This window comes from Cetorhinus maximus, chromosome 11, assembly GCF_964194155.1.
Source record: "Cetorhinus maximus chromosome 11, sCetMax3.hap1.1, whole genome shotgun sequence".
NCBI classification, from domain to species: domain Eukaryota; kingdom Metazoa; phylum Chordata; class Chondrichthyes; order Lamniformes; family Cetorhinidae; genus Cetorhinus; species Cetorhinus maximus.
In genome coordinates, this window is record NC_135889.1 from 27,725,667 (window position 1) to 27,797,755 (window position 72,089).

A 72,089-nucleotide genomic window follows, 5' to 3' on the forward strand; every position below is an offset into this window, starting at 1 on the left:
CAGGAACAGCTACAAGAATACAGCAGCAGCAGGAACAGCCACAGGTATATTGCAGCAGCAGGATCAGCGACAGGAATACAGCAGCAGCAAGAACAGCCACAGGAATACAGCAGCAGCAGGAACAGCTGCAAGAATACAGCAGCAGCAGGAACAGCCACCGGTATATTGCAGCAGCAGGATCAGCGACAGGAATACAGCAGCAGCAAGAACAGCCACAGGAATACAGCAGCAGCAGGAACAATGACAGGAAAACAGCAGCAGCAGAAGGAACAGCCACAGGAATACAGCAGCAGCAGGAACAGCTACAGGAATACAGCAGCAGCAGGAACAGCCACAGCTTTATTGCAGCAGCAGGATCAGCAACAGGAATACAGCAGCAGCAAGAACAGCCACAGGAAAACAGCAGCAGCAGGATCAGCCACAGGAATATAGCAGCAGCAGGAACAGCCACAGATAGGCAGCACTAGCAGCAGGAACAGCCACATGAATACAGCAGCCGCAGGAACAGCCGCAGGAATCCAGCAGCAGCAGGAACAGCCACAGGAATACAACAGCAGCAGGAACAGACACAGGAGTACAGCAGCAGCTGCAGGAACAGCCAGAGGAATACAGCAGCAGCAGGAACAGCCACAGGAATACAGCAGCAGCAGGAACAGCAACGGGAATACAGCAGCAGCAGGTACATCCACAGGAATACAGCAGCAGCAGGAACAGTGACAGGAATACAGCAACAGTAGGAACAGCCACAGGAATACAGCAGCAGCAGGTACAGTAACAGGAATACAGCAGCAGCAGGTACAGCCACAAGAATACAGCAGCAGCAGGAACAGTGACAGGAATACAGCAGCAGTAGGAACAGCCACAGGAATACATCAGCAGCAGTAAAAGACACCGGAATACAGCAGCAGCAGGAACAGCCACGAGATTACACCAGCATCAGGAACAGCCACAGATCTGCAGCACTAGCAGCAGGAACAGCCACATGAATACGCCAGCAGCATGAACAGCCACAAGAATACAGCAGCAGCAGGAACAGCCACAGGAATCCAGCAGCAGCAGGAACAGCCACAGGAATACAACAGCAGCAGGAACAGCGACAGGAGTACAGCATCAGCTGCAGGAACGGCCAGAGGAATACAGCAGCAGCAGGAACAGCCACTGGAATACAGCAGCAGCAGGAACGGCCACAGGAATACAGCAGCAGCAGGAACAGCAACGGGAATACAGCAGCAGCAGGTACAGCCACAGGAATACAGCAGCAGCAGGAACAGCCACAGGATTACAGCAGCAGAAGGTATAGTAACAGGAATACAGCAGCAGCAAGAACAGCCAGAGCAATACAGCAGCAGCAGGAACAGCCACAGGAATAGAGCAGCAGCAGCAGGAAAAGCCACAGGAATACAGCAGCAGCAGGAACAGCAACAGGAGTACAGCAGCAGCAGGAACAGCCACAGGAATACAGCAGCAGCAGGAACAGCAACGGGAATACAGCAGCAGCAGGTACAGCCACAGGAATACAGCAGCAGCAGCAACAGTGACAGGAAAACAGCAGCAGCAGTAACAGACACCGGAATACAGCAGCAGCAGGAACAGCCACGGGATTACAGCAGCATCAGGAATAGCCACAGATATGCAGCACTAGCAGCAGGAACAGCCACATGAATACACCAGGAGCAGGAACAGCTACAAGAATACAGCAGCAGTTGGAACAGCCACAGGAATCCAGCAGCAGCAGGAACAGCCACAGGAATACAACAGCAGCAGGAACAGCCACTGGAATACAGCAGCAGCAGGAACAGCCACAGGAATAGAGCAGCATTAGGAACAGCAACGGGAATACTGCAGCAGCAGGTACATCCACAGGAATACAGCAGCAGTAGAAACAGCCACAGGAATAGAGCAGCAGCAGCAGCAGGAACAGCCACAGGAATACAGCAGCAGCAGGATCAGCCACAGGAATACAGCAGCAGCAGTAACAGACACCGGAATACAGCAGCAGCAGGAAAGCCACGGGATTACAGCAGCATCAGGAATAGCCACAGATATGCAGCACTAGCAGCAGGAACAGCAACATGAATACACCAGCAGCAGGAACAGCCACAAGAATACAGCAGCAGTTGGAACAGCCACAGGAATCCAGCAGCAGCAGGAACAGCCACAGGAGTACTGCAGCAGCTGCAGGAACAGCCAGAGGAATACAGCAGAAGCAGGAACAGCCACTGGAATAGAGCAGCAGCAGGAACGGCCACAGGAATGGAGCAGCAGCAGGAACAGCAACGGGAATAGAGCAGCAGCAGGTACAGCCACAGAAATACAGCAGCAGCAGGAACAGCGACAGGAATACAGCAGCAGCAGGAACAGCCACAGGTATATTTCAGCAGCATGTTCAGCAACAGGAATACAGCAGGAGCAAGAACAGCCACAGGAATACAGCAGCAGCAGGAACAGCCACAGAAATACAGCAGCAGCAGCAGGAACAGCCACAGATATGCAGCTGTAGAAGGAACAACCACAGGAATACAGCAGCAACAGGAACAACCACAGGAATACAGCAACAGCAGGAACAGCCACAGGAATACAGCAGCAGCAGCAGGAACAGCCTCAGGAATACAACAGCAGCAGAAGTAACAGCCACAGGAATACAACAGCAGCAGTAGGAACAGTCGCAGATATGCACCACCTGCAGGAGGAACAGACACAGGAATACAGCAGCAGCAGCAGGAATAGCCACAGCAATACAGCAGCAGCAGGAACAGCCAAAGGACTACAGCAGCATCGGGAAAAACCACAGGAATACAGCAGCAGAAGGAACAGCCACAGGAATACAGCTGCAGCAGGAATAGCCACAGGAATACAGCAGCAACGGGAAAAGCCAAAGGAATACAGCAGCAGCAGGAACAGCCACAGGAATACAGCAGCAGCAGGAACAGCCACAGCAATACAGCAACAGCAGGAACAGAGACAGGAATACAGCAGCAGCAGGCACAGCTACAGGAATACAGCAGCAGCAGGAACAGCCACAGGTATATTTCAGCAGCGCGTTCAGCAACAGGAATACAGCAGCAGGAAGAACAGCCACAGGAATACAGCAGCAGCAGGAACAGCCACAGGAATACAGCAGCAGCAGGAACAGCGACAGGAATACAGCAGCAGCAGCAAGAACAGCCACAGGTACGCAGCAGCAGGAAAAAGCCACAGGAATTCAGCAGCAGCAGGAACAGTGACAGGAATACAGCAGCAGTAGGAACAGCCCCAGGAATACAGCAGCAGCAGGTATAGTAACAGGAATACAGCAGCAGCAAGAACAGCCACAGCAATACAGCAGCAGCAGGACCAGCCACAGGAATAGAGCAGCAGCAGCAGGAAAAGCCACAGGAATACAGCAGCAGCAGGAACAGCAACAGGAGTACAGCAGCAGCAGGAACAGCAACGGGAATACAGCAGCAGCAAGTACAGCCACAGGAATACAGCAGCAACAGGAACACTGACAGGAATACAGCAGCAGTAGGAACAGCCACAGTAATACAGCTGCAGCAGGTACAGTGACAGGAATACAGCAGCAGTAGGAACAGCCACAGGAATACAGCTGCAGCAGGTACAGTGACAGGAATACAGCAGCAGCAAGAACAGCCACAGCAATACAGCAGCAGCAAGAACAGCCAGAGGAATACAGCAGCAGCAGCAGGAAGAACCACAGGAATGCAGCAGCAGCAGGAACAGCAACAGGAGTACAGCAGCAGAAGGAACAGCCACAGGAATACAGCAGCAGCATGAAGAGCCACAATAATACAGCAGCAGCAGGAACAGCCACAGGAATCCAGCATCAGCAGGAACAGCCACAGGAATACAACAGCAGCAGGAACAGCCACAGGAGTACAGCAGCAGCTGCAGGAACAGCCAGAGGAATACAGCAGCAGCAGGAACAGCCACTGGAATACAGCAGCCGCAGGAACAGCGACAGGAATACAGCAGCAGCCGGAACAGCTACAAGAATACAGCAGCAGCAGGAACAGCCACAGGTATATTGCAGCAGCAGGATCAGCGACAGGAATACAGAAGCAGCAAGAACAGCCACAGGAATACAGAAGCAGCAGGAACAGCTGCAAGAATACAGCAGCAGCAGGAACAGACAGCGGTATATTGCAGCAGCAGGATCAGCAACAGGAATACAGCAGCAGCAAGAACAGCCACAGGAAAACAGCAGCAGCAGGATCAGCCACAGGAATATAGCAGAAGCGGGAACAGCCACAGATAGGCAGCACTAGCAGCAGGAACAGCCACATGAATACAGCAGCCGCAGGAACAGCCACAGGAATCCAGCAACAGCAGGAACAGCCACAGGAATACAACAACAGCAGGAACAGCCACAGGAATACAGCAGCAGCAGGATCAGCCACAGGAATACAGCAGCAGCAGGAACAGCCACAGGAATACAGCAGCAGCGGGAAAAGCCACAAGAACACAGCAGCAGCAGGAACAGCCACAGGAATACTACAGCAGCAGGAACAGCCACAGGAATACAGCAGCAGCCGGAAAAGCCACAAGAATACAGCAGCAGCAGGAACAGCCACAGGAATAGAGCAGCAGCAGGAACAGCCACAGGAATACAGCAGCAGCAGGACCAGCCATAGGAATACAGCAGCAGCGGGAAAAGCCAAAGGAATACAGCAGCAAGAGGAACAGCCACAGGAATACAGCAGCAGGTACTGCCACAGGCATACAGCAACAGCAGGAACAGCCACAGGAAAACAGCAGCAGCAGGATCAGCCACAGGAATATAGCAGAAGCGGGAACAGCCACAGATAGGCAGCACTAGCAGCAGGAACAGCCACATGAATACAGCAGCCGCAGGAACAGCCACAGGAATCCAGCAGCAGCAGGAACAGCCACAGGAATACAACAACAGCAGGAACAGCCACAGGAATACAGCAGCAGCAGGATCAGCCACAGGAATACAGCAGCAGCAGGAACAGCCACAGGAATACAGCAGCAGCGGGAAAAGCCACAAGAATACAGCAGCAGCAGGAACAGCCACAGGAATACTACAGCAGCAGGAACAGCCACAGGAATACAGCAGCTGCCGGAAAAGCCACAAGAATACAGCAGCAGCAGGAACAGCCACAGGAATAGAGCAGCAGCAGGAACAGCCACAGGAATACAGCAGCAGCAGGACCAGCCATAGGAATACAGCAGCAGCGGGAAAAGCCAAAGGAATACAGCAGCAAGAGGAACAGCCACAGGAATACAGCAGCAGGTACTGCCACAGGCATACAGCAACAGCAGGAACAGCTACAGGAATACAGCAGCAGCAGGAACAGTTACAAGAATACAGCAGCAGCAGGAACAGCCACAGGAATACAGCAGCAGCAGGAAAAGTGACAGGAAAGCAGCGTCAGCAGAAGGAACTGCCACAGGAAAACAGCAGCAGCAGGAACAGCCACAGATAGGCAGCACTAGCAGCAGGAACAGCCACATGAATACAGCAGCCGCAGGAACATCCACAGGAATCCAGCAGCAGCAGGAACAGCCACAGGAATACAACAGCAGCAGAAACAGCAACAGGAGTACAGCAGCAGCTGCAGGAACAGCCAGAGGAATACAGCAGCAGCAGGAACAGCCACAGGAATACAGCAGCAGCAGCAGGAACAGCAACGGGAATACAGCAGCAGCAGGTACATCCACAGGAATACAGCAGCAGCAGGAATAGTGACAGGAATACAGCAACAGTAGGAACAGCCACAGGAATACAGCAGCAGCAGGTACAGTAACAGGAATACAGCAGCAGCAGGTACAGCCACAGGAATACAGCAGCAGCAGGAACAGTGACAGGAATACAGCAGCAGTAGGAACAGCCACAGGAATACAGCAGCAGCAGTGAAAGACACCGGAATACAGCAGCAGCAGGAACAGCCACGAGATTACACCAGCATCAGGAACAGCCACAGATATGCAGCACTAGCAGCAGGAACAGCCACATGAATACACCAGCAGCATGAACAGCCACAAGAATACAGCAGCAGCAGGAACAGCCACAGGAATCCAGCAGCAGCAGGAACAGCCACAGGAATACAGCAGCAGCAGGAACAGCCACTGGAATACAGCAGCAGCAGGAACGGCCACAGGAATACAGCAGCAGCAGGAACAGCAACGGGAATACAGCAGCAGCAGGTACAGCCACAGGAATACAGCAGCAGCAGGAACAGTGACAGGAATACAGCAGCAGTAGGTACAGCCACAGGAATACAGCAGCAGCAGGTACAGTAACAGGAATACAGCAGCAGCAGGTACAGCCACAGGAATACAGCAGCAGCAGGAACAGTGTCAGGAATACAGCAGCAGTAGGAACAGCCACAGGAATACAGCAGCAGCAAGTATAGTAACAGGAATACAGCAGCAGCAAGACCAGCCACAGCAATAAAGCAGCAGCAGGAACAGCCACAGGAATACAGCAGCAGCAGGAACAGTGACAGGGAAACAGCAGCAGCAGAAGGAACAGCCACAGGAATACAGCTGCAGCAGGTACAGTGACAGGAATACAGCAGCAGCAAGAACAGCCACAGCAATACAGCAGCAGCAGGAACAGCCACAGGAATACAGCAGCAGCAGCAGGAAGAGCCACAGGAATGCAGCAGCAGCAGGAACAGCAACAGGAGTACAGCAGCAGAAGGAACAGCCACATAATACAGCAGCAGCATGAAGAGCCACAAGAATACAGCAGAAGCAGGAACAGCCACAGGAATCCAGCAGCAGCAGGAACAGCCACAGGAATACAACAGCAGCAGGAACAGCCACAGGAGTACAGCAGCAGCTGCAGGAACAGCCAGAGGAATACAGCAGCAGCAGGAACAGCCACTGGAATACAGCAGCAGCAGGAACAGCGATAAGGAATACAGCAGCAGCAGGAACAGCTACAAGAATACAGCAGCAGCAGCAACAGCCACAGGTATATTGCAGCAGCAGGATCAGCGACAGGAATACAGCAGCAGCAAGAACAGCCACAGGAATACAGCAGCAGCAGGAACAGCAACGGGAATACAGCAGCAGCAGGTACAGCCACAGGAATACAGCAGCTGCAGGAACAGTGACAGGAATACAGCAGCAGTAGGAACAGCCACAGGAATACAGCTGCAGCAGGTACAGTGACAGGAATACAGCAGCAGCAAGAACAGCCACAGCAATACAGCAGCAGCAGGAACAGCCAGAGGAATACAGCAGCAGCAGCAGGAAGAACCACAGGAATGCAGCAGCAGCAGGAACAGCAACAGGAGTACAGCAGCAGAAGGAACAGCCACAGGAATACAGCAGCAGCATGAAGTGCCACAAGAATACAGCAGCAGCAGGAACAGCCACAGGAATCCAGCATCAGCAGGAACAGCCACAGGAATACAACAGCAGCAGGAACAGCCACAGGAGTACAGCAGCAGCTGCAGGAACAGCCAGAGGAATACAGCAGCAGCAGGAACAGCCACTGGAATACAGCAGCAGCAGGAACAGCGACAGGAATACAGCAGCAGCCGGAACAGCTACAAGAATACAGCAGCAGCAGCAACAGCCACAGGTATATTGCAGCAGCAGGATCAGCGACAGGAATACAGAAGCAGCAAGAACAGCCACAGGAATACAGCAGCAGCAGGAAAAGTGACAGGAAAACAGCGGCAGCAGAAGGAACAGCCACAGGAAAACAGCAGCAGCAGGAACAGCCACAGATAGGCAGCACTAGCAGCAGGAACAGCCACATGAATACAGCAGCCGCAGGAACATCCACAGGAATCCAGCAGCAGCAGGAACAGCCACAGGAATACAACAGCAGCAGAAAGAGCAACAGGAGTACAGCAGCAGCTGCAGTAACAGCCAGAGGAATACAGCAGCAGCAGGAACAGCCACAGGAATACAGCAGCAGCAGCAGGAACAGCAACGGGAATACAGCAGCAGCAGGTACATCCACAGGAATACAGCAGCAGCAGGAACAGTGACAGGAATACAGCAACAGTAGGAACAGCCACAGGAATACAGCAGCAGCAGGTACAGTAACAGGAATACAGCAGCAGCAGGTACAGCCACAGGAATACAGCAGCAGCAGGAACAGTGACAGGAATACAGCAGCAGTAGGAACAGCCACAGGAATACAGCAGCAGCAGTGAAAGACACCGGAATACAGCAGCAGCAGGAACAGCCACGAGATTACACCAGCATCAGGAACAGCCACAGATATGCAGCACTAGCAGCAGGAACAGCCACATGAATACACCAGCAGCATGAACAGCCACAAGAATACAGCAGCAGCAGGAACAGCCACAGGAATCCAGCAGCAGCAGGAACAGCCACAGGAATACAACAGCAGCAGGAACAGCGACAGGAGTACAGCAGCAGCTGCAGGAACGGCCAGAGGAATACAGCAGCAGCAGGAACAGCCACTGGAATACAGCAGCAGCAGGAACGGCCACAGGAATACAGCAGCAGCAGGAACAGCAACGGGAATACAGCAGCAGCAGGTACAGCCACAGGAATACAGCAGCAGCAGGAACAGTGACAGGAATACAGCAGCAGTAGGTACAGCCACAGGAATACAGCAGCAGCAGGTACAGTAACAGGAATACAGCAGCAGCAGGTACAGCCACAGGAATACATCAGCAGCAGGAACAGTGTCAGGAATACAGCAGCAGTAGGAACAGCCACAGGAATACAGCAGCAGCAAGTATAGTAACAGGAATACAGCAGCAGCACGACCAGCCACAGCAATAAAGCAGCAGCAGGAACAGCCACAGGAATACAGCAGCAGCAGGAACAGTGACAGGAAAACAGCAGCAGCAGAAGGAACAGCCACAGGAATACAGCTGCAGCAGGTACAGTGACAGGAATACAGCAGCAGCAAGAACAGCCACAGCAATACAGCAGCAGCAGGAACAGCCACAGGAATACAGCAGCAGCAGCAGGAAGAGCCACAGGAATGCAGCAGCAGCAGGAACAGCAACAGGAGTACAGCAGCAGAAGGAACAGCCACAGAATACAGCAGCAGCATGAAGAGCCACAAGAATACAGCAGCAGCAGGAACAGCCACAGGAATCCAGCAGCAGCAGGAACAGCCACAGGAGTACAGCAGCAGCTGCAGGAACAGCCAGAGGAATACAGCAGCAGCAGGAACAGCCACTGGAATACAGCAGCAGCAGGAACAGCGACAGGAATACAGCAGCAGCAGGAACAGCTACATGAATACAGCAGCAGCAGCAACAGCCACAGGTATATTGCAGCAGCAGGATCAGCGACAGGAATACAGCAGCAGCAGGAACAGCCACTGGAATACAGCAGCAGCAGGAACAGCGACAGGAATACAGCAGCAGCAGGAACAGCTACAAGAATACAGCAGCAGCAGCAACAGCCACAGGTATATTGCAGCAGCAGGATCAGCGACAGGAATACAGCAGCAGCAAGAACAGCCACAGGAATACAGCAGCAGCAGGAACAGCAACGGGAAAACAGCAGCAGCAGGTACAGCCACAGGAATACAGCAGCTGCAGGAACAGTGACAGGAATACAGCAGCAGTAGGAACAGCCACAGGAATACAGCTGCAGCAGGTACAGTGACAGGAATACAGCAGCAGCAAGAACAGCCACAGCAATACAGCAGCAGCAGGAACAGCCAGAGGAATACAGCAGCAGCAGCAGGAAGAACCACAGGAATGCAGCAGCAGCAGGATCAGCAACAGGAGTACAGCAGCAGAAGGAACAGCCACAGGAATACAGCAGCAGCATGAAGAGCCACAAGAATACAGCAGCAGCAGGAACAGCCACAGGAATCCAGCATCAGCAGGAACAGCCACAGGAATACAACAGCAGCAGGAACAGCCACAGGAGTACAGCAGCAGCTGCAGGAACAGCCAGAGGAATACAGCAGCAGCAGGAACAGCCACTGGAATACAGCAGCAGCAGGAACAGCGACAGGAATACAGCAGCAGCCGGAACAGCTACAAGAATACAGCAGCAGCAAGAACAGCCACAGGTATATTGCAGCAGCAGGATCAGCGGCAGGAATACAGAAGCAGCAAGAACAGCCACAGGAATACAGCAGCAGCAGGAACAGCTGCAAGAATACAGCAGCAGCAGGAACAGACAGCGGTATATTGCAGCAGCAGGATCAGCGACAGGAATACAGCAGCGGCAAGAAAAGCCACAGGAATACAGCAGCAGCAGGAACAATGACAGGAAAACAGCAGCAGCAGAAGGAACAGCCACAGGAATACAGCAGCAGCAGGAACAGCTACAAGAATACAGCAGCAGCAGGAACAGCCACAGGTATATTGCAGCAGCAGGATCAGCAACAGGAATACAGCAGCAGCAAGAACAGCCACAGGAAAACAGCAGCAGCAGGATCAGCCACAGGAATATAGCAGAAGCGGGAACAGCCACAGATAGGCAGCACTAGCAGCAGGAACAGCCACATGAATACAGCAGCCGCAGGAACAGCCACAGGAATCCAGCAGCAGCAGGAACAGCCACAGGAATACAACAACAGCAGGAACAGCCACAGGAATACAGCAGCAGCAGGATCAGCCACAGGAATACAGCAGCAGCAGGAACAGCCACAGGAATACAGCAGCAGCGGGATAAGCCACAAGAATACAGCAGCAGCAGGAACAGCCACAGGAATACAACAGCAGCAGGAACAGCCACAGGAATACAGCAGCAGCCGGAAAAGCCACAAGAATACAGCAGCAGCAGGAACAGCCACAGGAATAGAGCAGCAGCAGGAACAGCCACAGGAATACAGCAGCAGCAGGACCAGCCATAGGAATACAGCAGCAGCGGGAAAAGCCAAAGGAATACAGCAGCAAGAGGAACAGCCACAGGAATACAGCAGCAGGTACTGCCACAGGCATACAGCAACAGCAGGAACAGCTACAGGAATACAGCAGCAGCAGGAACAGTTACAAGAATACAGCAGCAGCAGGAACAGCCACAGGTGTATTGCAGCAGCAGGATCAGCAACAGGAATACAGCAGCAGCAAGAACAGCCACAGGAATACAGCAGCAGCAGGAAAAGTGACAGGAAAACAGCGTCAGCAGAAGGAACAGCCACAGGAAAACAGCAGCAGCAGGAACAGCCACAGATAGGCAGCACTAGCAGCAGGAACAGCCACATGAATACAGCAGCCGCAGGAACATCCACAGGAATCCAGCAGCAGCAGGAACAGCCACAGGAATACAACAGCAGCAGGAACAGCCACAGGAGTACAGCAGCAGCTGCAGGAACAGCCAGAGGAATACAGCAGCAGCAGGAACAGCCACAGGAATACAGCAGCAGCAGCAGGAACAGCAACGGGAATACAGCAGCAGCAGGTACATCCACAGGAATACAGCAGCAGCAGGAACAGTGACAGGAATACAGCAACAGTAGGAACAGCCACAGGAATACAGCAGCAGCAGGTACAGTAACAGGAATACAGCAGCAGCAGGTACAGCCACAGGAATACAGCAGCAGCAGGAACAGTGACAGGAATACAGCAGCAGTAGGAACAGCCACAGGAATACAGCAGCAGCAGTGAAAGACACCGGAATACAGCAGCAGCAGGAACAGCCACGAGATTACACCAGCATCAGGAACAGCCACAGATATGCAGCACTAGCAGCAGGAACAGCCACATGAATACACCAGCAGCATGAACAGCCACAAGAATACAGCAGCAGCAGGAACAGCCACAGGAATCCAGCAGCAGCAGGAACAGCCACAGGAATACAACAGCAGCAGGAACAGCGACAGGAGTACAGCAGCAGCTGCAGGAACGGCCAGAGGAATACAGCAGCAGCAGGAACAGCCACTGGAATACAGCAGCAGCAGGAACGGCCACAGGAATACAGCAGCAGCAGGAACAGCAACGGGAATACAGCAGCAGCAGGTACAGCCACAGGAATACAGCAGCAGCAGGAACAGTGACAGGAATACAGCAGCAGTAGGTACAGCCACAGGACTACAGCAGCAGCAGGTACAGTAACAGGAATACAGCAGGAGCAGGTACAGCCACAGGAATACAGCAGCAGCAGGAACAGTGTCAGGAATACAGCAGCAGTAGGAACAGCCACAGGAATACAGCAGCAGCAAGTATAGTAACAGGAATACAGCAGCAGCAAGACCAGCCACAGCAATAAAGCAGCAGCAGGAACAGCCACAGGAATACAGCAGCAGCAGGAACAGTGACAGGAAAACAGCAGCAGCAGAAGGAAAAGCCACAGGAATACAGCAGCAGCAGGAACAGCCACAGGAATACAGCAGCAGCAGGAACAGTGACAGGAAAACAGCAGCAACAGAAGGAACAGCCACAGGAATACAGCTGCAGCAGGTACAGTGACAGGAATACAGCAGCAGCAAGAACAGCCACAGCAATACAGCAGCAGCAGGAACAGCCACAGGAATACAGCAGCAGCAGCAGGAAGAGCCACAGGAATGCAGCAGCAGCAGGAACAGCAACAGGAGTACAGCAGCAGAAGGAACAGCCACAGAATACAGCAGCAGCATGAAGAGCCACAAGAATACAGCAGCAGCAGGAACAGCCACAGGAATCCAGCATCAGCAGGAACAGCCACAGGAATACAACAGCAGCAGGAACAGCCACAGGAGTACAGCAGCAGCTGCAGGAACAGCCAGAGGAATACAGCAGCAGCAGGAACAGCCACTGGAATACAGCAGCAGCAGGAACAGCGACAGGAATACAGCAGCAGCAGGAACAGCTACATGAATACAGCAGCAGCAGCAACAGCCACAGGTATATTGCAGCAGCAGGATCAGCGACAGGAATACAGCAGCAGCAGGAACAGCCACTGGAATACAGCAGCAGCAGGAACAGCGACAGGAATACAGCAGCAGCAGGAACAGCTACAAGAATACAGCAGCAGCAGCAACAGCCACAGGTATATTGCAGCAGCAGGATCAGCGACAGGAATACAGCAGCAGCAAGAACAGCCACAGGAATACAGCAGCAGCAGGAACAGCAACGGTAAAACAGCAGCAGCAGGTACAGCCACAGGAATACAGCAGCTGCAGGAACAGTGACAGGAATACAGCAGCAGTAGGAACAGCCACAGGAATACAGCTGCAGCAGGTACAGTGACAGGAATACAGCAGCAGCAAGAACAGCCACAGCAATACAGCAGCAGCAGGAACAGCCAGAGGAATACAGCAGCAGCAGCAGGAAGAACCACAGGAATGCAGCAGCAGCAGGAACAGCAACAGGAGTACAGCAGCAGAAGGACCAGCCACAGGAATACAGCAGCAGCATGAAGAGCCACAAGAATACAGCAGCAGCAGGAACAGCCACAGGAATCCAGCATCAGCAGGAACAGCGACAGGAATACAGCAGCAGCCGGAACAGCTACAAGAATACAGCAGCAGCAAGAACAGCCACAGGTATATTGCAGCAGCAGGATCAGCGACAGGAATACAGAAGCAGCAAGAACAGCCACAGGAATACAGCAGCAGCAGGAACAGCTGCAAGAATACAGCAGCAGCAGGAACAGACAGCGGTATATTGCAGCAGCAGGATCAGCGACAGGAATACAGCAGCGGCAAGAAAAGCCACAGGAATACAGCAGCAGCAGGAACAATGACAGGAAAACAGCAGCAGCAGAAGGAACAGCCACAGGAATACAGCAGCAGCAGGAACAGCTACAAGAATACAGCAGCAGCAGGAACAGCCACAGGTATATTGCAGCAGCAGGATCAGCAACAGGAATACAGCAGCAGCAAGAACAGCCACAGGAAAACAGCAGCAGCAGGATCAGCCACAGGAATATAGCAGAAGCGGGAACAGCCACAGATAGGCAGCACTAGCAGCAGGAACAGCCACATGAATACAGCAGCCGCAGGAACAGCCACAGGAATCCAGCAGCAGCAGGAACAGCCACAGGAATACAACAACAGCAGGAACAGCCACAGGAATACAGCAGCAGCAGGATCAGCCACAGGAATACAGCAGCAGCAGGAACAGCCACAGGAATACAGCAGCAGCGGGATAAGCCACAAGAATACAGCAGCAGCAGGAACAGCCACAGGAATACAACAGCAGCAGGAACAGCCACAGGAATACAGCAGCAGCCGGAAAAGCCACAAGAATACAGCAGCAGCAGGAACAGCCACAGGAATAGAGCAGCAGCAGGAACAGCCACAGGAATACAGCAGCAGCAGGACCAGCCATAGGAATACAGCAGCAGCGGGAAAAGCCAAAGGAATACAGCAGCAAGAGGAACAGCCACAGGAATACAGCAGCAGGTACTGCCACAGGCATACAGCAACAGCAGGAACAGCTACAGGAATACAGCAGCAGCAGGAACAGTTACAAGAATACAGCAGCAGCAGGAACAGCCACAGGTGTATTGCAGCAGCAGGATCAGCAACAGGAATACAGCAGCAGCAAGAACAGCCACAGGAATACAGCAGCAGCAGGAAAAGTGACAGGAAAACAGCGTCAGCAGAAGGAACAGCCACAGGAAAACAGCAGCAGCAGGAACAGCCACAGATAGGCAGCACTAGCAGCAGGAACAGCCACATGAATACAGCAGCCGCAGGAACATCCACAGGAATCCAGCAGCAGCAGGAACAGCCACAGGAATACAACAGCAGCAGGAACAGCCACAGGAGTACAGCAGCAGCTGCAGGAACAGCCAGAGGAATACAGCAGCAGCAGGAACAGCCACAGGAATACAGCAGCAGCAGCAGGAACAGCAACGGGAATACAGCAGCAGCAGGTACATCCACAGGAATACAGCAGCAGCAGGAACAGTGACAGGAATACAGCAACAGTAGGAACAGCCACAGGAATACAGCAGCAGCAGGTACAGTAACAGGAATACAGCAGCAGCAGGTACAGCCACAGGAATACAGCAGCAGCAGGAACAGTGACAGGAATACAGCAGCAGTAGGAACAGCCACAGGAATACAGCAGCAGCAGTGAAAGACACCGGAATACAGCAGCAGCAGGAACAGCCACGAGATTACACCAGCATCAGGAACAGCCACAGATATGCAGCACTAGCAGCAGGAACAGCCACATGAATACACCAGCAGCATGAACAGCCACAAGAATACAGCAGCAGCAGGAACAGCCACAGGAATCCAGCAGCAGCAGGAACAGCCACAGGAATACAACAGCAGCAGGAACAGCGACAGGAGTACAGCAGCAGCTGCAGGAACGGCCAGAGGAATACAGCAGCAGCAGGAACAGCCACTGGAATACAGCAGCAGCAGGAACGGCCACAGGAATACAGCAGCAGCAGGAACAGCAACGGGAATACAGCAGCAGCAGGTACAGCCACAGGAATACAGCAGCAGCAGGAACAGTGACAGGAATACAGCAGCAGTAGGTACAGCCACAGGAATACAGCAGCAGCAGGTACAGTAACAGGAATACAGCAGCAGCAGGTACAGCCACAGGAATACAGCAGCAGCAGGAACAGTGTCAGGAATACAGCAGCAGTAGGAACAGCCACAGGAATACAGCAGCAGCAAGTATAGTAACAGGAATACAGCAGCAGCAAGACCAGCCACAGCAATAAAGCAGCAGCAGGAACAGCCACAGGAATACAGCAGCAGCAGGAACAGTGACAGGAAAACAGCAGCAGCAGAAGGAAAAGCCACAGGAATACAGCAGCAGCAGGAACAGCCACAGGAATACAGCAGCAGCAGGAACAGTGACAGGAAAACAGCAGCAGCAGAAGGAACAGCCACAGGAATACAGCTGCAGCAGGTACAGTGACAGGAATACAGCAGCAGCAAGAACAGCCACAGCAATACAGCAGCAGCAGGAACAACCACAGGAATACAGCAGCAGCAGCAGGAAGAGCCACAGGAATGCAGCAGCAGCAGGAACAGCAACAGGAGTACAGCAGCAGAAGGAACAGCCACAGAATACAGCAGCAGCATGAAGAGCCACAAGAATACAGCAGCAGCAGGAACAGCCACAGGAATCCAGCATCAGCAGGAACAGCCACAGGAATACAACAGCAGCAGGAACAGCCACAGGAGTACAGCAGCAGCTGCAGGAACAGCCAGAGGAATACAGCAGCAGCAGGAACAGCCACTGGAATACAGCAGCAGCAGGAACAGCGACAGGAATACAGCAGCAGCAGGAACAGCTACATGAATACAGCAGCAGCAGCAACAGCCACAGGTATATTGCAGCAGCAGGATCAGCGACAGGAATACAGCAGCAGCAGGAACAGCCACTGGAATACAGCAGCAGCAGGAACAGCGACAGGAATACAGCAGCAGCAGGAACAGCTACAAGAATACAGCAGCAGCAGCAACAGCCACAGGTATATTGCAGCAGCAGGATCAGCGACAGGAATACAGCAGCAGCAAGAACAGCCACAGGAATAAAGCAGCAGCAGGAACAGCAACGGTAAAACAGCAGCAGCAGGTACAGCCACAGGAATACAGCAGCTGCAGGAACAGTGACAGGAATACAGCAGCAGTAGGAACAGCCACAGGAATACAGCTGCAGCAGGTACAGTGACAGGAATACAGCAGCAGCAAGAACAGCCACAGCAATACAGCAGCAGCAGGAACAGCCAGAGGAATACAGCAGCAGCAGCAGGAAGAACCACAGGAATGCAGCAGCAGCAGGAACAGCAACAGGAGTACAGCAGCAGAAGGACCAGCCACAGGAATACAGCAGCAGCATGAAGAGCCACAAGAATACAGCAGCAGCAGGAACAGCCACAGGAATCCACCATCAGCAGGAACAGCGACAGGAATACAGCAGCAGCCGGAACAGCTACAAGAATACAGCAGCAGCAAGAACAGCCACAGGTATATTGCAGCAGCAGGATCAGCGACAGGAATACAGAAGCAGCAAGAACAGCCACAGGAATACAGCAGCAGCAGGAACAGCTGCAAGAATACAGCAGCAGCAGGAACAGACAGCGGTATATTGCAGCAGCAGGATCAGCGACAGGAATACAGCAGCGGCAAGAAAAGCCACAGGAATACAGCAGCAGCAGGAACAATGACAGGAAAACAGCAGCAGCAGAAGGAACAGCCACAGGAATACAGCAGCAGCAGGAACAGCTACAAGAATACAGCAGCAGCAGGAACAGCCACAGGTATATTGCAGCAGCAGGATCAGCAACAGGAATACAGCAGCAGCAAGAACAGCCACAGGAAAACAGCAGCAGCAGGATCAGCCACAGGAATATAGCAGAAGCGGGAACAGCCACAGATAGGCAGCACTAGCAGCAGGAACAGCCACATGAATACAGCAGCCGCAGGAACAGCCACAGGAATCCAGCAGCAGCAGGAACAGCCACAGGAATACAACAACAGCAGGAACAGCCACAGGAATACAGCAGCAGCAGGATCAGCCACAGGAATACAGCAGCAGCAGGAACAGCCACAGGAATACAGCAGCAGCGGGATAAGCCACAAGAATACAGCAGCAGCAGGAACAGCCACAGGAATACAACAGCAGCAGGAACAGCCACAGGAATACAGCAGCAGCCGGAAAAGCCACAAGAATACAGCAGCAGCAGGAACAGCCACAGGAATAGAGCAGCAGCAGGAACAGCCACAGGAATACAGCAGCAGCAGGACCAGCCATAGGAATACAGCAGCAGCGGGAAAAGCCAAAGGAATACAGCAGCAAGAGGAACAGCCACAGGAATACAGCAGCAGGTACTGCCACAGGCATACAGCAACAGCAGGAACAGCTACAGGAATACAGCAGCAGCAGGAACAGTTACAAGAATACAGCAGCAGCAGGAACAGCCACAGGTGTATTGCAAAAGCAGGATCAGCAACAGGATTACAGCAGCAGCAAGAACAGCCACAGGAATACAGCAGCAGCAGGAAAAGTGACAGGAAAACAGCGTCAGCAGAAGGAACAGCCACAGGAAAACAGCAGCAGCAGGAACAGCCACAGATAGGCAGCACTAGCAGCAGGAACAGCCACATGAATACAGCAGCCGCAGGAACATCCACAGGAATCCAGCAGCAGCAGGAACAGCCACAGGAATACAACAGCAGCAGGAACAGCCACAGGAGTACAGCAGCAGCTGCAGGAACAGCCAGAGGAATACCGCAGCAGCAGGAACAGCCACAGGAATGCAGCAGCAGCAGCAGGAACAGCAACGGGAATACAGCAGCAGCAGGTACATCCACAGGAATACAGCAGCAGCAGGAACAGTGACAGGAATACAGCAACAGTAGGAACAGCCACAGGAATACAGCAGCAGCAGGTACAGTAACAGGAATACAGCAGCAGCAGGTACAGCCACAGGAATACAGCAGCAGCAGGAACAGTGACAGGAATACAGCAGCAGTAGGAACAGCCACAGGAATACAGCAGCAGCAGTGAAAGACACCGGAATACAGCAGCAGCAGGAACAGCCACGAGATTACACCAGCATCAGGAACAGCCACAGATATGCAGCACTAGCAGCAGGAACAGCCACATGAATACACCAGCAGCATGAACAGCCACAAGAATACAGCAGCAGCAGGAACAGCCACAGGAATCCAGCAGCAGCAGGAACAGCCAAAGGAATACAACAGCAGCAGGAACAGCGACAGGAGTACAGCAGCAGCTGCAGGAACGGCCAGAGGAATACAGCAGCAGCAGGAACAGCCACTGGAATACAGCAGCAGCAGGAACGGCCACAGGAATACAGCAGCAGCAGGACCAGCAACGGGAATACAGCAGCAGCAGGTACAGCCACAGGAATACAGCAGCAGCAGGAACAGTGACAGGAATACAGCAGCAGTAGGTACAGCCACAGGAATACAGCAGCAGCAGGTACAGTAACAGGAATACAGCAGCAGCAGGTACAGCCACAGCAATACAGCAGCAGCAGGAACAGTGTCAGGAATACAGCAGCAGTAGGAACAGCCACAGGAATACAGCAGCAGCAAGTTTAGTAACAGGAATACAGCAGCAGCAAGACCAGCCACAGCAATAAAGCAGCAGCAGGAACAGCCACAGGAATACAGCAGCAGCAGGAACAGTGACAGAAAAACAGCAGCAGCAGAAGGAACAGCCACAGGAATACAGCAGCAGCAGGAACAGCCACAGGAATATAGCAGCAGCAGGAAAAGCAACAAGAATACAGCAGCAGCAGGAACAGCCACAGGAATACAACAGCAGCAGGAACAGCCACAGGAATACAGCAGCAGCGGGAAAAGCCACAGGAATACAGCAGCAGGAGGAACAGCCACGGGATTACAGCAGCATCAGTAACAGCCAGAGGAATACAGCAGCAGCAGGAACAGCCACAGGAATACAGCAGCAGCAGGAACAGCAACGGGAATACAGCAGCAGCAGGTACAGCCACAGGAATACAGCAGCAGCAGGAACAGTGACAGGAATACAGCAGCAGTAGGAACAGCCACAGGAATATAGCAGCAGCAGGTACAGTAACAGGATTACAGCAGCAGCAGGTACAGCCACAGGAATACAGCAGCAGCAGGAACAGTGACAGGAATACAGCAGCAGTAGGAACAGCCACAGGAATACAGCAGCAGCAGGTATAATAACAGGAATACACCAGCAGCAAGAACAGCCACAGCAATACAGCAGCAGCAGGAACAGCCACAGGAATAGAGCAGCAGCAGCAGGGAAAGCCACTGGAATACCGCAGCAGCAGGAACAGCAACAGGAGTACAGCAGCAGCAGGACCAGCCACAGGAATACATTAGCAGCAGGAACAGCAACAGGAATACAGCAGCAGCAGGTACAGCCACAGGAATACAGCAGCTGCAGGAACAGTGACAGGAATACAGCAGCAGTAGGAACAGCCACAGGAATACAGCTGCAGCAGGTACAGTGACAGGAATACAGCAGCAGCAAGAACAGCCACAGGAATACAGCAGCAGCAGGAACAGCCACAGGAATACAGCAGCAGCAGCAGGAAGAGCCACAGGAATGCAGCAGCAGCAGGAACAGCAACAGGAGTACAGCAGCAGAAGGAACAGCCACAAGAATACAGCAGCAGCAGGAACAGCCACAGGAATCCAGCAGCAGCAGGAACAGCCACAGGAATACAACAGCAGCAGGAACAGCGACAGGAGTACAGCAGCAGCTGCAGGAACGGCCAGAGGAATACAGCAGCAGCAGGAACAGCCACTGGAATACAGCAGCAGCAGGAACGGCCACAGGAATACAGCAGCAGCAGGAACAGCAACGGGAATACAGCAGCAGCAGGTACAGCCACAGGAATACAGCAGCAGCAGGAACAGTGACAGGAATACAGCAGCAGTAGGTACAGCCACAGGAATACAGCAGCAGCAGGTACAGTAACAGGAATACAGCAGCAGCAGGTACAGCCACAGGAATACAGCAGCAGCAGGAACAGTGTCAGGAATACAGCAGCAGTAGGAACAGCCACAGGAATACAGCAGCAGCAAGTATAGTAACAGGAATACAGCAGCAGCAAGACCAGCCACAGCAATAAAGCAGCAGCAGGAACAGCCACAGGAATACAGCAGCAGCAGGAACAGTGACAGGAAAACAGCAGCAGCAGAAGGAACAGCCACAGGAATACAGCTGCAGCAGGAACAGCCACAGGAATATAGCAGCAGCAGGAAAAGCAACAAGAATACAGCAGCAGCAGGAACAGCCACAGGAATACAACAGCAGCAGGAACAGCCACAGGAATACAGCAGCAGCGGGAAAAGCCACAGGAATACAGCAGCAGGAGGAACAGCCACGGGATTACAGCAGGATCAGTAACAGCCAGAGGAATACAGCAGCAGCAGGAACAGCCACAGGAATACAGCAGCAGCAGGAACAGCAACGGGAATACAGCAGCAGCAGGTACAGCCACAGGAATACAGCAGCAGCAGGAACAGTGACAGGAATACAGCAGCAGTAGGAACAGCCACAGGAATATAGCAGCAGCAGATACAGTAACAGGATTACAGCAGCAGCAGGTACAGCCACAGGAATACAGCAGCAGCAGGAACAGTGACAGGAATACAGCAGCAGTAGGAACAGCCACAGGAATACAGCAGCAGCAGGTATAATAACAGGAATACACCAGCAGCAAGTACAGCCACAGCAATACAGCAGCAGCAGGAACAGCCACAGGAATAGAGCAGCAGCAGCAGGGAAAGCACCTGGAATACCGCAGCAGCAGGAACAGCAACAGGAGTACAGCAGCAGCAGGACCAGCCACAGGAATACATTAGCAGCAGGAACAGCAACAGGAATACAGCAGCAGCAGGTACAGCCACAGGAATACAGCAGCTGCAGGAACAGTGACAGGAATACAGCAGCAGTAGGAACAGCCACAGGAATACAGCTGCAGCAGGTACAGTGACAGGAATACAGCAGCAGCAAGAACAGCCACAGCAATACAGCAGCAGCAGGAACAGCCACAGGAATACAGCAGCAGCAGCAAGAAGAGCCACAGGAATGCAGCAGCAGCAGGAACAGCAACAGGAGTACAGCAGCAGAAGGAACAGCCACAGAATACAGCAGCAGCATGAACAGCCACAAGAATACAGCAGCAGCAGGAACAGCCACAGGAATCCAGCAGCAGCAGGAACAGCCACAGGAATACAACAGCAGCAGGAACAGCCACAGGAGTACAGCAGCAGCTGCAGGAACAGCCAGAGGAATACAGCAGCAGCAGGAACAGCCACTGGAATACAGCAGCAGCAGGAACAGCGACAGGAATACAGCAGCAGCAGGAACAGCCACAGCTTTATTGCAGCAGCAGGATCAGCAACAGGAATACAGCAGCAGCAAGAACAGCCACAGGAAAACAGCAGCAGCAGGATCAGCCACAGGAATATAGCAGCAGCAGGAACAGCCACAGATAGGCAGCACTAGCAGCAGGAACAGCCACATGAATACAGCAGCCGCAGGAACAGCCGCAGGAATCCAGCAGCAGCAGGAACAGCCACAGGAATACAACAGCAGCAGGAACAGACACAGGAGTACAGCAGCAGCTGCAGGAACAGCCAGAGGAATACAGCAGCAGCAGGAACAGCCACAGGAATACAGCAGCAGCAGGAACAGCAACGGGAATACAGCAGCAGCAGGTACAGTAACAGGAATACAGCAGCAGCAGGTACAGCCACAAGAATACAGCAGCAGCAGGAACAGTGACAGGAATACAGCAGCAGTAGGAACAGCCACAGGAATACAGCAGCAGCAGTAAAAGACACCGGAATACAGCAGCAGCAGGAACAGCCACGAGATTACTCCAGCATCAGGAACAGCCACAGATATGCAGCACTAGCAGCAGGAACAGCCACATGAATACGCCAGCAGCATGAACAGCCACAAGAATACAGCAGCAGCAGGAACAGCAACAGGAATCCAGCAGCAGCAGGAACAGCCACAGGAATACAACAGCAGCAGGAACAGCGACAGGAGTACAGCATCAGCTGCAGGAACGGCCAGAGGAATACAGCAGCAGCAGGAACAGCCACTGGAATACAGCAGCAGCAGGAACGGCCACAGGAATACAGCAGCAGCAGGAACAGCAACGGGAATACAGCAGCAGCAGGTACAGCCACAGGAATACAGCAGCAGCAGGAACTTCCACAGGATTACAGCAGCAGAAGGTATAGTAACAGGAATACAGCAGCAGCAAGAACAGCCAGAGCAATACAGCAGCAGCAGGAACAGCCACAGGAATAGAGCAGCAGCAGCAGGAAAAGCCACAGGAATACAGCAGCAGCAGGAACAGCAACAGGAGTACAGCAGCAGCAGGAACAGCCACAGGAATACAGCAGCAGCAGGAACAGCAACGGGAATACAGCAGCAGCAGGTACAGCCACAGGAATACAGCAGCAGCAGCAACAGTGACAGGAAAACAGCAGCAGCAGTAACAGACACCGGAATACAGCAGCAGCAGGAACAGCCACGGGATTACAGCAGCATCAGGAATAGCCACAGATATGCAGCACTAGCAGCAGGAACAGCCACATGAATACACCAGGAGCAGGAACAGCTACAAGAATACAGCAGCAGTTGGAACAGCCACAGGAATCCAGCAGCAGCAGGAACAGCCACAGGAATACAACAGCAGCAGGAACAGCCACTGGAATACAGCAGCAGCAGGAACAGCCACAGGAATACAGCAGCATTAGGAACAGCAACGGGAATACTGCAGCAGCAGGTACATCCACAGGAATACAGCAGCAGTAGAAACAGCCACAGGAATAGAGCAGCAGCAGCAGCAGGAACAGCCACAGGAATACAGCAGCAGCAGGATCAGCCACAGGAATACAGCAGCAGCAGTAACAGACACCGGAATACAGCAGCAGCAGGAAAGCCACGGGATTACAGCAGCATCAGGAATAGCCACAGATATGCAGCACTAGCAGCAGGAACAGCAACATGAATACACCAGCAGCAGGAACAGCCACAAGAATACAGCAGCAGTTGGAACAGCCACAGGAATCCAGCAGCAGCAGGAACAGCCACAGGAGTACTGCAGCAGCTGCAGGAACAGCCAGAGGAATACAGCAGAAGCAGGAACAGCCACTGGAATAGAGCAGCAGCAGGAACGGCCACAGGAATAGAGCAGCAGCAGGAACAGCAACGGGAATAGAGCAGCAGCAGGTACAGCCACAGAAATACAGCAGCAGCAGGAACAGCGACAGGAATACAGCAGCAGCAGGAACAGCCACAGGTATATTTCAGCAGCATGTTCAGCAACAGGAATACAGCAGGAGCAAGAACAGCCACAGGAATACAGCAGCAGCAGGAACAGCCACAGAAATACAGCAGCAGCAGCAGGAACAGCCAAAGATATGCAGCTGTAGAAGGAACAACCACAGGAATACAGCAGCAACAGGAACAACCACAGGAATACAGCAACAGCAGGAACAGCCACAGGAATACAGCAGCAGCAGCAGGAACAGCCTCAGGAATACAACAGCAGCAGAAGTAACAGCCACAGGAATACAGCAGCAGCAGCAAGAAGAGCCACAGGAATGCAGCAGCAGCAGGAACAGCAACAGGAGTACAGCAGCAGAAGGAACAGCCACAGAATACAGCAGCAGCATGAACAGCCACAAGAATACAGCAGCAGCAGGAACAGCCACAGGAATCCAGCAGCAGCAGGAACAGCCACAGGAATACAACAGCAGCAGGAACAGCCACAGGAGTACAGCAGCAGCTGCAGGAACAGCCAGAGGAATACAGCAGCAGCAGGAACAGCCACTGGAATACAGCAGCAGCAGGAACAGCGACAGGAATACAGCAGCAGCAGGAACAGCCACAGCTTTATTGCAGCAGCAGGATCAGCAACAGGAATACAGCAGCAGCAAGAACAGCCACAGGAAAACAGCAGCAGCAGGATCAGCCACAGGAATATAGCAGCAGCAGGAACAGCCACAGATAGGCAGCACTAGCAGCAGGAACAGCCACATGAATACAGCAGCCGCAGGAACAGCCGCAGGAATCCAGCAGCAGCAGGAACAGCCACAGGAATACAACAGCAGCAGGAACAGACACAGGAGTACAGCAGCAGCTGCAGGAACAGCCAGAGGAATACAGCAGCAGCAGGAACAGCCACAGGAATACAGCAGCAGCAGGAACAGCAACGGGAATACAGCAGCAGCAGGTACAGTAACAGGAATACAGCAGCAGCAGGTACAGCCACAAGAATACAGCAGCAGCAGGAACAGTGACAGGAATACAGCAGCAGTAGGAACAGCCACAGGAATACAGCAGCAGCAGTAAAAGACACCGGAATACAGCAGCAGCAGGAACAGCCACGAGATTACTCCAGCATCAGGAACAGCCACAGATATGCAGCACTAGCAGCAGGAACAGCCACATGAATACGCCAGCAGCATGAACAGCCACAAGAATACAGCAGCAGCAGGAACAGCAACAGGAATCCAGCAGCAGCAGGAACAGCCACAGGAATACAACAGCAGCAGGAACAGCGACAGGAGTACAGCATCAGCTGCAGGAACGGCCAGAGGAATACAGCAGCAGCAGGAACAGCCACTGGAATACAGCAGCAGCAGGAACGGCCACAGGAATACAGCAGCAGCAGGAACAGCAACGGGAATACAGCAGCAGCAGGTACAGCCACAGGAATACAGCAGCAGCAGGAACTTCCACAGGATTACAGCAGCAGAAGGTATAGTAACAGGAATACAGCAGCAGCAAGAACAGCCAGAGCAATACAGCAGCAGCAGGAACAGCCACAGGAATAGAGCAGCAGCAGCAGGAAAAGCCACAGGAATACAGCAGCAGCAGGAACAGCAACAGGAGTACAGCAGCAGCAGGAACAGCCACAGGAATACAGCAGCAGCAGGAACAGCAACGGGAATACAGCAGCAGCAGGTACAGCCACAGGAATACAGCAGCAGCAGCAACAGTGACAGGAAAACAGCAGCAGCAGTAACAGACACCGGAATACAGCAGCAGCAGGAACAGCCACGGGATTACAGCAGCATCAGGAATAGCCACAGATATGCAGCACTAGCAGCAGGAACAGCCACATGAATACACCAGGAGCAGGAACAGCTACAAGAATACAGCAGCAGTTGGAACAGCCACAGGAATCCAGCAGCAGCAGGAACAGCCACAGGAATACAACAGCAGCAGGAACAGCCACTGGAATACAGCAGCAGCAGGAACAGCCACAGGAATACAGCAGCATTAGGAACAGCAACGGGAATACTGCAGCAGCAGGTACATCCACAGGAATACAGCAGCAGTAGAAACAGCCACAGGAATAGAGCAGCAGCAGCAGCAGGAACAGCCACAGGAATACAGCAGCAGCAGGATCAGCCACAGGAATACAGCAGCAGCAGTAACAGACACCGGAATACAGCAGCAGCAGGAAAGCCACGGGATTACAGCAGCATCAGGAATAGCCACAGATATGCAGCACTAGCAGCAGGAACAGCAACATGAATACACCAGCAGCAGGAACAGCCACAAGAATACAGCAGCAGTTGGAACAGCCACAGGAATCCAGCAGCAGCAGGAACAGCCACAGGAGTACTGCAGCAGCTGCAGGAACAGCCAGAGGAATACAGCAGAAGCAGGAACAGCCACTGGAATAGAGCAGCAGCAGGAACGGCCACAGGAATAGAGCAGCAGCAGGAACAGCAACGGGAATAGAGCAGCAGCAGGTACAGCCACAGAAATACAGCAGCAGCAGGAACAGCGACAGGAATACAGCAGCAGCAGGAACAGCCACAGGTATATTTCAGCAGCATGTTCAGCAACAGGAATACAGCAGGAGCAAGAACAGCCACAGGAATACAGCAGCAGCAGGAACAGCCACAGAAATACAGCAGCAGCAGCAGGAACAGCCAAAGATATGCAGCTGTAGAAGGAACAACCACAGGAATACAGCAGCAACAGGAACAACCACAGGAATACAGCAACAGCAGGAACAGCCACAGGAATACAGCAGCAGCAGCAGGAACAGCCTCAGGAATACAACAGCAGCAGAAGTAACAGCCACAGGAATACAACAGCAGCAGTAGGAACAGCCGCAGATATGCACCACCTGCAGGAGGGACAGACACAGGAATACAGCAGCAGCAGCAGGAATAGCCACAGCAATACAGCAGCGGCAGGAACAGCCAAAGGACTACAGCAGCATCGGGAAAAACCACAGGAATACAGCAGCAGAAGGAACAGCCACAGGAATACAGCTGCAGCAGGAATAGCCACAGGAATACAGCAGCAACGGGAAAAGCCAAAGGAATACAGCAGCAGCAGGAACAGCCACAGGAATACAGCAGCAGCAGGAACAGCCACAGCAATACAGCAACAGCAGGAACAGAGACAGGAATACAGCAGCAGCAGGCACAGCTACAGGAATACAACAGCAGCAGGAACAGCCAGAGGTATATTTCAGCAGCGCGTTCAGCAACAGGAATACAGCAGCAGGAAGAACAGCCACAGGAATACAGCAGCAGCAGGAACAGCCACAGGAATACAGCAGCAGCAGGAACAGCGACAGGGATACAGCAGCAGCAGCAAGAACAGCCACAGGTACGCAGCAGCAGGAACAGCCACAGGAATTCAGCAGCAGCAGGAACAGCCACAGGAATAGAGTTACAACAGGAACAGCCACAGGAATACAGCAGCAGCAGGAACAGTGACAGGAATACAGCAGCAGTAGGAACAGCCCCAGGAATACAGCAGCAGCAGGTATAGTAACAGGAATACAGCAGCAGCAAGAACAGCCACAGCAATACAGCAGCAGCAGGACCAGCCACAGGAATAGAGCAGCAACAGCAGGAAAAGCCACAGGAATACAGCAGCAGCAGGAACAGCAACAGGAGTACAGCAGCAGCAGGAACAGCAACGGGAATACAGCAGCAGCAAGTACAGCCACAGGAATACAGCAGCAACAGGAACACTGACAGGAATACAGCAGCAGTAGGAACAGCCACAGTAATACAGCTGCAGCAGGTACAGTGACAGGAATACAGCAGCAGTAGGAACAGCCACAGGAATACAGCTGCAGCAGGTACAGTGACAGGAATACAGCAGCAGCAAGAACAGCCACAGCAATACAGCAGCAGCAGGAACAGCCAGAGGAATACAGCAGCAGCAGCAGGAAGAACCTCAGGAATGCAGCAGCAGCAGGAACAGCAACAGGAGTACAGCAGCAGAAGGAACAGCCACAGGAATACAGCAGCAGCATGAAGAGCCACAAGAATACAGCAGCAGCAGGAACAGCCACAGGAATCCAGCAGCAGCAGGAACAGCCACAGGAATACAACAGCAGCAGGAACAGCCACAGGAGTACAGCAGCAGCTGCAGGAACAGCCAGAGGAATACAGCAGCAGCAGGAACAGCCACTGGAATACAGCAGCCGCAGGAACAGCGACAGGAATACAGCAGCAGCCGGAACAGCTACAAGAATACAGCAGCAGCAGGAACAGCCACAGGTATATTGCAGCAGCAGGATCAGCGACAGGAATACAGAAGCAGCAAGAACAGCCACAGGAATACAGCAGCAGCAGGAACAGCTGCAAGAATACAGCAGCAGCAGGAACAGACAGCGGTATATTGCAGCAGCAGGATCAGCAACAGGAATACAGCAGCAGCAAGAACAGCCACAGGAAAACAGCAGCAGCAGGATCAGCCACAGGAATATAGCAGAAGCGGGAACAGCCACAGATAGGCAGCACTAGCAGCAGGAACAGCCACATGAATACAGCAGCCGCAGGAACAGCCACAGGAATCCAGCAGCAGCAGGAACAGCCACAGGAATACAACAACAGCAGGAACAGCCACAGGAATACAGCAGCAGCAGGATCAGCCACAGGAATACAGCAGCAGCAGGAACAGCCACAGGAATACAGCAGCAGCGGGAAAAGCCACAAGAATACAGCAGCAGCAGGAACAGCCACAGGAATACTACAGCAGCAGGAACAGCCACAGGAATACAGCAGCAGCCGGAAAAGCCACAAGAATACAGCAGCAGCAGGAACAGCCACAGGAATAGAGCAGCAGCAGGAACAGCCACAGGAATACAGCAGCAGCAGGACCAGCCATAGGAATACAGCAGCAGCGGGAAAAGCCAAAGGAATACAGCAGCAAGAGGAACAGCCACAGGAATACAGCAGCAGGTACTGCCACAGGCATACAGCAACAGCAGGAACAGCTACAGGAATACAGCAGCAGCAGGAACAGTTACAAGAATACAGCAGCAGCAGGAACAGCCACAGGTGTATTGCAGCAGCAGGATCAGCAACAGGAATACAGCAGCAGCAAAAACAGCCACAGGAATACAGCAGCAGCAGGAAAAGTGACAGGAAAACAGCGTCAGCAGAAGGAACAGCCACAGGAAAACAGCAGCAGCAGGAACAGCCACAGATAGGCAGCACTAGCAGCAGGAACAGCCACATGAATACAGCAGCCGCAGGAACATCCACAGGAATCCAGCAGCAGCAGGAACAGCCACAGGAATACAACAGCAGCAGAAACAGCAACAGGAGTACAGCAGCAGCTGCAGGAACAGCCAGAGGAATACAGCAGCAGCAGGAACAGCCACAGGAATACAGCAGCAGCAGCAGGAACAGCAACGGGAATACAGCAGCAGCAGGTACATCCACAGGAATACAGCAGCAGCAGGAACAGTGACAGGAATACAGCAACAGTAGGAACAGCCACAGGAATACAGCAGCAGCAGGTACAGTAACAGGAATACAGCAGCAGCAGGTACAGCCACAGGAATACAGCAGCAGCAGGAACAGTGACAGGAATACAGCAGCAGTAGGAACAGCCACAGGAATACAGCAGCAGCAGTGAAAGACACCGAAATACAGCAGCAGCAGGAACAGCCACGAGATTACACCAGCATCAGGAACAGCCACAGATATGCAGCACTAGCAGCAGGAACAGCCACATGAATACACCAGCAGCATGAACAGCCACAAGAATACAGCAGCAGCAGGAACAGCCACAGGAATCCAGCAGCAGCAGGAACAGCCACAGGAATACAACAGCAGCAGGAACAGCGACAGGAGTACAGCAGCAGCTGCAGGAACGGCCAGAGGAATACAGCAGCAGCAGGAACAGCCACTGGAATACAGCAGCAGCAGGAACGGCCACAGGAATACAGCAGCAGCAGGAACAGCAACGGGAATACAGCAGCAGCAGGTAAAGCCACAGGAATACAGCAGCAGCAGGAACAGTGACAGGAATACAGCAGCAGTAGGTACAGCCACAGGAATACAGCAGCAGCAGGAACAGTAACAGGAATACAGCAGCAGCAGGTACAGCCACAGGAATACAGCAGCAGCAGGAACAGTGTCAGGAATACAGCAGCAGTAGGAGCAGCCACAGGAATACAGCAGCAGCAAGTATAGTAACAGGAATACAGCAGCAGCAAGACCAGCCACAGCAATAAAGCAGCAGCAGGAACAGCCACAGGAATACAGCAGCAGCAGGAACAGTGACAGGAAAACAGCAGCAGCAGAAGGAACAGCCACAGGAATACAGCTGCAGCAGGTACAGTGACAGGAATACAGCAGCAGCAAGAACAGCCACAGCAATACAGCAGCAGCAGGAACAGCCACAGCAATACAGCAACAGCAGGAACAGAGACAGGAATACAGCAGCAGCAGGCACAGCTACAGGAATACAGCAGCAGCAGGAACAGCCACACGTATATTTCAGCAGCGCGTTCAGCAACAGGAATACAGCAGCAGGAAGAACAGCCACAGGAATACAGCAGCAGCAGGAACAGCCACAGGAATACAGCAGCAGCAGGAACAGCGACAGGAATACAGCAGCAGCAGCAAGAACAGCCACAGGTACGCAGCAGCAGGAACAGCCACAGGAATTCAGCAGCAGCAGGAACAGCCACAGGAATAGAGTTACAACAGGAACAGCCACAGGAATACAGCAGCAGCAGGAACAGTGACAGGAATACAGCAGCAGTAGGAACAGCCCCAGGAATACAGCAGCAGCAGGTATAGTAACAGGAATACAGCAGCAGCAAGAACAGCCACAGCAATACAGCAGCAGCAGGACCAGCCACAGGAATAGAGCAGCAGCAGCAGGAAAAGCCACAGGAATACAGCAGCAGCAGGAACAGCAACAGGAGCACAGCAGCAGCAGGAACAGCCACAGGAATACAGCAGCAGCAGGAACAGCAACGGGAATACAGCAACAGCAAGTACAGCCACAGGAATACAGCAGCAACAGGAACACTGACAGGAATACAGCAGCAGTAGGAACAGCCACAGTAATACAGCTGCAGCAGGTACAGTGACAGGAATACAGCAGCAGCAAGAACAGCCACAGCAATACAGCAGCAGCAGGAACAGCCACAGGAATACAGCAGCAGCAGCAAGGAACAGCGACAGGAATGCAGCAGCAGCAGGAAAAGCAACAGGAGTACAGCAGCAGAAGGAACAGCCACAGGAATATAGCAGCAGTTGGAACAGCCACAGGAATCCAGCTGCAGCAGGAACAGCCACAGGAATACAACAGCAGCAGGAACAGCGACAGGAGTACTGCAGCAGCTGCAGGAACAGCCAGAGGAATACAGCAGCAGCAGGAACAGGTAGTGGAATAGAGCAGCAGCAGGAACGGCCACAGGAATACAGCAGCAGCAGGAACAGCAACGGGAATACAGCAGCAGCAGGTACGGCCACAGAAATACAGCAGCAGCAGGAACAGCCACAGGAATGAAGCCACAGCAGGAACAGCGACAGGAATACAGCAGCAGCAGGAACAGCTACAGGAATACAGCAGCAGCAGGAACAGCCACAGGTATATTTTAGCAGCGTGTTCAGCAACAGGAAGACAGCAGCAGCAAGAACAGCCACAGGAATACAGCAGCAGCAGGAACAGCCACAGGAATACAGCAGCAGAAGGAACAGCGACAGGAATACAGCAGCAGCAGGAAGAGCCACAGCAATACAGCAGCAGCAGCACGAACAGCCACAGGTACGCAGCAGCAGGAACAGCCACAGGAATTCAGCAGCAGTAGGAACAGCCACAGGAATAGAGTAACAACAGGAACAGCCACAGGAATACAGCAGCAGCAGGAATAGTCACAGAAATACAGCAGCAGCAGCAGGAACAGCGGCAGGAATACAGCAGCAGCAGGATGAGCCAGAGGAATACAGCAGCAGCAGCACGAACAGTCACAGGTACGCAGCAGCAGGAAGAGCCACAGGAATACAGCAGCAGCAGCACGAACAGCCACAGGTACACAGCAGCAGGAACAGCCACAGGAATATAGCAGCAGCAGGAACAGCCACAGGCATCGAGTAACAGCAGGAACAGCCACTGGAATACAGCAGCAGCAGGAATAGCAACAGAAATACAGCAGCAGCAGCAGGAACAGCAACAGATAAGCAGCAACAGCAGCAGGAACAGCTACAGGAGTACAGCAGCAGCAGTAAGAGCCACAGGAATACAGCAGCAGCAGGAACAGCCAGAGGAATACAGCAGCAGCAGGAACAGCCAGAGGAATACAGCAGCAGCAGGAACAGCAACGGGAATACAGCAGCAGCAGGTACAGCCACAGAAATACAGCAGCAGCAGGAACAGTGACAGGAATACAGCAGCAGTAGGAACAGCCAAAGGAATACAGCAGCAGCAGGAACAGCAAGAGGAGTACAGCAGCAGAAGGAACAGCCACAGGAATACAGCAGCAGCAGGAACAGCCATAGGAATACAGCAGCAGCAGCAGCAGGAACAGCCACAGGAATACAGCAGCAGCAGGAACAGCGACAGGAATACAGCACCAGCAGAAGGAACAGCCATAGGAATACAACAGCAGCAGCAGAAACAGCCACAGATATGCAGCACCTGCAGCAGGAACAGCCACAGGAATACAGCACCAGTAGAAGGAACAGCCACAGGAATACAGCCGCGGCAGCAGGAACAATCACAGGAATACAGCAGCAGCGGGAGAAGCCAAAGGAATACAGCAGCAGCAGGAACAGCCACAGGAATACAGCAGCAGCAGGAACAGCCACAGGAATACAGCAACAGCAGGAAGAGCGACAGGAATACAGCAGCAGCAGGAAGAGCAACAGGAATACAGCAGCAGCAGGAATAGCAACAGAAATACAGCAGCAGCAGAAGGAACAGCAACAGATAAGCAGCAACAGCAGCAGGAACAGCTACAGGAGTACAGCAGCAGCAGAAAGAGCCACAGGAATACAGCAGCAGCAGGAACAGCCACAGGAATTCAGCAGCAGCAGGAACAGCCACAGGAATAGAGTTACAACAGGAACAGCCACAGGAATACAGCAGCAGCAGGAATAGCAACAGAAATACAGCAGCAGCAGCAGGAACAGCAACAGATATGCAGCAACAGCAGCAGGAACAGCTACAGAAATACAGCAGCAGCAGAAAGAGCCACAGGAATGCAGCAGCAGCAGGAATAGCCACAGGAATACTGCAGCAGCAGGAATAGCCACAGAAATACAGCAGCAGCAGCAGCAGGAACAGCCACAGATATGCAGCAGCAGGAGGAACAGTGACAGGAAAACAGCAGCAGCTGGAACAGCCACAGGAATATAGCAGCAGCAGGAACAGCCTCAGGAAGACAGCAGCAGCAGAAGGAACAGCCACAGGAATACAACAGCAGCAGAAGGAACAGCTGCAGATATGCAGCACCTGCAGGAGGAACAGCCACAGGAATACAGCAGCAGCAGCAGGAACAGCCACAGCAATACAGCAGCAGCAGGAACAGCCACAGGAATACTGCAGCAGCGGGAAAAGCCAAAGGAATACAGCAGCTGCAGGAACAGGAACAGGATTACAGCAGCATCAGGAACAGCCACAGATATGCAGCACTAGCAGCAGGAACAGCCACATGAATACACCAGCAGCATGCACAGCCACAAGAATACAGCAGCAGTTGGAACAGCCACAGGAATCCAGCAGCAGCAGGAACAGCCACAGGAATACAACAGCAGCAGGAACAGCCACAGGAGTACAGCAGCAGCTGCAGGAACAGCCAGAGGAATACAGCAGCAGCAGGAACAGCAACGGGAATACAGCAGCAGCAGGAAAAGCCACAGGAATACAGCAGCTGCAGGAACAGTGACAGGAATACAGCAGCAGTAGGAACAGCCAAAGGAATACAGCAGCAGCAGGAACAGCAAGAGGAGTACAGCAGCAGAAGCAACAGCCACAGGAATACAGCAGCAGCAGGAACAGCCATAGGAATACAGCAGCAGCAGCAGCAGGAACAGCCACAGGAATACAGCAGCAGTAGGAACAGCCACAGGAATACAGCAGCAGCAGTAACAGACACTGGAATACAGCTGCAGCAGGAACAGCCACAGAAATACAGCAGCATCAGGAACAGCTACAAGAATACAGCAGCAGCAGGAACAGCCACGGGATTACAGCAGCATCAGGAACAGCCACAGATATGCAGCACTAGCAGCAGGAACAGCCACATGAATACAGCAGCAGCATGAAGAGCCACAAGAATACAGCAGCAGCAGGAACAGCCACAGGAATCCAGCAGCAGCAGGAACAGCCACAGGAATACAACAGCAGCAGGAACAGCCACAGGAGTACAGCAGCAGCTGCAGGGACAGCCAGAGGAATACAGCAGCAGCAGGAACAGCCACTGGAATGCAGCAGCAGCAGGAACAGCGACAGGAATACATCCACAGCAGGAACAGCTACAAGAATACAGCAGCAGCAGGAACAGCCACTGGTATATTGCAGCAGCAGGATCAGCGACAGGAATACAGCAGCAGCATGAACAGACACAGGAATACAGCAGCAGCAGGAACAGCTACAAGAATACAGCCGCAGCAGGAAGAGCCACAGGTATATTGCAGCAGCAGGATCAGCGACAGCAATACAGCAGCAGCAAGAACAGCCACAGGAAAACAGCAGCAGCAGGAACAATGGCAGGAAAACAGCAGCAGCAGAAGGAACAGCCACAGGAATACAGCAGCAGCAGGATCAGCCACAGGAATACAGCAGCAGCAGGATCAGCCACAGGAATACAGCAGCAGCGGGAAAAGCCACAAGAATACAGCAGCAGCAGGAACAGCCACAGGAATACAGCAGCAGCAGGAACAGTGACAGGAATACAGCAGCAGTAGGAACAGCCACAGGAATACAGAAGCAGCAGGTACAGTAACAGGAATACAGCAGCAGCAGGTACAGCCACAGGAATACAGCAGCAGCAGGAACAGTGACAGGAATACAGCAGCAGTAGGAACAGCCACAGGAATACAGCAGCAGCAGTAACAGACACTGGAATACAGCTGCAGCAGGAACAGCCACAGAAATACAGTAGCAGCAGGAACAGCTACAAGAATACAGCAGCAGCAGGAAAAGCCACGGGATTACAGCAGCATCAGGAACAGCCACAGATATGCAGCACTAGCAGCAGGAACAGCCACATGAATACAGCAGCAGCATGAAGAGCCACAAGAATACAGCAGCAGCAGGAACAGCCACAGGAATCCAGCAGCAGCAGGAACAGCCACAGGAATACAACAGCAGCAGGAACAGCCACAGGAGTACAGCAGCAGCTGCAGGAACAGCCAGAGGAATACAGCAGCAGCAGGAACAGCCACTGGAATGCAGCAGCAGCAGGAACAGCGACAGGAATACAGCAGCAGCAGGAACAGCTACAAGAATACAGCAGCAGCAGGAACAGCCACTGGTATATTGCAGCAGCAGGATCAGCGACAGGAATACAGCAGCAGCAAGAACAGCCACAGGAATACAGCAGCAGCAGGAACAGCTACAAGAATACAGCTGCAGCAGGAAGAGCCACAGGTATATTGCAGCAGCAGGATCAGCGACAGCAATACAGCAGCAGCAAGAAAAGCCACAGGAATACAGCAGCAGCAGGAACAGCGTCAGGAATACAGCAGCAGTAGGAACAGCCGCAGGAATACAGAAGCAGCAGGTACAGTAACAGGAATACAGCAGCAGCAGGTACAGCCACAGGAATACAGCAGCAGCAGGAACAGTGACAGGAATACAGCAGCAGTAGGAACAGCCACAGGAATACAGCAGCAGCAGTAACAGACACTGGAATACAGCAGCAGCAGGAACAGCCACAGAAATACAGTAGCAGCAGGAACAGCTACAAGAATACAGCAGCAGCAGGAACAGCCACGGGATTACAGCAGCATCAGGAACAGCCACAGATATGCAGCACTAGCAGCAGGAACAGCCACATGAATACAGCAGCAGCATGAAGAGCCACAAGAGTACAGCAGCAGCAGGAACAGCCACAGGAATCCAGCAGCAGCAGGAACAGCCACAGGAATACAACAGCAGCAGGAACAGCCACAGGAGTACAGCAGCAGCTGCAGGAACAGCCAGAGGAATACAGCAGCAGCAGGAACAGCCACTGGAATGCAGCAGCAGCAGGAACAGCGACAGGAATACAGCAGCAGCAGGAACAGCTACAAGAATACAGCAGCAGCAGGAACAGCCACTGGTATATTGCAGCAGCAGGATCAGCGACAGGAATACAGCAGCAGCAAGAACAGCCACAGGAATACAGCAGCAGCAGGAGCAGCTACAATAATACAGCTGCAGCAGGAAGAACCACAGGTATATTGCAGCAGCAGGATCAGCGACAGCAATACAGCAGCAGCAAGAACAGCCACAGGAATACAGCAGCAGCAGGAACAGTGACAAGAATACAGCAGCAGTAGGAACAGCCACAGGAATACAGAAGCAGCAGGTACAGTAACAGGAATACAGCAGCAGCAGGTACAGCCACAGGAATACAGCAGCAGCAGGAACAGTGACCGGAATACAGCAGCAGTAGGAACAGCCAAAGGAAAACAGCAGCAGCAGGAACAATGACAGGAAAACAGCAGCAGCAGAAGGAACAGCCACAGGAATACAGCAGCAGCAGGATCAGCCACAGGAATACAGCAGCAGCAGGATCAGCCACAGGAATACAGCAGCAGCGGGAAAAGCCACAAGAATACAGCAGCAGCGGGAACAGCCACATGAATACAGCAGCAGCATGAAGAGCCACAAGAATACAGCAGCAGCAGGAACAGCCACAGGAATCCAGCAGCAGCAGGAACAGCCACAGGAATACAACAGCAGCAGGAACAGCCACAGGAGTACAGCAGCAGCTGCAGGGACAGCCAGAGGAATACAGCAGCAGCAGGAACAGCCACTGGAATGCAGCAGCAGCAGGAACAGCGACAGGAATACATCCACAGCAGGAACAGCTACAAGAATACAGCAGCAGCAGGAACAGCCACTGGTATATTGCAGCAGCAGGATCAGCGACAGGAATACAGCAGCAGCATGAACAGACACAGGAATACAGCAGCAGCAGGAACAGCTACAAGAATACAGCCGCAGCAGGAAGAGCCACAGGTATATTGCAGCAGCAGGATCAGCGACAGCAATACAGCAGCAGCAAGAACAGCCACAGGAAAACAGCAGCAGCAGGAACAATGGCAGGAAAACAGCAGCAGCAGAAGGAACAGCCACAGGAATACAGCAGCAGCAGGATCAGCCACAGGAATACAGCAGCAGCAGGATCAGCCACAGGAATACAGCAGCAGCGGGAAAAGCCACAAGAATACAGCAGCAGCAGGAACAGCCAAAGGAAAACAGCAGCAGCAGGAACAATGACAGGAAAACAGCAGCAGCAGAAGGAACAGCCACATGAATACAGCAGCAGCATGAAGAGCCACAAGAATACAGCAGCAGCAGGAACAGCCACAGGAATCCAGCAGCAGCAGGAACAGCCACAGGAATACAACAGCAGCAGGAACAGCCACAGGAGTACAGCAGCAGCTGCAGGGACAGCCAGAGGAATACAGCAGCAGCAGGAACAGCCACTGGAATGCAGCAGCAGCAGGAACAGCGACAGGAATACATCCACAGCAGGAACAGCTACAAGAATACAGCAGCAGCAGGAACAGCCACTGGTATATTGCAGCAGCAGGATCAGCGACAGGAATACAGCAGCAGCATGAACAGACACAGGAATACAGCAGCAGCAGGAACAGCTACAAGAATACAGCCGCAGCAGGAAGAGCCACAGGTATATTGCAGCAGCAGGATCAGCGACAGCAATACAGCAGCAGCAAGAACAGCCACAGGAAAACAGCAGCAGCAGGAACAATGGCAGGAAAACAGCAGCAGCAGAAGGAACAGCCACAGGAATACAGCAGCAGCAGGATCAGCCACAGGAATACAGCAGCAGCAGGATCAGCCACAGGAATACAGCAGCAGCGGGAAAAGCCACAAGAATACAGCAGCAGCAGGAACAGCCACAGGAATACAGCAGCAGCAGGAACATTGACAGGAATACAGCAGCAGTAGGAACAGCCACAGGAATACAGAAGCAGCAGGTACAGTAACAGGAATACAGCAGCAACAGGTACAGCCACAGGAATACAGCAGCAGCAGGAACAGTGACAGGAATACAGCAGCAGTAGGCACAGCCACAGGAATACAGCAGCAGCAGTAACAGACACTGGAATACAGCTGCAGCAGGAACAGCCACAGAAATATAGCAGCAGCAGGAACAGCTACAAGAATACAGCAGCAGCAGGAACAGCCACGGGATTACAGCAGCATCAGGAACAGCCACAGATATGCAGCACTAGCAGCAGGAACAGCCACATGAATAGAGCAGCAGCATGAAGAGCCACAAGAATACAGCAGCAGCAGGAACAGCCACAGGAATCCAGCAGCAGCAGGAACAGCCACAGGAATACAACAGCAGCAGGAACAGCCACAGGAGTACAGCAGCAGCTGCAGGAACAGCCAGAGGAATACAGCAGCAGCAGGAACAGCCACTGGAATGCAGCAGCAGCAGGAACAGCGACAGGAATACAGCAGCAGCAGGAACAGCTACAAGAATACAGCAGCAGCAGGAACAGCCACTGGTATATTGCAGCAGCAGGATCAGCGACAGGAATACAGCAGCAGCAAGAACAGCCACAGGAATACAGCAGCAGCAGGAACAGCTACAAGAATACAGCTGCAGCAGGAAGAGCCACAGGTATATTGCAGCAGCAGGATCAGCGACAGCAATACAGCAGCAGCAAGAAAAGCCACAGGAATACAGCAGCAGCAGGAACAGCGTCAGGAATACAGCAGCAGTAGGAACAGCCGCAGGAATACAGAAGCAGCAGGTACAGTAACAGGAATACAGCAGCAGCAGGTACAGCCACAGGAATACAGCGGCAGCAGGAACAGTGACAGGAATACAGCAGCAGTAGGAACAGCCACAGGAATACAGCAGCAGCAGTAACAGACACTGGAATACAGCAGCAGCAGGAACAGCCACAGAAATACAGTAGCAGCAGGAACAGCTACAAGAATACATCAGCAGCAGGAACAGCCACGGGATTACAGCAGCATCAGGAACAGCCACAGATATGCAGCACTAGCAGCAGGAACAGCCACATGAATACAGCAGCAGCATGAAGAGCCACAAGAGTACAGCAGCAGCAGGAACAGCCACAGGAATCCAGCAGCAGCAGGAACAGCCACAGGAATACAACAGCAGCAGGAACAGCCACAGGAGTACAGCAGCAGCTGCAGGAACAGCCAGAGGAATACAGCAGCAGCAGGAACAGCCACTGGAATGCAGCAGCAGCAGGAACAGCGACAGGAATACAGCAGCAGCAGGAACAGCTACAAGAATACAGCAGCAGCAGGAACAGCCACTGGTATATTGCAGCAGCAGGATCAGCGACAGGAATACAGCAGCAGCAAGAACAGCCACAGGAATACAGCAGCAGCAGGAACAGCTACAAGAATACAGCTGCAGCAGGAAGAGCCACAGGTATATTGCAGCAGCAGGATCAGCGACAGCAATACAGCAGCAGCAAGAACAGCCACAGGAATACAGCAGCAGCAGGAACAGTGACAAGAATACAGCAGCAGTAGGAACAGCCACAGGAATACAGAAGCAGCAGGTACAGTAACAGGAATACAGCAGCAGCAGGTACAGCCACAGGAATACAGCAGCAGCAGGAACAGTGACCGGAATATAGCAGCAGTAGGAACAGCCACAGGAATACAGCAGCAGCAGGAACATTGACAGGAATACAGCAGCAGTAGGAACAGCCACAGGAATACAGAAGCAGCAGGTACAGTAACAGGAATACAGCAGCAACAGGTGCAGCCACAGGATTACAGCAGCAGCAGGAACAGTGACAGGAAAACAGCAGCAGCAGAAGGAACAGCCACAGGAATACAGCTGCAGCAGGATCAGCCACAGGAATACAGCAGCAGCAGGATCAGCCACAGGAATACAGCAGCAGCAGGAACAGCCACAGGAATACAGCAGCAGCAGGATCAGCCACAGGAATACAGCAGCAGCAGGAACAGCCACAGGAATACAGCAGCAGCAGGATCAGCCACAGGAATACAGCAGCAGCAGGAACAGCCACAGCAATACAGCAGCAACGGGAATACAGCAGTAGCAGGTACAGCCACAGGAATACAGCAGCAGCGGAAAAAGCCACAAGAATACAGCAGCAGCAGGAACAGCCACAGGAATACAGCAGCAGCAGGAACAGCCACAGGAATACAGCTGCAGCAGGAACAGCCACAGGAATACAGCAGCAGCAGGAACAGCCACAGGAATACAGCAGCAGCAGGATCAGCCACAGGAATACAGCAGCAGCAGGAACAGCCACAGGAATACAGCAGCAGCAGGAAAAGCCACAAGAATACAGCATCAGCAGGAACAGCCACAGGAATACAACAGCAGCAGGATCAGCCACAGGAATACAGCAGCAGCCGGAAAAGCCACAGGAATACAGCAGCAGAAGGAACAGCCACTGGAATACAGCAGCAGCAGGAACAGCCATTGGAATACAGCAGCAGCGGGAAAAGCCAAAGGAATACAGCAGCAAGAGGAACAGCAACAGGAATACTGCAGCAGCAGGTTCTGCCACAGGCATACAGCAACAGCAGGAACAGCTACAGGAATACAGCAGCAGCAGGAACAGCCACAGGTATATTGCAGCAGCAGGATCAGCAACAGGAATACAGCAGCAGCAAGAACAGCCACAGGAGTACAGCAGCAGCTGCAGGAACGGCCAGATGAATACAGCGGCAGCACGAACAGCCACTGGAATACAGCAGCAGCAGGAGCAGCAACGGGAATACAGCAGTAACAGGAACAGCCACAGGAATACAGCAGCAGCAGGAACAGTGATGGAATACAGCAGCAGTAGGAACAGCCACAGGAATACAGCTGCAGCAGGTATAGTAACAAGAATACAGCAGCAGCAAGAACAGCCAGAGCAATACAGCAGCAGCAGGAAAAGCCACAGGAATACAGCAGCAGCAGGAACAGCAACAGGTGTATTGCAGCAGCAGTATCAGCAACAGGAATACAGCAGCAGCAAGAACAGCCACAGGAATACAGCAGCAGCAGGAAAAGTGACAGGAAAACAGCGGCAGCAGAAGGAACAGCCACATGAAAACAGCAGCAGCAGGAACAGCCACAGATAGGCAGCACTAGCAGCAGGAACAGCCACATGAATACAGCAGCCGCAGGAACATCCACAGGAATCCAGCAGCAGCAGGAACAGCCACAGGAATACAACAGCAGCAGGAACAGCCACAGGAATACAGCAGCAGCAGGAACAGCCAGAGGAATACAGCAGCAGCAGGAACAGCCACAGGAATACAGCAGCAGCAGGAACAGCAACGGGAATACAGCAGCAGCAGGTACATCCACAGGAATACAGCAGCAGCAGGTACAGTAACAGGAATACAGCAGCAGCAGGTACAGCCACAGGAATACAGCAGCAACAGGAACAGTGAGAAGAATACAGCAGCAGTAGGAACAGCCACTGGAATACAGCAGCATCAGGAACAGCCACGGGATTACAGCAGCATCAGGAACAGCCACAGATAGGCAGCACTAGCAGCAGGAACAGCCACATGAATACACCAGCAGCATGAACAGCCACAAGAATACAGCAGCAGCAGGAACAGCCACAGGAATCCAGCAGCAGCAGGAACAGCCACAGGAATACAACAGCAGCAGGAACAGCGACAGGAGTACAGCAGCAGCTGCAGGAACGGCCAGAGGAATACAGCGGAAGCAGGTACAGCTACTGGAATACAGCAGCAGCAGGAACGGCCACAGGAATACAGCAGCAGCAGGAGCAGCAACGGGAATACAGCAGCAGCAGGTACAGCCACAGGAATACAGCTGCAGCAGTTATAGTAACAAGAATACAGCAGCAGCAAGAACAGCCAGAGCAATACAGCAGCAGCAGGAAAAGCCACAGTAATAGAGCAGCAGCATCAGGAAAAGCCACAGGAATACAGCAGCAGCAGGAACAGCCACAGGAATACAGCAGCAGCAGGAACAGCAACGGGAATACAGCAGCAGCATGTACAGCCACAGGAATACAACAGCAGCAGGAACAGTGACAGGAAAACAGCAGCAGCAGAAGGAACCGCCACAGGAATACAGCAGCAGCAGGAACAGCCACAGGAATACAGCAGCAGCTGCAGGAACAGCCAGAGGAATACAGCAGCAGCAGTAACAGCCACTGGAATACAGCAGCAGCAGGAACAGCCACAGGAATACAGCAGCATCAGGAACAGCAACGGGAATACAGCAGCAGCAGGTACAACCACAGGAATACAGCAGCAGCCGGAACAGTGACAGATATACAGCAGCAGTAGGAAAAGCCACAGGAATACAGCAGCAGCAGGTACAGAAACAGGAATACAGCAGCAGCAGGAACAGTGACAGGAATACAGCAGCAGCAAGTATAATAACAGGAATACAGCAGCAGCAAGAACAGCCACAGCAATACAGCAGCAGCAGGAACAGCCACAGGAATTGAGCAGCAGCAGCAGGAAAAGCCACTGGAATACAGCAGCAGTAGGAACAGCAACAGGAGTACAGCAGCAGCAGGAACAGCCACAGGAATACAGCAGCAGCAGGAAGAGCCACAGCAATACAGCAGCAGCAGCACGAACAGCCACAGGTACGCAGCAGCAGGAACAGCCAAAGGAATACTGCAGCAGCAGGAACAGCCACAGGCATAGAGTAACAGCAGGAACAGCCACAGGAATACAGCAGCAGCAGGAATAGCCACAGAAATACAGCAGCAGCAGCAGGAACAGCAACAGATATGCAGCAACAGCAGAAAGAGCCACAGGAATACAGCAGCAGCAGGAATAGCAACAGAAATACAGCAGCAGCAGCAGGAACAGCAACAGATATGCAGCAACAGCAGCAGGAACAGCTACAGGAATACAGCAGCAGCAGAAAGATCCACAGGAATACAGCAGCAGCAGTAATAGCCACAGAAATACAGCAGCAGCAGCAGCAGGAAAAGCCACAGATACGCAGCAGCAGCAGGGACAACCACAGGAATACAGCAGCAGCAGGAACAACCACAGGAATACAGCAACAGCAGGAACAGCCACAGGACTGCGGCAGCAGCAGCAGGAACCGCAACAGAAATACAGCAGCAGCTGGAACAGCCACAGGAATATAGCAGCAGCAGGAACAGCCTCAGGAATACAGCAGCAGCAGAAGGAACAGCCACTGGAATACAACAGCAGCAGCAGGAGCAGCCGCAGATATGCAGCACCTGCAGGAGGAACAGCCACAGGAATACAGCAGCAGCAGCAGGAACAGTGACAGGAAAACAGCAGCAGCAGAAGGAACAGCCACAGGAATACAGCAGCAGCAGGATCAGCCACAGGAATACAGCAGCAGCAGGATCAGCCACAGGAATACAGCAGCAGCGGGAAAAGCCACAAGAATACAGCAGCAGCAGGAACAGCCACAGGAATACAGCAGCAGCAGGAACAGCCACAGGAATACAGCTGCAGCAGGAACAGCCACAGGAATACAGCAGCAGCAGGAACAGCCACAGGAATACAGCAACAGCAGGAACAGCGTCAGGAATACAGCAGCAGAAGGAACAGCTATAAGAATATAGCAGCAGCAGGAAGAGCCACAGGTATATTGCAGCAGCAGGATGAGCAACAGGAATACAGCAGCAGCAGGATCAGCCACAGGAATACAGCAGCAGCAGGATCAGCCACAGGAATACAGCAGCAGCAGGAACAGCCACGGGATTACAGCAGCATCAGGAACAGCCAGAGATATGCAGCACTAGCAGCAGGAACAGCCACATGAATACACCAGCAGCAGGAACAGCCACAAGAATACAGCAGCAGCAGGAACAGCCACAGGAATCCAGCAGCAGCAGGAACAGCCACAGGAATACAACAGCAGCAGGAACAGCCACAGGAGTACAGCAGCAGCTGCAGGAACAGCCAGAGGAATACAGCAGCAGCAGGAACAGCCACAGGAATACAGCAGCAGCAGGAACAGTGACAGGAATACAGCAGCAGTAGGAACAGCCACAGGAATACAGAAGCAGCAGGTACAGTAACAGGAATACAGCAGCAGCAGGTACAGCCACAGGAATACAGCAGCAGCAGGAACAGTGACAGGAATACAGCAGCAGTAGGAACAGCCACAGGAATACAGCAGCAGCAGTAACAGACACTGGAATACAGCTGCAGCAGGAACAGCTGCAAGAATACAGCCGCAGCAGGAAGAGCCACAGGTATATTGCAGCAGCAGGATCAGCGACAGCAATACAGCAGCAGCAACAACAGCCACAGGAAAACAGCAGCAGCAGGAACAATGACAGGAAAACAGCAGCAGCAGAAGGAACAGCCACAGGAATACAGCAGCAGCAGGATCAGCCACAGGAATACAGCAGCAGCAGGAACAGCCACAGGAATACAGCAGCAGCGGGAAAAGCCACAAGAATACAGCAGCAGCAGGAACAGCCACAGGAATACAGCAGCAGCAGGAACAGCCACAGGAATACAGCAGCAGCAGGAACATTGACAGGAATACAGCAGCAGTAGGAATAGCCACAGGAATACAGAAGCAGCAGGTACAGTAACAGGAATACAGCAGCAGCAGGTACAGCCACAGAAATACAGCAGCAGCAGGAACAGTGACAGGAATACAGCAGCAGTAGGAACAGCCACAGTAATACAGCAGCAGCAGTAACAGACACTGGAATACAGCTGCAGCAGGAACAGCCACAGAAATACAGTAGCAGCAGGAACAGCTACAAGAATACAGCAGCAGCAGGAACAGCCACGGGATTACAGCAGCATCAGGAACAGCCACAGATATGCAGCACTAGCAGCAGGAACAGCCACATGAATACAGCAGCAGCATGAAGAGCCACAAGAATGCAGCAGCAGCAGGAACAGCCACAGGAATCCAGCAGCAGCAGGAACAGCCACAGGAATACAACAGCAGCAGGAACAGCCACAGGAGTACAGCAGCAGCTGCAGGAACGGCCAGAGGAATACAGCAGCAGCAGGAACAGCCACTGGAATGCAGCAGCAGCAGGAAAAGCTACAAGAATACAGCAGCAGCAGGAACAGCCACAGGTATATTGCAGCAGCAGGATCAGCGACAGGAATACAGCAGCAGCAAGAACAGCCACAGGAATACAGCAGCAGCAGGAACAGCTACAAGAATACAGCTGCAGCAGGAAGAGCCACAGGTATATTGCAGCAGCAGGATCAGCGACAGCAATACAGCAGCAGCAAGAACAGCCACAGGAATACAGCAGCAGCAGGAACAGTGACAGGAATACAGCAGCAGTAGGAACAGCCACAGGAATACAGAAGCAGCAGGTACAGTAACAGGAATACAGCAGCAGCAGGTACAGCCACAGGAATACAGCAGCAGCAGGAACAGTGACAGGAATACAGCAGCAGTAGGAACAGCCACAGGAATACAGCAGCAGCAGTAACAGACACTGGAATACAACAGCAGCAGTAACAGACACTGGAATACAGCAGCAGCAGGAACAGCCACAGAAATACAGTCGCAGCAGGAACAGCTACAAGAATACAACAGCAGCAGGAACAGCCACGGGATTACAGCAGCATCAGGAACAGCCACAGATATGCAGCACTAGCAGCAGGAACAGCCACATGAATACAGCAGCAGCATGAAGAGCCACAAGAATACAGCAGCAGCAGGAACAGCCACAGGAATCCAGCAGCAGCAAGAACAGCCACAGGAATACAACAGCAGCAGGAACAGCCACAGGAGTACAGCAGCAGCTGCAGGAACAGCCAGAGGAATACAGCAGCAGCGGGAACAGCCACTGGAATGCAGCAGCAGCAGGAACAGCGACAGGAATACAGCAGCAGCAGGAACAGCTACAAGAATACAGCAGCAGCAGGAACAGCCACTGGTATATTGCAGCAGCAGGATCAGCGACAGGAATACAGCAGCAGCAAGAACAGCCACAGGAATACAGCAGCAGCAGGAACAGCTACAAGAATACAGCTGCAGCAGGAAGAGCCACAGGTATATTGCAGCAGCAGGATCAGCGACAGCAATACAGCAGCAGCAAGAACAGCCACAGGAATACAGCAGCAGCAGGAACAGTGACAGGAATACAGCAGCAGTAGGAACAGCCACAGGAATACAGAAGCAGCAGGTACAGTAACAGGAATACAGCAGCAGCAGGTACAGCCACAGGAATACAGCAGCAGCAGGAACAGTGACAGGAATACAGCAGCAGTAGGAACAGCCACAGGAATACAGCAGCAGCAGTAACAGACACTGGAATACAGCTGCAGCAGGATCAGCGACAGGAATACAGCAGCAGCATGAACAGCCACAGGAATACAGCAGCAGCAGGAACAGCTGCAAGAATAAAGCCGCAGCAGGAAGAGCCGCAGGTATATTGCAGCAGCAGGATCAGCGACAGCAATACAGCAGCAGCAAGAACAGCCACAGGAAAACATCAGCAGCAGGAACAATGACAGGAAAACAGCAGCAGCAGAAGGAACAGCCACAGGAATACAGCAGCAGCAGGATCAGCCACAGGAATACAGCAGCAGCAGGATCAGCCACAGGAATACAGCAGCAGCGGGAAAAGCCACAGGAATACAGCAGCAGCAGGAACAGCCACAGGAATCCAGCAGCAGCAGGTACAGCCACAGGAATACAACAGCAGCAGGAACAGCCACAGGAGTACAGCAGCATCTGCAGGGACAGCCAGAGGAATACAGCAGCAGCAGGAACAGCCACTGGAATGCAGCAGCAGCAGGAACAGCGACAGGAATACAGCAGCAGCAGGAACAGCTACAAGAATACAGCAGCAGCAGGAACAGCCACAGGTATATTGCAGCAGCAGGATCAGCGACAGGAATACAGCAGCAGCATGAACAGCCACAGGAATACAGCAGCAGCAGGAACAGCTACAAGAATACAGCCGCAGCAGGAAGAGCCACAGGTATATTGCAGCAGCAAGATCAGCGACAGCAATACAGCAGCAGCAAGAACAGCCACAGGAAAACAGCAGCAGCAGGAACAATGACAGGAAAACAGCAGCAGCAGAAGGAACAGCCACAGGAATACAGCAGCAGCAGGATCAGCCACAGGAATACAGCAGCAGCAGGATCAGCCACAGGAATACAGCAGCAGCGGGAAAAGCCACAAGAATACAGCAGCAGCAGGAACAGCCACAGGAATACAGCAGCAGCAGGAACAGCCACAGGAATACAGCTGCAGCAGGAACAGCCACAGGAATACAGCAGCAGCAGGAACAGCCACAGGAATACAGCAACAGCGGGAACAGCGTCAGGAATACAGCAGCAGCAGGAACAGCTATAAGAATATAGCAGCAGCAGGAAGAGCCACAGGTATATTGCAGCAGCAGGATGAGCAACAGGAATACAGCAGCAGCAGGAACAGACACAGGAATACAGCAGCAGCAGGATCAGCCACAGGAATACAGCAGCAGCAGGAACAGCCACGGGATTACAGCAGCATCAGGAACAGCCAGAGATATGCAGCACTAGCAGCAGGGACAGCCACATGAATACACCAGCAGCAGGAACAGCCACAAGAATACAGCAGCAGCAGGAACAGCCACAGGAATCCAGCAGCAGCAGGAACAGCCACAGGAATACAACAGCAGCAGGAACAGCCACAGGAGTACAGCAGCAGCTGCAGGAACAGCCAGAGGAATACAGCAGCAGCAGGAACAGCCACAGGAATACAGCAGCAGCAGGAACAGTGACAGGAATACAGCAGCAGTAGGAACAGCCACAGGAATACAGAAGCAGCAGGTACAGTAACAGGAATACAGCAGCAGCAGGTACAGCCACAGGAATACAGCAGCAGCAGGAACAGTGACAGGAATACAGCAGCAGTAGGAACAGCCACAGGAATACAGCAGCAGCAGTAACAGACACTGGAATACAGCTGCAGCAGGAACAGCTGCAAGAATACAGCCGCAGCAGGAAGAGCCACAGGTATATTGCAGCAGCAGGATCAGCGACAGCAATACAGCAGCAGCAACAACAGCCACAGGAAAACAGCAGCAGCAGGAACAATGACAGGAAAACAGCAGCAGCAGAAGGAACAGCCACAGGAATACAGCAGCAGCAGGATCAGCCACAGGAATACAGCAGCAGCAGGAACAGCCACAGGAATACAGCAGCAGCGGGAAAAGCCACAAGAATACAGCAGCAGCAGGAACAGCCACAGGAATACAGCAGCAGCAGGAACAGCCACAGGAATACAGCAGCAGCAGGAACATTGACAGGAATACAGCAGCAGTAGGAACAGCCACAGGAATACAGAAGCAGCAGGTACAGTAACAGGAATACAGCAGCAGCAGGTACAGCCACAGAAATACAGCAGCAGCAGGAACAGTGACAGGAATACAGCAGCAGTAGGAACAGCCACAGTAATACAGCAGCAGCAGTAACAGACACTGGAATACAGCTGCAGCAGGAACAGCCAGAGAAATACAGCAGCAGCAGGAACAGCTACAAGAATACAGCAGCAGCAGGAACAGCCACGGGATTACAGCAGCATCAGGAACAGCCACAGATATGCAGCACTAGCAGCAGGAACAGCCACATGAATACAGCAGCAGCATGAAGAGCCACAAGAATGCAGCAGCAGCAGGAACAGCCACAGGAATCCAGCAGCAGCAGGAACAGCCACAGGAATACAACAGCAGCAGGAACAGCCACAGGAGTACAGCAGCAGCTGCAGGAACGGCCAGAGGAATACAGCAGCAGCAGGAACAGCCACTGGAATGCAGCAGCAGCAGGAACGGCGACAGGAATACAGCAGCAGCAGGAACAGCTACAAGAATACAGCAGCAGCAGGAACAGCCACAGGTATATTGCAGCAGCAGGATCAGCGACAGGAATACAGCAGCAGCAAGAACAGCCACAGGAATACAGCAGCAGCAGGAACAGCTACAAGAATACAGCTGCAGCAGGAAGAGCCACAGGTATATTGCAGCAGCAGGATCAGCGACAGCAATACAGCAGCAGCAAGAACAGCCACAGGAATACAGCAGCAGCAGGAATAGTGACAGGAATACAGCAGCAGTAGGAACAGCCACAGGAATACAGAAGCAGCAGGTACAGTAACAGGAATACAGCAGCAGCAGGTACAGCCACAGGAATACAGCAGCAGCAGGAACAGTGACAGGAATACAGCAGCAGTAGGAACAGCCACAGGAATACAGCAGCAGCAGTAACAGACACTGGAATACAACAGCAGCAGTAACAGACACTGGAATACAGCAGCAGCAGGAACAGCCACAGAAATACAGTCGCAGCAGGAACAGCTACAAGAATACAACAGCAGCAGGAACAGCCACGGGATTACAGCAGCATCAGGAACAGCCACAGATATGCAGCACTAGCAGCAGGAACAGCCACATGAATACAGCAGCAGCATGAAGAGCCACAAGAATACAGCAGCAGCAGGAACAGCCACAGGAATCCAGCAGCAGCAAGAACATCCACAGGAATACAACAGCAGCAGGAACAGCCACAGGAGTACAGCAGCAGCTGCAGGAACAGCCAGAGGAATACAGCAGCAGCAGGAACAGCCACTGGAATGCAGCAGCAGCAGGAACAGCGACAGGAATACAGCAGCAGCAGGAACAGCCACTGGTATATTGCAGCAGCAGGATCAGCGACAGGAATACAGCAGCATCAAGAACAGCCACAGGAATACAGCAGCAGCAGGAACAGCTACAAGAATACAGCTGCAGCAGGAAGAGCCACAGGTATATTGCAGCAGCAGGATCAGCGACAGCAATACAGCAGCAGCAAGAACAGCCACAGGAATACAGCAGCAGCAGGAACAGTGACAGGAATACAGCAGCAGTAGGAACAGCCACAGGAATACAGAAGCAGCAGGTACAGTAACAGGAATACAGCAGCAGCAGGTACAGCCACAGGAATACAGCAGCAGCAGGAACAGCCACAGGAATACAGCAGCAGCAGGATCAGCCACAGGAATACAGCAGCAACGGGAAAAGCCACAGGAATACAGCAGCAGCAGGAACAGCCACAGGAATACAGCAGCAGCAGGATCAGCCACAGTAATACAGCAGCAGCAGGAACAGCCACAGGAATACAGCAGCAGCAGGAAAAGCCACAAGAATACAGCATCAGCAGGAACAGCCACAGGAATACAACAGCAGCAGGAACAGCCACAGGAATACAGCAGCAGCCGGAAAAGCCACAGGAATACTGCAGCAGAAGGAACAGCCACAGGAATAGAGCGGCAGCAGGAACAGCCACAGGAATACAGCAGCAGCAGGAACAGCCATTGGAATACAGCAGCAGCGGGAAAAGCCAAAGGAATACAGCAGCAAGAGGAACAGCAACAGCAATACAGCAGCAGCAGGTACTGCCACAGGCATACAGCAACAGCAGGAACAGCTACAGGAATACAGCAGCAGCAGGAACAGTTACAAGAATACAGCAGCAGCAGGAACAGCCACAGGTATATTGCAGCAGCAGGATCAGCAACAGGAATACAGCAGCAGCAAGAACAGCCACAGGAGTACAGCAGCAGCTGCAGGAACGCTCAGAGGAAAACAGCGGCAGCACGAACAGCCACTGGAATACAGCAGCAGCAGGAACGGCCACAGGAGTACAGCAGCAGCAGGAGCAGCAACGGGAATACAGCAGTAGCAGGAACAGCCACAGGAATACAGCAGCAGCAGGAACAGTGAAGGAATACAGCAGCAGTAGGAACAGCCACAGGAATACAGCTGCAGCAGGTATAGTAACAAGAATACAGCAGCAGCAAGAACAGCCAGAGCAATACAGCAGCAGCAGGAAAAGCCACAGTAATAGAGCAGCAGCATCAGGAAAAGCCACAGGAATACAGCAGCAGCAGGAACAGCCACAGGTATATTGCAGCAGCAGGATCAGCAACAGGAATACAGCAGCAGCAGGAACAGCCACAGGAATACAACAGCAGCAGGAGCAGCCACAGGAATACAGCAGCATCAGGAACAGCAACGGGAATACAGCAGCAGCAGGTACAACCACAGGAATACAGCAGCAGCCGGAACAGTGACAGATATACAGCAGCAGTAGGAAAAGCCACAGGAATACAGCAGCAGCAGGTACAGAAACAGGAATACAGCAGCAGCAGAAACAGCCACAGGAATACAGCAGCAGCGGGAACAGTGACAGGAATACAGCAGCAGTAGGAACAGCCACAGGAATACAGCAGCAGCAAGAACAGCCACAGCAATACAGCAGCAGCAGGAACAGCCACAGGAATAGAGCAGCAGCAGCAGGAAAAGCCACTGCAATACAGCAGCAGTAGGAACAGCAACAGGAGTACAGCAGCAGCAGGAAGAGCCACAGCAATACAGCAGCAGCAGCACGAACAGCCACAGGTACGCAGCAGCAGGAACAGCCAAAGGAATACTGCAGCAGCAGGAACAGCCACAGGCATAGAGTAACAGCAGGAACAGCCACAGGAATACAGCAGCAGCAGGAATAGCCACAGAAATACAGCAGCAGCAGCAGGAACAGCAACAGATATGCAGCAACAGCAGAAAGAGCCACAGGAATACAGCAGCATCAGGAATAGCAACAGAAATACAGCAGCAGCAGCAGGAACAGCAACAGATATGCAGCAACAGCGGCAGGAACAGCTACAGGAATACAGCAGCAGCAGAAAGAGCCACAGGAATACAGCAGCAGCAGGAATAACCACAGAAATACAGCAGCAGCAGCAGCAGGAAAAGCCACAGATACGCAGCAGCAGCAGGGACAACCACAGGAATACAGCAGCAGCAGGAACAACCACAGGAATACAGCAACAGCAGGAACAGCCACAGGACTGCGGCAGCAGCAGCAGGAACCGCAACAGAAATACAGCAGCAGCTGGAACAGCCACAGTAATATAGCAGCAGCAGGAACAGCCTCAGGAATACAGCAGCAGCAGAAGGAACAGCCACTGGAATACAACAGCAGCAGCCGGAGCAGCCGCAGATATGCAGCACCTGCAGGAGGAACAGCCACAGGAATACAGCAGCAGCAGCAGGAACAGCCACAGCAATACAGCAGCAGCTGGAACAGCCAAAGGAAAATAGCAGCAGAGGGAAAAGCCACAGGAATACAGCAGCAGAAGGAACAGCCACAGGAATACAGCTGCAGCAGGAACAGCCACAGGAGTACAGCAGCAGCGGGAAAAGCCAAAGGAATACAGCAACAGCAGGAACAGCCACGGGATTACAGCAGCATCAGGAACAGCCACAGATATGCAGCACTAGCAGCAGGATCAGCCACATGAATACACCAGCAGCAGGAACAGCCACAGGAGTACAGCAGCAGCTGCAGGAACAGCCAGAGGAATACAGCAGCAGCAGGAACAGCCACTGGAATACAGCAGCAGCAGGAACGGCCACAGGAACACAGCAGCAGCAGGTACAGCCACAGGAATACAGCAGCAGCAGGAACAGTGACAGGAATGCAGCAGCAGTAGGAACAGCCACAGGAATACAGCAGCAGCAGGTACAGTAACAGGAACACAGCAGCAGCAGGTACAGCCACAGGAATACAGCAGCAGCAGGACCAGTGTCAGGAATACAGCAGCAGTAGGAACAGCCACAGGAATACAGCAGCAGCAAGTATAGTAACAGCAATACAGCAGCAGCAAGACCAGCCACAGCAATAAAGCAGCAGCAGGAACAGTGACAGGAATACAGCAGCAGCAGGAACAGTGACAGGAAAACAGCAGCAGCAGAAGGAACAGCCACAGGAATACAGCAGCAGCAGGAACAGCCACAGGAATACAGCAGCAGCGGGAAAAGCAACAAGAATACAGCAGCAGCAGGAACAGCCACAGGAATACAGCAGCAGCGGGAAAAGCAACAAGAATACAGCAGCAGCAGGAACAGCCACAGGAATACAACAGCAGCAGGAACAGCCACAGGAATACAACAGCAGCGGGAAAAGCCACAGGAATACAGCAGCAGCAGGTACAGCCACGGGATTACAGCAGCATCAGGAACAGCCACAGGAATACAACAGCAGCAGGAACAGCTACTGGAGTACAGCAGCAGCTGCAGGAACAGCCAGAGGAATACAGCAGCAGCAGGAACAGGCACAGGAATACAGCAGCAGCAGGAACAGCAACGGGAATACAGCAGCAGCAGGTACAGCCACAGGAATACAGCAGCAGCAGGAACAGTGACAGGAATACAGCAGCAGTAGGAACAGCCACAGGAATATAGCAGCAGCAGGTACAGTAACAGGAATACAGCAGCAGCAGGTACAGCCACAGGAATACAGCAGCAGCAGGAACAGCTACAGGAATACAGCAGCAGTAGGAACAGCCACAGGAATACAGCAGCAGCAGGTATAATAACAGGAATACACCAGCAGCAAGAACAGCCACAGCAATACAGCAGCAGCAGGAACAGCCACAGGAATAGAGCAGCAGCAGCAGGGAAAGCCACTGGAATACCGCAGCAGCAGGAACAGCAACTGGAGTACAGCAGCAGCAGGACCAGCCACAGGAATACAGCAGCAGCAGGAACAGCAACGGGAATACAGCAGCAGCAGGTACAGCCACAGGAATACAGCAGCTGCAGGAACAGTGACAGGAATACAGCAGCAGTAGGAACAGCCACAGGAATACAGAAGCAGCAGGTATAGTAACAGGAATACAGCAGCAGCAGGTACAGCCACAGGAATACAGCAGCAGCAGGAACAGTGACAGGAATACAGCAGCAGTAGGAACAGCCACAGGAATACAGCAGCAGCAGTAACAGACACTGGAATACAACAGCAGCAGTAACAGACACTGGAATACAGCAGCAGCAGGAACAGCCACAGAAATACAGTCGCAGCAGGAACAGCTGCAAGAATACAACAGCAGCAGGAACAGCCACGGGATTACAGCAGCATCAGGAACAGCCACAGATATGCAGCACTAGCAGCAGGAACAGCCACATGAATACAGCAGCAGCATGAAGAGCCACAAGAATACAGCAGCAGCAGGAACAGCCACAGGAATCCAGCAGCAGCAAGAACAGCCACAGGAATACAACAGCAGCAGGAACAGCCACAGGAGTACAGCAGCAGCTGCAGGAACAGCCAGAGGAATACAGCAGCAGCAGGAACAGCCACTGGAATGCAGCAGCAGCAGGAACAGCGACAGGAATACAGCAGCAGCAGGAACAGCTACAAGAATACAGCAGCAGCAGGAACAGCCACTGGTATATTGCAGCAGCAGGATCAGCGACAGGAATACAGCAGCAGCAAGAACAGCCACAGGAATACAGCAGCAGCAGGAACAGCTACAAGAATACAGCTGCAGCAGGAAGAGCCACAGGTATATTGCAGCAGCAGGATCAGTGACAGCAATACAGCAGCAGCAAGAACAGCCACAGGAATACAGCAGCAGCAGGAACAGTGACAGGAATACAGCAGCAGTAGGAACAGCCACAGGAATACAGAAGCAGCAGGTACAGTAACAGGAATACAGCAGCAGCAGGTACAGCCACAGGAATACAGCAGCAGCAGGAATAGCCACAGGAATACAGCAGCAGCAGGATCAGCCACAGGAATACAGCAGCAACGGGAAAAGCCACAGGAATACAGCAGCAGCAGGAACAGCCACAGGAATACAGCAGCAGCAGGAACAGCCACAGGAATACAGCTGCAGCAGGAACAGCCACAGGAATACAGCAGCAGCAGGAACAGCCACAGGAATACAGCAGCAGCAGGATCAGCCACAGTAATACAGCAGCAGCAGGAACAGCCACAGGAATACAGCAGCAGCAGGAAAAGCCACAAGAATACAGCATCAGCAGGAACAGCCACAGGAATACAACAGCAGCAGGAACAGCCACAGGAATACAGCAGCAGCCGGAAAAGCCACAGGAATACTGCAGCAGAAGGAACAGCCACAGGAATAGAGCGGCAGCAGGAACAGCCACAGGAATACAGCAGCAGCAGGAACAGCCATTGGAATACAGCAGCAGCGGGAAAAGCCAAAGGAATACAGCAGCAAGAGGAACAGCAACAGCAATACAGCAGCAGCAGGTACTGCCACAGGCATACAGCAACAGCAGGAACAGCTACAGGAATACAGCAGCAGCAGGAAATGTTACAAGAATACAGCAGCAGCAGGAACAGCCACAGGTATATTGCAGCAGCAGGATCAGCAACAGGAATACAGCAGCAGCAAGAACAGCCACAGGAGTACAGCAGCAGCTGCAGGAACGCTCAGAGGAAAACAGCGGCAGCACGAACAGCCACTGGAATACAGCAGCAGCAGGAACGGCCACAGGAGTACAGCAGCAGCAGGAGCAGCAACGGGAATACAGCAGTAGCAGGTACAGCCACAGGAATACAGCAGCAGCAGGAACAGTGAAGGAATACAGCAGCAGTAGGAACAGCCACAGGAATACAGCTGCAGCAGGTATAGTAACAAGAATACAGCAGCAGCAAGAACAGCCAGAGCAATACAGCAGCAGCAGGAAAAGCCACAGTAATAGAGCAGCAGCATCAGGAAAAGCCACAGGAATACAGCAGCAGCAGGAACAGCAACAGGTGTATTGCAGCAGCAGGATCAGCAACAGGAATACAGCAGCAGCAAGAACAGCCACAGGAATACAGCAGCAGCAGGAAAAGTGACAGGATAACAGCGGCAGCAGAAGGAACAGCCACAGGAAAACAGCAGCAGCAGGAACAGCCACAGATAGGCAGCACTAGCAGCAGGAACAGCCAGATGAATACAGCAGCCGCAGGAACATCCACAGGAATCCAGCAGCAGCAGGAACAGCCACAGGAATACAACAGCAGCAGGAACAGCCACAGGAATACAGCAGCAGCAGGAACAGCCAGAGGAATACAGCAGCAGCAGGAACAGCCACAGGAATACAGCAGCAGCAGGAACAGCAACGGGAAAACAGCAGAAGCAGGTACATCCACAGGAATACAGCAGCAGCAGGTACAGTAACAGGAATACAGCAGCAGCAGGTACAGCCACAGGAATACAGCAGCAGCAGGAACAGTGACAGGAATACAGCAGCTGTAGGAACAGCCACAGGAATACAGCAGCAGCAGTAACAGACACCGCAATACAGCAGCAGCAGGAACAGCCACGGGATTACAGCAGCATCAGGAACAGCCACAGATAGGCAGCACTAGCAGCAGGAACAGCCACATGAATACACCAGCAGCATGAACAGCCACAAGAATACAGCAGCAGCAGGATCAGCCACAGGAATCCAGCAGCAGCAGGAACAGCCACAGGAATACAGCAGCAGCAGGTACAGCCACGGGATTACAGCAGCATCAGGAACAGCCACAGGAATACAACAGCAGCAGGAACAGCTACTGGAGTACAGCAGCAGCTGCAGGAACAGCCAGAGGAATACAGCAGCAGCAGGAACAGGCACAGGAATACAGCAGCAGCAGGAACAGCAACGGGAATACAGCAGCAGCAGGTACAGCCACAGGAATACAGCAGCAGCAGGAACAGTGACAGGAATACAGCAGCAGTAGGAACAGCCACAGGAATATAGCAGCAGCAGGTACAGTAACAGGAATACAGCAGCAGCAGGTACAGCCACAGGAATACAGCAGCAGCAGGAACAGCTACAGGAATACAGCAGCAGTAGGAACAGCCACAGGAATACAGCAGCAGCAGGTATAATAACAGGAATACACCAGCAGCAAGAACAGCCACAGGAATACAGCAGCAGCAGGAACAGCCACAGGAATAGAGCAGCAGCAGCAGGGAAAGCCACTGGAATACCGCAGCAGCAGGAACAGCAACTGGAGTACAGCAGCAGCAGGACCAGCCACAGGAATACAGCAGCAGCAGGAACAGCAACGGGAATACAGCAGCAGCAGGTACAGCCACAGGAATACAGCAGCTGCAGGAACAGTGACAGGAATACAGCAGCAGTAGGAACAGCCACAGGAATACAGAAGCAGCAGGTATAGTAACAGGAATACAGCAGCAGCAGGTACAGCCACAGGAATACAGCAGCAGCAGGAACAGTGACAGGAATACAGCAGCAGTAGGAACAGCCACAGGAATACAGCAGCAGCAGTAACAGACACTGGAATACAACAGCAGCAGTAACAGACACTGGAATACAGCAGCAGCAGGAACAGCCACAGAAATACAGTCGCAGCAGGAACAGCTGCAAGAATACAACAGCAGCAGGAACAGCCACGGGATTACAGCAGCATCAGGAACAGCCACAGATATGCAGCACTAGCAGCAGGAACAGCCACATGAATACAGCAGCAGCATGAAGAGCCACAAGAATACAGCAGCAGCAGGAACAGCCACAGGAATCCAGCAGCAGCAAGAACAGCCACAGGAATACAACAGCAGCAGGAACAGCCACAGGAGTACAGCAGCAGCTGCAGGAACAGCCAGAGGAATACAGCAGCAGCAGGAACAGCCACTGGAATGCAGCAGCAGCAGGAACAGCGACAGGAATACAGCAGCAGCAGGAACAGCTACAAGAATACAGCAGCAGCAGGAACAGCCACTGGTATATTGCAGCAGCAGGATCAGCGACAGGAATACAGCAGCAGCAAGAACAGCCACAGGAATACAGCAGCAGCAGGAACAGCTACAAGAATACAGCTGCAGCAGGAAGAGCCACAGGTATATTGCAGCAGCAGGATCAGTGACAGCAATACAGCAGCAGCAAGAACAGCCACAGGAATACAGCAGCAGCAGGAACAGTGACAGGAATACAGCAGCAGTAGGAACAGCCACAGGAATACAGAAGCAGCAGGTACAGTAACAGGAATACAGCAGCAGCAGGTACAGCCACAGGAATACAGCAGCAGCAGGAATAGCCACAGGAATACAGCAGCAGCAGGATCAGCCACAGGAATACAGCAGCAACGGGAAAAGCCACAGGAATACAGCAGCAGCAGGAACAGCCACAGGAATACAGCAGCAGCAGGAACAGCCACAGGAATACAGCTGCAGCAGGAACAGCCACAGGAATACAGCAGCAGCAGGAACAGCCACAGGAATACAGCAGCAGCAGGATCAGCCACAGTAATACAGCAGCAGCAGGAACAGCCACAGGAATACAGCAGCAGCAGGAAAAGCCACAAGAATACAGCATCAGCAGGAACAGCCACAGGAATACAACAGCAGCAGGAACAGCCACAGGAATACAGCAGCAGCCGGAAAAGCCACAGGAATACTGCAGCAGAAGGAACAGCCACAGGAATAGAGCGGCAGCAGGAACAGCCACAGGAATACAGCAGCAGCAGGAACAGCCATTGGAATACAGCAGCAGCGGGAAAAGCCAAAGGAATACAGCAGCAAGAGGAACAGCAACAGCAATACAGCAGCAGCAGGTACTGCCACAGGCATACAGCAACAGCAGGAACAGCTACAGGAATACAGCAGCAGCAGGAAATGTTACAAGAATACAGCAGCAGCAGGAACAGCCACAGGTATATTGCAGCAGCAGGATCAGCAACAGGAATACAGCAGCAGCAAGAACAGCCACAGGAGTACAGCAGCAGCTGCAGGAACGCTCAGAGGAAAACAGCGGCAGCACGAACAGCCACTGGAATACAGCAGCAGCAGGAACGGCCACAGGAGTACAGCAGCAGCAGGAGCAGCAACGGGAATACAGCAGTAGCAGGTACAGCCACAGGAATACAGCAGCAGCAGGAACAGTGAAGGAATACAGCAGCAGTAGGAACAGCCACAGGAATACAGCTGCAGCAGGTATAGTAACAAGAATACAGCAGCAGCAAGAACAGCCAGAGCAATACAGCAGCAGCAGGAAAAGCCACAGTAATAGAGCAGCAGCATCAGGAAAAGCCACAGGAATACAGCAGCAGCAGGAACAGCAACAGGTGTATTGCAGCAGCAGGATCAGCAACAGGAATACAGCAGCAGCAAGAACAGCCACAGGAATACAGCAGCAGCAGGAAAAGTGACAGGATAACAGCGGCAGCAGAAGGAACAGCCACAGGAAAACAGCAGCAGCAGGAACAGCCACAGATAGGCAGCACTAGCAGCAGGAACAGCCAGATGAATACAGCAGCCGCAGGAACATCCACAGGAATCCAGCAGCAGCAGGAACAGCCACAGGAATACAACAGCAGCAGGAACAGCCACAGGAATACAGCAGCAGCAGGAACAGCCAGAGGAATACAGCAGCAGCAGGAACAGCCACAGGAATACAGCAGCAGCAGGAACAGCAACGGGAAAACAGCAGAAGCAGGTACATCCACAGGAATACAGCAGCAGCAGGTACAGTAACAGGAATACAGCAGCAGCAGGTACAGCCACAGGAATACAGCAGCAGCAGGAACAGTGACAGGAATACAGCAGCTGTAGGAACAGCCACAGGAATACAGCAGCAGCAGTAACAGACACCGCAATACAGCAGCAGCAGGAACAGCCACGGGATTACAGCAGCATCAGGAACAGCCACAGATAGGCAGCACTAGCAGCAGGAACAGCCACATGAATACACCAGCAGCATGAACAGCCACAAGAATACAGCAGCAGCAGGATCAGCCACAGGAATCCAGCAGCAGCAGGAACAGCCACAGGAATACAGCAGCAGCAGGTACAGCCACGGGATTACAGCAGCATCAGGAACAGCCACAGGAATACAACAGCAGCAGGAACAGCTACTGGAGTACAGCAGCAGCTGCAGGAACAGCCAGAGGAATACAGCAGCAGCAGGAACAGGCACAGGAATACAGCAGCAGCAGGAACAGCAACGGGAATACAGCAGCAGCAGGTACAGCCACAGGAATACAGCAGCAGCAGGAACAGTGACAGGAATACAGCAGCAGTAGGAACAGCCACAGGAATATAGCAGCAGCAGGTACAGTAACAGGAATACAGCAGCAGCAGGTACAGCCACAGGAATACAGCAGCAGCAGGAACAGCTACAGGAATACAGCAGCAGTAGGAACAGCCACAGGAATACAGCAGCAGCAGGTATAATAACAGGAATACACCAGCAGCAAGAACAGCCACAGGAATACAGCAGCAGCAGGAACAGCCACAGGAATAGAGCAGCAGCAGCAGGGAAAGCCACTGGAATACCGCAGCAGCAGGAACAGCAACTGGAGTACAGCAGCAGCAGGACCAGCCACAGGAATACAGCAGCAGCAGGAACAGCAACGGGAATACAGCAGCAGCAGGTACAGCCACAGGAATACAGCAGCTGCAGGAACAGTGACAGGAATACAGCAGCAGTAGGAACAGCCACAGGAATACAGAAGCAGCAGGTATAGTAACAGGAATACAGCAGCAGCAGGTACAGCCACAGGAATACAGCAGCAGCAGGAACAGTGACAGGAATACAGCAGCAGTAGGAACAGCCACAGGAATACAGCAGCAGCAGTAACAGACACTGGAATACAACAGCAGCAGTAACAGACACTGGAATACAGCAGCAGCAGGAACAGCCACAGAAATACAGTCGCAGCAGGAACAGCTGCAAGAATACAACAGCAGCAGGAACAGCCACGGGATTACAGCAGCATCAGGAACAGCCACAGATATGCAGCACTAGCAGCAGGAACAGCCACATGAATACAGCAGCAGCATGAAGAGCCACAAGAATACAGCAGCAGCAGGAACAGCCACAGGAATCCAGCAGCAGCAAGAACAGCCACAGGAATACAACAGCAGCAGGAACAGCCACAGGAGTACAGCAGCAGCTGCAGGAACAGCCAGAGGAATACAGCAGCAGCAGGAACAGCCACTGGAATGCAGCAGCAGCAGGAACAGCGACAGGAATACAGCAGCAGCAGGAACAGCTACAAGAATACAGCAGCAGCAGGAACAGCCACTGGTATATTGCAGCAGCAGGATCAGCGACAGGAATACAGCAGCAGCAAGAACAGCCACAGGAATACAGCAGCAGCAGGAACAGCTACAAGAATACAGCTGCAGCAGGAAGAGCCACAGGTATATTGCAGCAGCAGGATCAGTGACAGCAATACAGCAGCAGCAAGAACAGCCACAGGAATACAGCAGCAGCAGGAACAGTGACAGGAATACAGCAGCAGTAGGAACAGCCACAGGAATACAGAAGCAGCAGGTACAGTAACAGGAATACAGCAGCAGCAGGTACAGCCACAGGAATACAGCAGCAGCAGGAATAGCCACAGGAATACAGCAGCAGCAGGATCAGCCACAGGAATACAGCAGCAACGGGAAAAGCCACAGGAATACAGCAGCAGCAGGAACAGCCACAGGAATACAGCAGCAGCAGGAACAGCCACAGGAATACAGCTGCAGCAGGAACAGCCACAGGAATACAGCAGCAGCAGGAACAGCCACAGGAATACAGCAGCAGCAGGATCAGCCACAGTAATACAGCAGCAGCAGGAACAGCCACAGGAATACAGCAGCAGCAGGAAAAGCCACAAGAATACAGCATCAGCAGGAACAGCCACAGGAATACAACAGCAGCAGGAACAGCCACAGGAATACAGCAGCAGCCGGAAAAGCCACAGGAATACTGCAGCAGAAGGAACAGCCACAGGAATAGAGCGGCAGCAGGAACAGCCACAGGAATACAGCAGCAGCAGGAACAGCCATTGGAATACAGCAGCAGCGGGAAAAGCCAAAGGAATACAGCAGCAAGAGGAACAGCAACAGCAATACAGCAGCAGCAGGTACTGCCACAGGCATACAGCAACAGCAGGAACAGCTACAGGAATACAGCAGCAGCAGGAACAGTTACAAGAATACAGCAGCAGCAGGAACAGCCACAGGTATATTGCAGCAGCAGGATCAGCAACAGGAATACAGCAGCAGCAAGAACAGCCACAGGAGTACAGCAGCAGCTGCAGGAACGCTCAGAGGAAAACAGCGGCAGCACGAACAGCCACTGGAATACAGCAGCAGCAGGAACGGCCACAGGAGTACAGCAGCAGCAGGAGCAGCAACGGGAATACAGCAGTAGCAGGTACAGCCACAGGAATACAGCAGCAGCAGGAACAGTGAAGGAATACAGCAGCAGTAGGAACAGCCACAGGAATACAGCTGCAGCAGGTATAGTAACAAGAATACAGCAGCAGCAAGAACAGCCAGAGCAATACAGCAGCAGCAGGAAAAGCCACAGTAATAGAGCAGCAGCATCAGGAAAAGCCACAGGAATACAGCAGCAGCAGGAACAGCAACAGGTGTATTGCAGCAGCAGGATCAGCAACAAGAATACAGCAGCAGCAAGAACAGCCACAGGAATACAGCAGCAGCAGGAAAAGTGACAGGATAACAGCGGCAGCAGAAGGAACAGCCACAGGAAAACAGCAGCAGCAGGAACAGCCACAGATAGGCAGCACTAGCAGCAGGAACAGCCAGATGAATACAGCAGCCGCAGGAACATCCACAGGAATCCAGCAGCAGCAGGAACAGCCACAGGAATACAACAGCAGCAGGAACAGCCACAGGAATACAGCAGCAGCAGGAACAGCCAGAGGAATACAGCAGCAGCAGGAACAGCCACAGGAATACAGCAGCAGCAGGAACAGCAACGGGAAAACAGCAGAAGCAGGTACATCCACAGGAATACAGCAGCAGCAGGTACAGTAACAGGAATACAGCAGCAGCAGGTACAGCCACAGGAATACAGCAGCAGCAGGAACAGTGACAGGAATACAGCAGCTGTAGGAACAGCCACAGGAATACAGCAGCAGCAGTAACAGACACCGCAATACAGCAGCAGCAGGAACAGCCACGGGATTACAGCAGCATCAGGAACAGCCACAGATAGGCAGCACTAGCAGCAGGAACAGCCACATGAATACACCAGCAGCATGAACAGCCACAAGAATACAGCAGCAGCAGGATCAGCCACAGGAATCCAGCAGCAGCAGGAACAGCCACAGGAATACAACAGCAGCAGGAACAGCGACAGGAGTACAGCAGCAGCTGCAGGAACGGCCAGAGGAATACAGCGGCAGCAGGAACAGCTACTGGAATACAGCAGCAGCAGGAACGGCCACAGGAATACAGCAGCAGCTGGAGCAGCAACGGGAATACAGCAGCAGCAGGTACATCCACAGGAATACAGCTGCAGCAGTTATAGTAACAAGAATACAGCAGCAGCAGGAAAAGCCACAGTAATAGAGCAGCAGCAGCAGGAAAAGCCACAGGAATACAGCAGCAGCAGGAACAGCAACAGGAGTACAGCGGCAGCAGGAAGAGCCACAGGAATACAGCAGCAGTAGGAACAGCAACGGGAATACAGCAGCAGCATGTACAGCCACAGGAATACAACAGCAGCAGGAACAGTGACAGGAAAACAGCAGCAGCAGAAGGAACAGCCACAGGAATACAGCAGCAGCAGGATCAGCCACAGGAATACAGCAGCAGCAGGATCAGCCACAGGAATACAGCAGCAGCAGGATCAACCACAGGAATACAGCAGCAGCAGTGACAGACACCGGAATACAGCAGCAGCAGGAACAGCCACGGGATTACAGCAGCATCAGGAATAGCCACAGATATGCAGCACTAGCAGCAGGAACAGCCACATGAATACACCAGCAGCAGGAACAGCTACAAGAATACAGCAGCAGTTGGAACAGCCACAGGAATCCAGCAGCAGCAGGAACAGCCACAGGAATACAACAGCAGCAGGAGCAGCCACAGGAATACAGCAGCATCAGGAACAGCAACGGGAATACAGCAGCAGCAGGTACAACCACAGGAATACAGCAGCAGCCGGAACAGTGACAGATATACAGCAGCAGTAGGAAAAGCCACAGGAATACAGCAGCAGCAGGTACAGAAACAGGAATACAGCAGCAGCAGAAACAGCCACAGGAATACATCAGCAGCGGGAACAGTGACAGGAATACAGCAACAGTAGGAACAGCCACAGCAATACAGCAGCAGCAAGAACAGCCACAGCAATACAGCAGCAGCAGGAACAGCCACAGGAATAGAGCAGCAGCAGCAGGAAAAGCCACTGCAATACAACAGCAGTAGGAACAGCAACAGGAGTACAGCAGCAGCAGGAAGAGCCACAGCAATACAGCAGCAGCAGCACGAACAGCCACAGGTACGCAGCAGCAGGAACAGCCAAAGGAACACTGCAGCAGCAGGAACAGCCACAGGCATAGAGTAACAGCAGGAACAGCCACAGGAATACAGCAGCAGCAGGAATAGCCACAGAAATACAGCAGCAGCAGCAGGAACAGCAACAGATATGCAGCAACAGCAGAAAGAGCCACAGGAATACAGCAGCAGCAGGAATAGCAACAGAAATACAGCAGCAGCAGCAGCAACAGCAACAGATATGCAGCAACAGCAGCAGGAACAGCTACAGGAATACAGCAGCAGCAGAATGAGCCACAGGAAAACAGCAGCAGCAGGAATAGCCACAGAAATACAGCAGCAGCAGCAGCAGGAAAAGCCACAGATACGCAGCAGCAGCAGGGACAACCACAGGAATACAGCAGCAGCAGGAACAACCACAGGAATACAGCAACAGCAGGAACAGCCACAGGACTGCGGCAGCAGCAGCAGGAACCGCAACAGAAATACAGCAGCAGCTGGAACAGCCACAGTAATATAGCAGCAGCAGGAACAGCCTCAGGAATACAGCAGCAGCAGAAGGAACAGCCACTGGAATACAACAGCAGCAGCCGGAGCAGCCGCAGATATGCAGCACCTGCAGGAGGAACAGCCACAGGAATACAGCAGCAGCAGCAGGAACAGCCACAGCAATACAGCAGCAGCTGGAACAGCCAAAGGAAAATAGCAGCAGAGGGAAAAGCCACAGGAATACAGCAGCAGAAGGAACAGCCACAGGAATACAGCTGCAGCAGGAACAGCCACGGGATTACAGCAGCATCAGGAACAGCCACAGATATGCAGCACTAGCAGCAGGATCAGCCACATGAATACACCAGCAGCATGAACAGCCACAAGAATACAGCAGCAGCAGGAACAGCCACAGGAATCCAGCAGCAGCAGGAACAGCCACAGGAGTACAGCAGCAGCTGCAGGAACAGCCAGAGGAATACAGCAGCAGCAGGAACAGCCACTGGAATACAGCAGCAGCAGGAACAGCCACAGGAACACAGCAGCAGCAGGTACAGCCACAGGAATACAGCAGCAGCGGGAAAAGCAACAAGAATACAGCAGCAGCAGGAACAGCCACAGGAATACAGCAGCAGCGGGAAAAGCAACAAGAATACAGCAGCAGCAGGAACAGACACAGGAATACAACAGCAGCAGGAACAGCCACAGGAATACAACAGCAGCGGGAAAAGCCACAGGAATACAGCAGCAGCAGGTACAGCCACGGGATTACAGCAGCATCAGCAACAGCCACAGGAATACAACAGCAGCAGGAACAGCTACTGGAGTACAGCAGCAGCTGCAGGAACAGCCAGAGGAATACAGCAGCAGCAGGAACAGGCACAGGAATACAGCAGCAGCAGGAACAGGAACGGGAATACAGCAGCAGCAGGTACAGCCACAGGAATACAGCAGCAGCAGGAACAGTGACAGGAATACAGCAGCAGTAGGAACAGCCACAGGAATATAGCAGCAGCAGGTACAGTAACAGGAATACAGCAGCAGCAGGTACAGCCACAGGAATACAGCAGCAGCAGGAACAGCTACAGGAATACAGCAGCAGTAGGAACAGCCACAGGAATACAGCAGCAGCAGGTATAATAACAGGAATGCACCAGCAGCAAGAACAGCCACAGCAATACAGCAGCAGCAGGAACAGCCACAGGAATAGAGCAGCAGCAGCAGGGAAAGCCACTGGAATACCGCAGCAGCAGGAACAGCAACTGGAGTACAGCAGCAGCAGGACCAGCCACAGGAATACAGCAGCAGCAGGAACAGCAACGGGAATACAGCAGCAGCAGGTACAGCCACAGGAATACAGCAGCTGCAGGAACAGTGACAGGAATACAGCAGCAGTAGGAACAGCCACAGGAATACAGCTGCAGCAGGTACAGTGACAGGAATACAGCAGCAGCAAGAACAGCCACAGCAATACAGCAGCAGCAGGAACAGCCAGAGGAATACAGCAGCAGCAGCAGGAAGAACCACAGGAATGCAGCAGCAGCAGGAACAGCAACAGGAGTACAGCAGCAGAAGGAACAGCCACAGGAATACAGCAGCAGCATGAAGAGCCACAAGAATACAGCAGCAGCAGGAACAGCCACAGGAATCCAGCATCAGCAGGAACAGCCACAGGAATACAACAGCAGCAGGAACAGCCACAGGAGTACAGCAGCAGCAGCAGGAACAGCCAGAGGAATACAGCAGCAGCAGGAACAGCCACTGGAATACAGCAGCAGCAGGAACAGCGACAGGAATACAGCAGCAGCCGGAACAGCTACAAGAATACAGCAGCAGCACGAACAGCCACAGGTATATTGCAGCAGCAGGATCAGCGACAGGAATACAGAAGCAGCAAGAACAGCCACAGGAATACAGCAGCAGCAGGAACAGCTGCAAGAATACAGCAGCAGCAGGAACAGACAGCGGTATATTGCAGCAGCAGGATCAGCGACAGGAATACAGCAGCGGCAAGAAAAGCCACAGGAATACAGCAGCAGCAGGAACAATGACAGGAAAACAGCAGCAGCAGAAGGAACAGCCACAGGAATACAGCAGCAGCAGGAACAGCTACAAGAATACAGCAGCAGCAGGAACAGCCACAGGTATATTGCAGCAGCAGGATCAGCAACAGGAATACAGCAGCAGCAAGAACAGCCACAGGAAAACAGCAGCAGCAGGATCAGCCACAGGAATATAGCAGAAGCGGGAACAGCCACAGATAGGCAGCACTAGCAGCAGGAACAGCCACATGAATACAGCAGCCGCAGGAACAGCCACAGGAATCCAGCAGCAGCAGGAACAGCCACAGGAATACAACAACAGCAGGAACAGCCACAGGAATACAGCAGCAGCAGGATCAGCCACAGGAATACAGCAGCAGCAGGAACAGCCACAGGAATACAGCAGCAGCGGGATAAGCCACAAGAATACAGCAGCAGCAGGAACAGCCACAGGAATACTACAGCAGCAGGAACAGCCACAGGAATACAGCAGCAGCCGGAAAAGCCACAAGAATACAGCAGCAGCAGGAACAGCCACAGGAATAGAGCAGCAGCAGGAACAGCCACAGGAATACAGCAGCAGCAGGACCAGCCATAGGAATACAGCAGCAGCGGGAAAAGCCAAAGGAATACAGCAGCAAGAGGAACAGCCACAGGAATACAGCAGCAGGTACTGCCACAGGCATACAGCAACAGCAGGAACAGCTACAGGAATACAGCAGCAGCAGGAACAGTTACAAGAATACAGCAGCAGCAGGAACAGCCACAGGTGTATTGCAGCAGCAGGATCAGCAACAGGAATACAGCAGCAGCAAGAACAGCCACAGGAATACAGCAGCAGCAGGAAAAGTGACAGGAAAACAGCGTCAGCAGAAGGAACAGCCACAGGAAAACAGCAGCAGCAGGAACAGCCACAGATAGGCAGCACTAGCAGCAGGAACAGCCACATGAATACAGCAGCCGCAGGAACATCCACAGGAATCCAGCAGCAGCAGGAACAGCCACAGGAATACAACAGCAGCAGGAACAGCCACAGGAGTACAGCAGCAGCTGCAGGAACAGCCAGAGGAATACAGCAGCAGCAGGAACAGCCACAGGAATACAGCAGCAGCAGCAGGAACAGCAACGGGAATACAGCAGCAGCAGGTACATCCACAGGAATACAGCAGCAGCAGGAACAGTGACAGGAATACAGCAACAGTAGGAACAGCCACAGGAATACAGCAGCAGCAGGTACAGTAACAGGAATACAGCAGCAGCAGGTACAGCCACAGGAATACAGCAGCAGCAGGAACAGTGACAGGAATACAGCAGCAGTAGGAACAGCCACAGGAATACAACAGCAGCAGTGAAAGACACCGGAATACAGCAGCAGCAGGAACAGCCACGAGATTACACCAGCATCAGGAACAGCCGGGATATGCAGCACTAGCAGCAGGAACAGCCACATGAATACACCAGCAGCATGAACAGCCACAAGAATACAGCAGCAGCAGGAACAGCCACAGGAATCCAGCAGCAGCAGGAACAGCCACAGGAATACAACAGCAGCAGGAACAGCGACAGGAGTACAGCAGCAGCTGCAGGAACGGTCAAGGAATACAGCAGCAGCAGGAACAGCCACTGGAATACAGCAGCAGCAGGAACGGCCACAGGAATACAGCAGCAGCAGGAACAGCAACGGGAATACAGCAGCAGCGGGAAAAGCCACATGAATACAGCAGCAGGAGGAACAGCCACGGGATTACAGCAGCATCAGTAACAGCCAGAGGAATACAGCAGCAGCAGGAACAGCCACAGGAATACAGCAGCAGCAGGAACAGCAACGGGAATACAGCAGCAGCAGGTACAGCCACAGGAATACAGCAGCAGCAGGAACAGTGACAGGAATACAGCAGCAGTAGGAACAGCCACAGGAATATAGCAGCAGCAGGTACAGTAACAGGATTACAGCAGCAGCAGGTACAGCCACAGGAATACAGCAGCAGCAGGAACAGTGACAAGAATACAGCAGCAGTAGGAACAGCCACAGGAATACAGCAGCAGCAGGTATAATAACAGGAATACACCAGCAGCAAGAACAGCCACAGCAATACAGCAGCAGCAGGAACAGCCACAGGAATAGTGCAGCAGCAGCAGGGAAAGCCACTGGAATACCGCAGCAGCAGGAACAGCAACAGGAGTACAGCAGCAGCAGGACCAGCCACAGGAATACATTAGCAGCAGGAACAGCAACAGGAATACAGCAGCAGCAGGTACAGCCACAGGAATACAGCAGCTGCAGGAACAGTGACAGGAATACAGCAGCAGTAGGAACAGCCACAGGAATACAGCTGCAGCAGGTACAGTGACAGGAATACAGCAGCAGCAAGAACAGCCACAGCAATACAGCAGCAGCAGGAGCAGCCACAGGAATACAGCAGCAGCAGCAGGAAGAGCCACAGGAATGCAGCAGCAGCAGGAACAGCAACAGGAGTACAGCAGCAGAAGGAACAGCCAGAAGAATACAGCAGCAGCAGGAACAGCCACAGGAATCCAGCAGCAGCAGGAACAGCCACAGGAATACAACAGCAGCAGGAACAGCGACAGGAGTACAGCAGCAGCTGCAGGAACGGCCAGAGGAATACAGCAGCAGCAGGAACAGCCACTGGAATACAGCAGCAGCAGGAACGGCCACAGGAATACAGCAGCAGCAGGAACAGCAACGGGAATACAGCAGCAGCAGGTACAGCCACAGGAATACAGCAGCAGCAGGAACAGTGACAGGAATACAGCAGCAGTAGGTACAGCCACAGGAATACAGCAGCAGCAGGTACAGTAACAGGAATACAGCAGCAGCAGGTACAGCCACAGGAATACAGCAGCAGCAGCAAGAAGAGCCACAGGAATGCAGCAGCAGCAGGAACAGCAACAGGAGTACAGCAGCAGAAGGAACAGCCACAGAATACAGCAGCAGCATGAAGAGCCACAAGAATACAGCAGCAGCAGGAACAGCCACAGGAATCCAGCAGCAGCAGGAACAGCCACAGGAATACAACAGCAGCAGGAACAGCCACAGGAGTACAGCAGCAGCTGCAGGAACAGCCAGAGGAATACAGCAGCAGCAGGAACAGCCACTGGTATACAGCAGCAGCAGGAACAGCGACAGGAATACAGCAGCAGCAGGAACAGCTACAAGAATACAGCAGCAGCAGGAACAGCCACAGGTATATTGCAGCAGCAGGATCAGCGACAGGAATACAGCAGCAGCAAGAACAGCCACAGGAATACAGCAGCAGCAGGAACAGCTGCAAGAATACAGCAGCAGCAGGAACAGCCACCGGTATATTGCAGCAGCAGGATCAGCGACAGGAATACAGCAGCAGCAAGAACAGCCACAGGAATACAGCAGCAGCAGGAACAATGACAGGAAAACAGCAGCAGCAGAAGGAACAGCCACAGGAATACAGCAGCAGCAGGAACAGCTACAGGAATACAGCAGCAGCAGGAACAGCCACAGCTTTATTGCAGCAGCAGGATCAGCAACAGGAATACAGCAGCAGCAAGAACAGCCACAGGAAAACAGCAGCAGCAGGATCAGCCACAGGAATATAGCAGCAGCAGGAACAGCCACAGATAGGCAGCACTAGCAGCAGGAACAGCCACATGAATACAGCAGCCGCAGGAACAGCCGCAGGAATCCAGCAGCAGCAGGAACAGCCACAGGAATACAACAGCAGCAGGAACAGACACAGGAGTACAGCAGCAGCTGCAGGAACAGCCAGAGGAATACAGCAGCAGCAGGAACAGCCACAGGAATACAGCAGCAGCAGGAACAGCAACGGGAATACAGCAGCAGCAGGTACATCCACAGGAATACAGCAGCAGCAGGAACAGTGACAGGAATACAGCAACAGTAGGAACAGCCACAGGAATACAGCAGCAGCAGGTACAGTAACAGGAATACAGCAGCAGCAGGTACAGCCACAAGAATACAGCAGCAGCAGGAACAGTGACAGGAATACAGCAGCAGTAGGAACAGCCACAGGAATACATCAGCAGCAGTAAAAGACACCGGAATACAGCAGCAGCAGGAACAGCCACGAGATTACACCAGCATCAGGAACAGCCACAGATCTGCAGCACTAGCAGCAGGAACAGCCACATGAATACGCCAGCAGCATGAACAGCCACAAGAATACAGCAGCAGCAGGAACAGCCACAGGAATCCAGCAGCAGCAGGAACAGCCACAGGAATACAACAGCAGCAGGAACAGCGACAGGAGTACAGCATCAGCTGCAGGAACGGCCAGAGGAATACAGCAGCAGCAGGAACAGCCACTGGAATACAGCAGCAGCAGGAACGGCCACAGGAATACAGCAGCAGCAGGAACAGCAACGGGAATACAGCAGCAGCAGGTACAGCCACAGGAATACAGCAGCAGCAGGAACAGCCACAGGATTACAGCAGCAGAAGGTATAGTAACAGGAATACAGCAGCAGCAAGAACAGCCAGAGCAATACAGCAGCAGCAGGAACAGCCACAGGAATAGAGCAGCAGCAGCAGGAAAAGCCACAGGAATACAGCAGCAGCAGGAACAGCAACAGGAGTACAGCAGCAGCAGGAACAGCCACAGGAATACAGCAGCAGCAGGAACAGCAACGGGAATACAGCAGCAGCAGGTACAGCCACAGGAATACAGCAGCAGCAGCAACAGTGACAGGAAAACAGCAGCAGCAGTAACAGACACCGGAATACAGCAGCAGCAGGAACAGCCACGGGATTACAGCAGCATCAGGAATAGCCACAGATATGCAGCACTAGCAGCAGGAACAGCCACATGAATACACCAGGAGTAGGAACAGCTACAAGAATACAGCAGCAGTTGGAACAGCCACAGGAATCCAGCAGCAGCAGGAACAGCCACAGGAATACAACAGCAGCAGGAACAGCCACTGGAATACAGCAGCAGCAGGAACAGCCACAGGAATACAGCAGCATTAGGAAAAGCCACAGGAATACAGCAGCAGCAGGAACAGCAACAGGAGTACAGCAGCAGCAGGAACAGCCACAGGAATACAGCAGCAGCAGGAACAGCAACGGGAATACAGCAGCAGCAGGTACAGCCACAGGAATACAGCAGCAGCAGCAACAGTGACAGGAAAACAGCAGCAGCAGTAACAGACACCGGAATACAGCAGCAGCAGGAACAGCCACGGGATTACAGCAGCATCAGGAATAGCCACAGATATGCAGCACTAGCAGCAGGAACAGCCACATGAATACACCAGGAGCAGGAACAGCTACAAGAATACAGCAGCAGTTGGAACAGCCACAGGAATCCAGCAGCAGCAGGAACAGCCACAGGAATCCAGCAGCAGCAGGAACAGCCACAGGAATACAACAGCAGCAGGAACAGCCACTGGAATACAGCAGCAGCAGGAACAGCCACAGGAATACAGCAGCATTAGGAACAGCAACGGGAATACTGCAGCAGCAGGTACATCCACAGGAATACAGCAGCAGTAGAAACAGCCACAGGAATAGAGCAGCAGCAGCAGCAGGAACAGCCACAGGAATACAGCAGCAGCAGGATCAGCCACAGGAATACAGCAGCAGCAGTAACAGACACCGGAATACAGCAGCAGCAGGAAAGCCACGGGATTACAGCAGCATCAGGAATAGCCACGGATATGCAGCACTAGCAGCAGGAACAGCACCATGAATACACCAGCAGCAGGAACAGCCACAAGAATACA